The sequence below is a fragment of the Lycium barbarum genome, chromosome 11 (genome assembly GCF_019175385.1).
Source record: "Lycium barbarum isolate Lr01 chromosome 11, ASM1917538v2, whole genome shotgun sequence".
In the NCBI taxonomy this organism is placed as follows: Eukaryota; Viridiplantae; Streptophyta; class Magnoliopsida; order Solanales; family Solanaceae; genus Lycium; species Lycium barbarum.
Genome location: NC_083347.1, coordinates 70,961,264 through 71,033,352, shown reverse-complemented (window position 1 = coordinate 71,033,352; position 72,089 = coordinate 70,961,264). Strand labels below are relative to the sequence as shown.

Here is a 72,089-nt window from a genome sequence, read left to right as displayed (position 1 = left end):
GGTTTAAATACGTCCTAGGATTATTACTGGTGTCTGTGGAGCTATGTCTAGTGGGGGTTTCCTTGTGCAGCCTGATCACCTGCATGATTGAGAAACTCCCAGCACATTTATAGGTGTTTCCTGTTCTTCTTGATTCTAGATTTTGCTGTAGAGCTTAAAGTCCTTCTTAGGATCGTTCTAATTCGCTCGTAATTCGTGCCTTGCAGAAATGACTCTGACGCGATCCAAAAGTGGTAAACAAGGACGTCCCGCGAAAGTTAACCAAAATCTTGGGGGCGCGAATGCTGGTAATGAAAATGATGCTGGAAATCAAGCACCACCTCCAGCACCGCCTGCTCCTGCTGTCCCTGTTGCGGGTGTACTTGAGATTGGTACTATGCAAACGGCTATTCGAATGTTGACTGCTTTGGTTGCGGCTCAGCAGCAGCGTGGAGGTGTGGGACCTCATGGTGGAGGCAGATTTAAGCAGTTCCTAGACTTAAAGCCACCAGAGTTCTTTGGGTCACGAGAGGTGGACGACCCCCAACACTTCTTAGATGAGACCTTCAAGGCATTGAGGGCAATGGATGCCCAGGATTCAGAAGCTGTGAGGCTTGCTTCGTATAAGTTGAAGGATGTTGCTCACGTATGGTTTGAGATATGGGAATCTGAGAGAGGTGACGCTGCTTTAGCTCCGACGTGGGCTGAATTTGAGGAGGCGTTCATGGAAAGGTTCTTGTCTGATGAGGAAAGAATTGCTATGGCTACGAAATTTGAAAAGCTGGAGCAGGGTAACAAGTCAGTTCATGAGTATAGTTTGGAGTTCACTCGTCTGTCAAAGTATGCTTTATACATGATCCCTACTGAAAAGCATAAGTTGACTCGTTTTGTGAAAGGCTTGGTACCACGTATCAAGTCTCCATGTGCTGCTGTTGCTATGTCTCCTACTTGTACATTTTCATCTTTGGTTGGGTTCGCTGAGCAACAAGAGAATTGGAAGGGCGAAGAGATGCTTGAAAGGGAACAAAGTAAGAAGGCCCGATCTGCGGGTGGTTTCACTGGTTCGTATGATGGAGGGCAACAGAGAGGTAATACTGCACCTCAGCAGTCTGTTTCTCAATTTAATAGGGGTGTTCCATCTGGTGGACAAAGTCAGAGGAACGGTAATCAAAATGGATATTCACACGGTAGTAACCGACAAACATCTGGATGGAACGATCCTATTTGTCACCATTGTGGTATAAGGGGTCATATCAAGAAATATTGTGGGAAGTGGCTTCGTGAAATGGCTAACTCTTCTAGCCAACGGAATAATTCACATGATGGTAATGTCAACAACACTCCTAATGCTCATGGTAATGAGGCTAGTAAAGTGGTTGCTAACACCGCTAATAGGGGACAAGCTCGACTTTATAGTTTTACTCGTAGAGAGGCGGCTGAAGACCCTGATAACGTGGGCACATGTATTGTAACTATATGTTCTCTTAAAGCATTATATGAGTTTTGTTTGTGATATCTTACCACATAAAAAAAAAAAAAAAAAGCACTACTGAGAATTTTGAAAGTTGAGGTTTAGTTAAGAATCTTAAGCTATGACTTTCATTCGGGGACGAATGATCTTAAGAGGGGGATAATGTAACACCCCGTAAATTTGAACTAGGTGTGAATATGTAAAAATCTAGTGTTAAGATGATATTTTATCTATATGAAACCATTCTTGATGAATTCGGGTGGAGAATGGTCGTTTAGAAGTCAAACCAACAATCGAAGTTCTTAAGGGCTCTTAAATTCGCCTAAGTTTTGGTAGGTCTGTCTTCTGGGCGATTTTCGTGAAACTGTGTTGCGAATTTGGAAAAAACCCCTGAAATAAAAGTTGTAGAGCTTTGAAATAGCTTTCCAACGGTATATTATGAGGGTCAAACGGACATCTGTGCAAAGAGTTATGCCCATTTTACTGAAGCTTGTCCGCACTGGAAATTTGGTCTGCGTTACGGACCGTCCCTTGGGGCCGTAACACGAGTTACGGACCGTCCCTTGGGGCCGTAACGTCCCAAAAATTTCCAGAACCTCACTGGAAATTTGGTCAGTGTTACGCTCCAAGTTACGGGCCGTAACACGTGTTACGGACCGTCCCTTGGGGCGTAACACAGGTGAAAACAGTACGTTTTCAGGCGATCTGACTTTGGGAGGCCATAACCCCATTATTCTTTGGGAATTTGGAAAGACTTCCTGATGAAAGTTGTAGCCCTTTGAAATATCTTTCCAACCATAGGTCGTGGGCCCCCAGGTGACATCGGGATCAGGTGATATGGACGTTTTAAGATAGAAAGGTCAAGCTGTTGGCCCAACCCAATTCAAAACCGGGTCAGGCCCATTTCCCTTGGTATTTAAGGGAAATGTTCAGCCCTAGCAGCCACATTTCCCCTACCAAACATTCAGAATTTTATAGAGAGAGAGAGAGAGAGGAGATTTAGAGAGAGAAAGTGGAGAATCGATCAAGTTCAAGGCCCCGAATCCCGAGGCTCGTGAAGGATAAAGTGTAGAACAAGTTGTTGCCGTCGTTCTAAGCTAAAAATTGAACTTGGGGGAAGTTATTTTCGTGGTGGCTGCTCATATAAGGTATGTATAAGATTTTAATGATGTTTTTATCCTTATCATTGATAGATTTGACGAGTTAGAATAGAGAAAATGACATTGAAAGTTCGGTTATAATTTTTGGATACCAAATGACTTGGGGGCTGTTTTGGTATGATTAAATGGATAGGATTATTTGGATATTGATATAAAATAATTGTTGATGTTGTTGATAAGTTGTTGTTCTTGAAATTGAGAGAATAAAGTGTATGAAGATATTGTATACAAAGCGTATACCGGGCTGTTTTGTGACGATATATTTGGGGGCTGTTTAAGATGATTTCGTGGCTGTTTTGTGATAATATTTTGGGGCTGTTTTATATGATTTTCGTGACTGTTTTGTGACAATATTTTGTTGTTGTTATACTATGGATATACGGAAATAAAGAAGTGTATACAAGCATTGGCATCCGAAGGTATAGTGGGCTGTTTTGGAAGTAATTTAAGGATGGATTTAATTTCAAGATCCTTGAATGAATCAAATGAAAAGCAGTCTTTTCATGTTCCTTGAACTCTAATTCATGTTTTAAATGGTGGTTAATGTGTGTGAGGGGACAAACCCACATTAAACCTAGATTGTAATAAACTCTATTTATGTATAAGATATTATGAATGTTTTCCTCTATGAGAGATGCTTAGTAATGCTAGTTAAGAGTTGGTAATGACATTCCCATTGGTGAATTAGGACATGGAAATCTTTGTAAAGAAGTTGTATGTTTTCAAAACATTGATTGGAATGATTTATCTTTACGATATGGCATAACGAACCTTAATGGTAAATGGTGATGTGACTGCTTTAAGATGAATTGTAATTCGGCTTTTAAGCTATGAACTCTGTTGATGTGTTTATTCCTAGCCATTCGGGAGGATGAGTGGTCATCGGGAATTTCATATTCCGATGTGCTTACGCCTAGCCATTCGGGAGGATGAGTGGTCACCGAGGTTTATATTCCGGTGTGCTTACGCCTAGCCATTCGGGAGGATGAGTGGTCACCGGGGATTTCATATTCCGGTGTGTTTATGCCTAGCCATTCGGAAGGATGAGTGGTCACCGAGACTTTGTAATTCGGTGTGGTGCGTTGTGACAAGGGAACCCTACGGTCATCCCCTCGATGTGATTGATTCTTGGGCTTGTGTTGGTGTGTGTAATATTCGTAATCTCTCATAGAACTGTTGTTGACAATCATGATCAATTTTAAAGGCATAATTAAAAGTTGTAACTTAACAAAACACTTCATAATCGGTTTTGATAATTCTTATGGAGATACACATGTTGAATACTTGTTTCTATATTGATAAATGGCTTTGTAAACTGTTTAACAAATGATATTGAGAATCACAAAGTGGAATGACTGTTTTTATGCTATCTTTTCAGAACTGATTTCTTTATATATTATTGTATTTTATTTTCATAATACTTGTTGTCCCCGAGGCACTCACTGAGTACGAAAGTACTCAGGCATACCATTGTTGTTTTTTATGGTATGTTAGGTAACGAAGAAGAGCAGGTTCGTGATACTTTCGACGCTTAAGAGGACTTGCTACTGCTGTGGATTCGGTGAGCCCACATCCTTGTTCGTGGGACACTTCCTGTTTCATTTATTATTCTAGATTTCCGGGCTGCGTCCCGAAGTTTGACGATTGTTATGTCTCTTAGAAGCTCCATAGATAGTTGTCAGAATTGTGGGTAGATTGTCAAAAGTCTCGTACGACTTAATGGGTGTTTGCCACGTTGATAGCTATTACTTATAAAGACTTCCGCTGATTTAATTCATGTGTTCATGATGTGTTGCATTTAATTTATAAATTGTTGGACGCGAATGTTGAACCTGGCAGGTTCAAGTATCATTATTGTGTTGTTTAGGTTCTTCCGATGTTGTTCGTGACGTCGGATGCCGGTCACGTCTAGGGTGGGTTTTGGGGCGTGACAAGCTAGACTCATAGGAGCCAGTAGCTGATTTGAGAGCACTCCATTGTTCCGGAGGTGCCTTTGATTATTCTTTTGTGTATATACATATGTCTATTTTTGGGCACGACGGGGTCCTGTCCCGTCCGTATGTCTAGCACTCTAGTAGAGGCTCATAGATATGCAGTGTGGGTTATATGGTCTCACCGTATATATGTATATTATCATTTTGATAGCCTAAAGGCTTATGTATATAAAAGTATCTATGTTCTCAAATGAAAAGTGATTTTGTTTTGATTTGAGTATGATGAGTAGTAGAGTGAGTGGTGCTCGGTGGTTAGCCCCGGGTACCCGTCACGGCCCCTAGTCGGGTCGTGACAGCTACTTTGTATATGCATATGTTATTTTGATGGCCGAAAGGCTTATGTATATAAAAGTATTTACGTCCTCAAAATAAAAATGATATTCTTACGATTTTTAGTATGAATTTGATAGAAGCAGGCTTAATGAGTATGATGAATAGAAACGAGCGGTGCTCGGTGGTTAGCCCCGGGTACCCGTCACGGCCCATCGTCGGGTCGTGACAATATGAACTAGAATTGCCTTTTGAGTTAGAATTGGTACATCCAGTATTTCATGTATCAATGCTTCGTAAGTGTATCGGAGATCCTTTAAGAATTGTACCAGTGAATGATGTCCAGGTGACCGAGCAGTTATCGTACGAAGAGGTTCCGGTGGCTATATTGGACAGGCAGGTCCGTCGGTTGCGAACGAAAGATGTAGCCTCCGTTAAAGTCTCGTGGAAGAATAAGGATGTTGAAGAAGTGAGTTGGGAAGCGGAAAAAGCGATGAAGATTAAGTACCCCCATTTGTTCCCAGCAGTGTAGGAGGTGCAGTCGGAGACATCACTTTCCCCAGGTATTGTTTTCATTTCAGTTATCGTGATTTGGTCGTGTGAGGCTACGGTATTGTGTGTTGCATTTTGTGGCCCTGTGAGGCATTATTTTGGGTTGTTGTGTACAGGATGGATTGATATAAAGTACAGGGGAAACTCTGCCGAAATGTTTTAAAACCCAGGATTGTTCGAACATTCGAGGACGAATGTTCCTAAGGGGGGGAGAATGTTACACCCCTCGTTTTTGTAGTGGTAGAACTTATGATTTCCTAATTGGGTAGACCTTCTGAATTGAGACCCGAGCCCGAGTTTTGGAGATAGAAAGTGTCCTACCCCGTGTGCAATGGTACCACCAGGTATTCCTGGTGATTTAAAGGATTAGAAGTTGAACGAATTGAATCGACGCGATCTGAACTGAATTGGAAAAGTCTGCAGACACCAGTCACGATCGACGAGTCGTTGAACCTGTCGATTGGCCGTAGTTGTGAGGCATCGACAGGGTTCCGCAGGCCTGCTTTCTGCCGGCACAGGTCGACGAGCACATCGACAGACCGTCGACACATCGACGGGTCATCGACCCGCTCGTCGAACTAGACCGCTAAAGCAGTTAATTCTCCAAGTACAAATATGTGGGTCACGACTTCATTTCATATTTTCCTCCTTCCAAAAATTAGAAAAACCCTAATACATTCTCTCCCAATATTTTCCATCACATTAGTGAAGATTTGACAAGACTCGAACCCCGTAAACCCGAGATGGTGAAGAAGAAAGGTTGCTTCTAGGGTTTCTTCAAGTTGTGGAGCTTAGGGAATTAAAGTGAAGTGATTCTTGGGATTCTTGACCCCTCAAGGTATGTAAATTATTTCTACCTTTGTATTTAAGTTGAGTATCAAGAGTTTTAGTGATTCTAGGTCAAGAGGGGGTAGTTGTGAAAGTGGTAAGTGACGAAAGACAAAATAGTAACTTAGGGTTATTTTAAGAGATGATTGGGAATGGATTGGAATATATTTTGATATATAAGTGTTGTTATTGTTGTTATGGTTGGTATTAAAGTGAACGAGAACTTGAAGAGTTGTTAAGCGTATGAGAGAAATGTTGTTCATGATTCGTTAAGCTCTCTATGCATCTAAATGAGGTTTGCAAGTGAAGTACCTAGTCTAATGAAGGTCTATGTTGTCTTAATTGTAGATTTACAAGTCAAGAAGTAGGAGTTGGTCGATTTGATACGTCAAGGTATGTTAAGGCTATCCTTACCTTCTTTTGGCATGATCCTATGATGTGATCCAACAAGCGAGTAAGCGAGATTTCATATTACTCTACTCTTAGAAGTATAGGAGTATTTTAGTCCTTGATGTTCATGTACCCCATTTATGATTATTCCTTCTATTCATGGGTCCAGTTTTATGTATACAGTTGTTCATGCATTACATTCATTTATATATATATGTATGTTGACCCGTGACCAGAAGGCATTATATACACAAGTATTATATGTATATGGGGTATGGAGAGGAGCAGGCGTTATATACGCAAGTATTATATGTATATGGGGTATGAAAAGGAGCAGACGTTATATATGCATTATCACCTGATCAGCTGGTGCCCTATTATGATGATATGAGAATCAGGCTGCAAGTATCACATCAATGTACATGATGATGGTCGCAGAGAGGCCGATATGATATGAGAAAAGAGACAGGCGTTATATACGCGCATATATCAGGCGTTATATACGCACCTATATGATTATCACACCGTACCTATATAGTCGGGCAACTTATACATATATGCATACATGCGGGGCTGAGTGGCGCCTGAAGTAGACACTCCCCCTCTACCTCTACCTCGACATGCTGGAATCTGGGGAGTCTGCCCTACCGGGCGCATTGAAGAGGAACCAGCTGCTGATCCTGTGGGCTGGACCCCAACTCTACCACTCATCGACGGGCAATCTCGCATCATATGCCCTTCCTGGCCACAGGCATAGGAAGCATCTGAACCTTGGCGACACTGTCCGGAATGTAGTCTACCGCACTGGCTGCATCGCGATATTGGGGGTCTCCTCTGGCTATAATCTCCCCCAAACTAAGGATCTGAGGCCCTCGAACTCTGGCCTTGTCCTGAACGAAAGGAGCGATCAAATCTTTTGCCTGCAAATCGTGGAGGCGCACTAGTTGCCGACTGGACTGAGTGCCTAGAATATGCCTGCCTTGATCCCCCTCTATAATCACTTCTTGCCCCCATAAATCTGGCCCTCTTGATTTTCCTTCTATCAGTATCACGATCACTCCTTTGCGGATGTTGTTGTCCTTCTAAATTCTGGGCATGGGCTTGAATGCGGGAAATATCCATCCCATCTTGCAATGAAGCCGTCAAGCAGTCCTTGAACAAATATGGCCCTAAGCCACTCACAAACCTGTGTACCCTATCTCCCATGTCGGCCATTGTCACGACCTGACTAGGGCCGCGACGAGCACCCGGCGCTACCCCCCCGGGCACCCCTTTAGCATACTTTCACATAACGTCTAGGTGAGCCATAAATCAAATCATGCATTCTAGCCATCAATCATACTAGTCCCAATTGGACAACATTTCTTATATCATCACAGGCATCTGTGCCACATCAATGTACATGGGCCGACAAGGCCAACAAAATGACATACAAAAATATAGGCCGACAAGGCCAAACACATCTAACCACATACACATGTCTACGAGCCCCTAAGAAGGTTATAACATATCACATGAGCGGGACAGGACCCCGCTATGCCCATAAATATGTACACAAACGAATCTATACCAAAAGCTATAGCTCCGAATGAAATGGAGCTCCGCTATGTAGTCCCTGAAAGTATAGCTATGGATCAAGCCTGTCTCCCTGTGCACCTGCGGGCATGACGCAGCATCCACAAACAAAAGGACGTCAGTACGAAGAATGTACTGAGTATGTAAAGCATGATCAATATCAATATGAAAGCTTAAGAGTCAACATATGAGATAGCATAACATGGGAGATAATAATATCGTCGTCATAGCACTTACTCGCTTTCCACAAGGACATTCCATTTATATAGCGTATCCGTGTACATACATCCACATCCATATTTATTTACCTTCACATTCATTTCTATAACATATTCGTACTCATATTGATGTCATATACACACACACACATATATATATATATATACTTATAGCCTTTATATAGCTTTTGTATAGCGTACCCGACCATAAAGGATCGGTGTTTCATACATACTTGGCCAACCAAGGCTCAAGGTCATACATACCTGGCCTTACCAAGGCTTCAAGGTTATCCGTACCTTCTGCAGAAGTGCGCGCGCGTTACGTAGTCATATACATACTCTATACATATTCATATACATACATTCTACCCGGCATCATAAGCTCGGGGTCTTATCATAGCCTTTCATAGGCACACATACATACAATAGCCCATAGGCATCTTAATCATCACATTATTCTCATCATTATTACTATCATTATCACTATCTTCGTTGTTATCATTACATCTATCTTATAGGCCTACTCGTCATACGAGGAACTTAGTACTATCGTAGCACATCAAGCATCGTGAGCTTATTAGCTCAGAAGGTCAATCATTTGAAGAAATCATAGACTCATGAAGATTTAGACGTTAGGCCAAAGAACCATGCCTTATGAAAGAAGGGTTAGCCTTACATACCTTTTCGTTCGACTATACAGCACTTGCACGTTCTCTTTCAATACTTGCGTTTATACCTTCATTAAGGTCATATCATCGTTAGAATTGACAACTAGCATAAATGGCTAAAGCTAGAGAAAATCGGACAGCATCTGTCATACCCCATTTTAATCGGGTTGAAGCGGAGTATAACATATTGGAGATTCCTAAATTTCTTTATTTTAAGGAGTCGCCACCTAATTGATTTTAAGGTGAATTAGGGCACCTAATTATTAACTAAGGTAAAGCTAACTAAACCTCCATTGATAGTCTGCTTAATCAGTGTGATTCTAGGTAAGGGTTCTATATTATTCTAAAGGGAAGGGATTAGGCATCCTTTAGAATCCGTTAACTACGGTTATCCGGCCAAACTTAGGTTAATGAATTAATGCTAAATAAGGTGCTTTAAATATTAAGAAAAGGGTTAGGAAATGTTGCTAAGGTTTTTAAGGAAAATATAAAAATGTTGCTTAAAATAAGACTTAATAAATATGCTGAAGCTTTAAATGAAATTCTATTTAAAACAAGACTTGTAGGATAATTTGCACAAAAAGAGACCTCAAATGCTATTTAAAATAAACTATAAATGTTGCTAAGATTTCAACTAAGAAATGCTATTTTAAAATGAAGCTTCAGGAAATACGATATTTTGCATGTAAGTGATAACTTTTAAGAAAGGACTTAGCACATTTAAACTATGAATAAAATCATGTGATATGAATATGGCAATGTAAAAATCTAGACTTATTTTTTATAAATAGGATGCAAAGGGAGTGAATTTTCTTTCTCTTTTTATTGACTCTTATTAACTTAGCTAAAATACATGTGATTGATTCAAAACTTGGAGAGTGATTTATAAAACATACTGGAATTTATATTTGCATATTAGTGATGTTTTGAAATTAAGATAATAAGAATGAAATATGATTCTTTTAACTCAAAAATATGAATTTATGCTATCAATTATTCTAGAAGTAAATATTATAGATACCATAAATAACTTTAATATAAAAAAGAAGAAAATGAAACTTATGGGATTAATTGTTAGTATTCCTTAAACTAACTACCCATTACTAAAACTAAAACCTACTAATCTTGCTAAGGTTCATTTTATCTAAGGAAACAAACAAACAAAATAAAGTATTAATTGTGCAATACAAAATTAAGGCATAAAAATAAAATAGAGGAGCAAATGATGTTAAATGGGCTCAGCCCATTTTGGGAAGGCTGTGATTTTGCTGCTGTTGGGCCTCGACCCAGTAAAAATTTTATACACTGCTGTGGATGGGCTGGATACGGAGAAGAGTTTGTTGGGCTTTTAGCCCAACGCCGAATGCGGAAGAAGACGAGTCCCTCGGACTCGTATGCAATGGTCATGCATAAAATGAGAGGAAAAAGATTAGTATATAATCAATGAATAAGGTTAAACATATAAACTATGAACTCAAAACTGTTTTTTTTTTTTTTTTTTTTTTTTTTTTGCCACAAAGAATGCAAGAAGGCAATTGAAATGGGGATGAGACTTGACTGAAGCAAAATTTTGAGAAAACAGGAAACGATCTTACAGCAAACCTTTTGCTCGAACTAAACAATGACAATTCCCTATCTTGAGACAAATTAGAATCTAATACGTGAGTTAGAGTCAATGGCTAAGAGAAAAAGAAAAGAAGTTCCAAAGGCCATGTACATTTTGTCTTGGGAGTGTATATGAGTGTAGGTTGAGATGAAATCAATTATTTAAAAGAAAGAGCTGCTTAACCAATATATAAACTATCCTGAACCTAACTTTCAGAAAAATGCATTGGAACTTAAGAAATAACAATGAGAGTAAAAAGGTAGTGATTTTAAAACAAACTATTCCTACTTAAGGTTCAAGGTAAACAAGTCATTTGATAACTACAGAAAAGGCCTCTTAGAATCAACATTATCTTATTTGAGCAAAACAGAAGCCACATTACCCCTGGTAAACATATACTCATATCATCCCAATGTTCGAGACATTTTGATTTTTTTTTTCATTACTAGTCAAACAGTGAAGGAACCAAACTTAACCAACATCCCCATATATTCGTTAGTGATATAATAACCAACACACACATAGAGAACTCGTAGAAAAAGAACGTAAACGAAGGTGAACAAATTACACAATCAGCCAAACATTATTGTTCTAAGGAAAAGCAATAGATTAATTAGTTCCTACTTTACTTTAACGCAAGTATAGAAAACAACAAAGAGAAGCTAAAAAACATGAGCGACATTCTTTTCTTTAAAACGGAAAGGAAGTGAGTGCATAAAAGGGGTCAACATGGGAAAAGGAATGCTGAAAATACATACTTGGCACGCACAGAACTAAAAGAGAAATTACACATCAGACCATCTCGGGTGGAAGTTGCAGGAAAATCAGTTAAAGTAGAGGAGATTCAACACTAAGTCATATCTTCTTACGAGCTAATCTAAACCAAACAGGGAAAGAATGCTAAGGAAGTAAAGGTTCAATATTAATCTTTAGAGAATAAAAACAAACTCATGCTTCCCTATAAGGAATTAAAGAAAACAAACAACAGAAGTGAACACTAAATACTAATACTATAAAAAATCTGAATCAAAAAAAATAAAAGAAAGAAAGAGCAGCATTCAAATAGGAAAAGAGGATTACGCATTTTCCAGACTTTCAATGTATTTCTCCTCTTTTCAAACAAAACAGCGAACTAAACCTCCTTTTAATCTACTATTATCCAAATAACTTCATTATCATTTCAAACTAATCACTTATGGTACAGTTAACTAGACTCGGGATAAGAACATATTCATCTCTCTACTTAACCCATTTGAAAATAGTCAACAAAATTGAAAGGAAATTAGAGGGAGGGATAATTTCCATGCTTTAAACTTATGCCACAACCAATCTGAAACCATAGCTAAAAAAAAAACGAAATTAATTCACGCACCAGCAGATCACTGAACTAGGGGAACATCAAGTCAAAAGAACAGAACTGAAGTAGGAGGAGAATTATGGACCCACGGTCAATAATCTAAAAAAAAGACTAAGCCAATCATAGTGAACTCTTAACAGATCCAAGCAAATCCCGAAACAATGAAAGGAACCAATAGTTATGTAAATGAATAGGATTCAAAATTCTCTATTTATGACTGAGCCTAGATATGTACATACAACCAATAGGTCAATTTTGGCAAAGAGAATGTAATTTTATGCAACAAAGCAGGGAGAGGATGATCTTCTATGTTAAGCAAGAAAATAACACATTCTGGTTCAAAGTACTACATGATAGACAACCCATAATCTTTGGAATAAGTTTGTCCGCTTAAACTAAACTCATTTTGAACTTATATGGAGTATTAAGAAAATCCATAAACTATTCGTGCTTCGCAGGAAAAGGCCAAGATTCAGCTAGAACCACTATGGAACAAGATTAATTCATGCTGAAACTAAACGAATAAACCATAACTAAAAATGCTGGAACTAAAACAGGAAACTGAACTGCACAGAACATGGCTTAAACTGTATAAAATAAATTAACCATACACAGAAGCAGATCTAACTAAACATGGCTCGAACTTAGCCTATAAACACACGACCACGCATTAAACCGTTAAAACTGAAATCCACTAAAGGAAGAGTAGCTCACATACTTAAGCAAACCAAACTATATTATCATACTTAAACATGCTTAATTGCACAAACAAACCAGCCCAGGCTTATCTATCAAACTAAAATAGCTTAACTAACATGCTTGAATCACGGAACAATAACTAAATAACACAGAGCAACAGAAAATGCAGCAGAAATAAAAAAGGGGAATGGAGAATTACCTTCTTCGGGTGCAGCGAAGTGGGGCAGGGCTTCGATATCTACCTCGAAGGCTACCAAATCCGAGCTTGCGATGCTCGGATTTACAGCAACAACAAGGCAAACGAATACGAATTGGAGCTAGTATTTCTTGACTCGAAATTAAAATAGGATTACGACTGCTAAAGAAACTGATTTTTAAGGAATTCTATGCGGCTAAAAGGACTTGCATTTTAGAGATTTTTCGGGATTTCAAAGGAAACAAAAGAAAACTTGTTTCAGAACTTAATTTTCAGGGCGATCTCGCGATTCAAGCTCTGGTTTTTGTTGTAAGGGATTTTTTCGATTTTCAGGGGGGTTTTTCTTTTCTCTCCCAAAAAAAAAAAACCTTTTCTTTTTCTCTCCCAAAAACCAAAAGAACCTTCTCTTTATTTTCAGATCATTCAAACCGTTACCCTTTATAGGGTTTTCTTGGTGTTATGTCGAAATATACGCGTGGGGAACAGGGGGGATGGGGATGGCAGTGAGCGTAGGAGACAAGGAGAGGTGGAGAAGACAGAGGGGACAAGGGAAGATGGGGCGAGTGAGGGAGACGGAGGAGAGAAGAGAGAGAGAGAGAGAACAAGGGAGGGGGCGGCGGCGTTGTAGGAGAAAAAATGAACAAGGAACTTAAAGATGGGGCGGGTCGAAATTGGACCGGGTATGGGCTGGTTTGGACTGGTCCGAAAATTGGATTTGATAAATCAAAATATGGGCTGGTCCAAAAAATGTTTATGAGTTGATTGGGCTTTGATTTGGGTCAGGTAAATCAAAAATACGGACTGAGTGCAAGAAATAGTTTGGCTTCTAAACTTAAATAAAAGGCCTATTTTAATTAACCATATACTGAGTGTGACAAAATATTACCTAATACAAAATATGTAATTATTAGGGCTCAGGTAATAAAATTATATAATGTTGTAATAGCCGTGCAATTAATATTTTAACAATAAATAAACGCTATCATTTAATTGTGCGGAATAAAATGCGATGCGTATGCAGAAGGTGATAAAAATGTTGAAACGCAAATTATAAGAATACTAGTAATAAATAATAGTAACGAATAGTGGTAATAATAATGATAATAATAATAATAATAATAATGATAATAATAATAATAATAATAATAATAATAATAATAATAATAATAATAATAATAATAATAATAATAATAATAATAATGGCTAGTAATTGTAATAGAAGATAATAACAGTAGTGACTACAACAGGATAATGAAATGCCGGTATTAATAAAAGCTAATAATTACAGTAAAGAAAAAATGCAAATAATTTTTTTTTTTAAAAGTTGCCAAAATATTAGGAGCGTGAAATAGTTATTTCGGAGGAAAGGTGGGACAAAATTGGGTGTCAACAACATCTCCTTTATTTATACAACATTCCTCCACATCGTAATTCAACTCCCAAACGTCAATAATACATTTACAATATCATAACAATAGCCTTTAGTCATCTACATTATCTATATTCTCAATTCACTTCCAATTTTCCATATTCAAGACCATAACACACGATTTCGTCCATTCACATACAATGCCTATTTCATGATCTTAACGTCATTTATAACCCATTCATGTCACAACATAACAACAATCATGATTTAATTCAAACTATTTCTTAAAACGTCACTATTCATCATTCATGACCCATTTTGCTATACTCTTCTAAAATCCAAGCATTTCAACTTCCAAATACCTTAAACAACATATAAATACCATGAATCTTACATTAGATGTTGTAGGAACAAGTCTTAGTCGAAATACTCCACTTGAGCAAAAACCCTAGTTTTTCTTCATTTGGATTTCTTGACTTGAATGATCTTTAATGGGTTTGCTTACACTTGATTCACTTGTTTTGTGTTGTTGATCACTAAAAAATCTTGAAAACTTGTGGAATATATGTAGAGAGATGTTTTAGAGAGAAGGTGTGTCAAGGGAAATAAAATGAAATAACCTTGGTCCCTTACATTTATTGAGCCAAAATCTGTCCCGACCAAATATACGGACTAACATACGGTCCGTATAAATTGTACGGGCCGTATGTTTGGTCGTACAATTGGTCCAGAAAGTTTGGCCAATCTGGGTTGATTATACGGTCCCAAACATACGGACCGTATAAATTATACGACCAGTATGTTTGGCCGTATAATCCCCAGTGATCCCGAAGTTCGTTTCGTCGTCTCGTTTGATCTCCAATCCTTATGGAACCTTCTTAACACTTTTTCAACACTTCAATACCAATCCAAGGGATGTTATCACTCTTCTCCAAGACATCATTATGCCCTTACTAACTCGTTACTCGTATTTCCTTTCCGTTACTTATCAAATACTTTGCCTTCTCTTGGCAATCCTCTTCCCCCATCTCTAACATCTTTGAACCCTCATCTAGAATCATCGAATGTCATCGCTCGCCCATGAAAACATCGTATACTCATACTCCTCACTAGTTCATTCACTTGCGTACCAACGAAAGATTTTCCGAGGTGTAACAGCCACCATAGCCGGGGCATATCTAGCCAACGAATTAAACTGAAGGCTATATTCCCGGGCACTCATATTTCCTTGTTTCAAATTTAAGAACCTATCCGCTCTAGATCGGTGGACCTCGGGTGGCAAATAGTGGCGGATAAAGGCGTCTATAAATTCTTGCCAAATGGGAGGAGGCGCATTCTCCTTTCTTGATGATAGCCAAATATTGTACCACAAAATCGCCATATCTCGGAGTCTATAGGATGCCAATTTCACAGATTCAGTTTCGGAGGCATGACTAATCTTCAATGTTCTCAGCATCTCATTAATAAAACCTTACGGGTCTTCATCCGGCTTGGACTCAAAAAACTCCGGAGGATTCAAACTCATGAAATCACGGGCTCTGGTACTAGCTGCTCTATCACTTGGACCCGCATTCTGCCGTTGTGCCTGGGCGGCAACTAACTGCATCAATAGATGAATAGCCTCGGTCATTTGTTGACCCGAAGTAGCCGGTGGAGGAACTTGAGTCATAGGAGCTGGAACTGATGCCCCTTCCTATTCTTCTATAATAGGCGAAGTGGGAGAAGTATTAGATGGGGCCTCATTATGTGATTCGCCCTCTTCTACATTCATTGGCTGCTCTCTTTCTACCCGCCTTTTCATTGTAGTCTCGCCCTTCTGGGCGGCTGTAGCTTTTCCCTTTGGCGGCATTTATGAAATCATAGCGCACTATTAAGGAGGAGAAAATCTTATAACACAGCTCTATTGCACGATCTCTTAAGATGAAAGATGGTCATTTTTCGTAAATGCCCCGTAGCCTCCTGTTTCTTAGTGTGGCGCGCAACACACCATAAACAAGACTCTACTAGACACGGATCGTAGGCACTTCCTAGGACTGAACTGCTCTGATACAACTTTTGTCACGACCCGACTAGGGGCCATCACGGGTACCTGGGGCTAACCACCGAGGACCACTCATTCTATTACTCATCATACTCATTAAGCGTACATTCATTAATTTTATACTCAAATCATAGGAACACCATTTTTCATTTGGAAACATAATTGCTTTTATACACATAAGCCCTTCGGCTATCAAAATAATATATATACAATAAGGACATCGTGAGACCATACTACCCACACATGCGTATCTACGAGCCTATACTAGAGTACTAGACATATGGACGGGACAGGACCCCGTCGTGCCCAAAATACGTATATATACACAAAAGAATAAACCAAGTAGCACCTCCGGAATAATGGAGTGCTCCTGTAGATCTGCTGATAACTTCTACGAGTCTGGATCACCTCCCTGTCTACCTGTGGGCATGAACACAGCGTCCAAAGAAAACAGACGTCAGTACGAACATTGTACTGAGTATGTAAGGCATCAACAATAACAACACATCAATGGAATAAGGAAGCATCAAATAAGAAGCAACTTGTCACTGACTATCAATTATAAAAGAAATAATGCTTGCTGGCTTACTCCATAATCATCATCATATCATGTATGCATATATGTATAAGCTGCCCGACCATATAGGTACGGTGTGATAATCATTAGCCCGCGTCCAAGCCTCCCGCGTCCGGGTTACCATCTCATGCTGCCCACTAGTGGTGTCTGCCCATGCCATCTAGACATGGTGTATACGCTGCCCGCTTTAGCGGTGTCTGCCCGGCCATATAGGCACGGTGTGATATCATCGTATAAATCTCATAGACTTATCATAATTTTATCATACTATTATCATAATGCATGCATGGGAACTCAAGACAACTATACTTTTTTTCGGGGTGACATAAGGTCGTGAACCCCCGATTCCGTTATGGAGCATTCATAAGCATTCTGCCTCACCTTGAAGGAATTAGCATGTAAGGTGAGTGTATACAATGAACAACATCAATGGATTGTAGTTAACATCATTAGCTTTGTAGAAACATCATATCCGTGAACTCTAGAATCATTGGACTTAAGCTCATCATCATTATGTTCATAATATCTCTTATTTTTAATTCATATGGCTATTCATGAACATAGACTCTTAGTTTCTCGGAATGTAGCAAATTCATGGAGAAGGAGGAAAGATCATGTCATAAGATGCATGCCTTAGAAAGAAGGGACTAGCCTCACCTACCTTTTCGTTTAGCTACTCTATCGCTTGGACGTTCCTCTCCAATATTCACGTTTCTACCTTCAAGAGAGTTCATACTCATATTAGATAACTAAAGCTAGAGAAAATTGAGCAACATCTCCTTTGTTTCTACTACTTTCTCCATATCATATATCAACTCCCAAGCGTCAATAATAACATTCTTAGTATCATCATCAATAACTTTTATCAAATTCATCATTATCCAATCCCCAATATTTCCTCTCAAGGTCATCCATAATCATGATCATAATACAACACTACCTTCATTCTCATCTAATGTTTCTATCATGCTCTTATCATCATTTATAACGTAATTACATTCACAACATATCAATATTCATGATTCACTCCAAACTATTACTCAAGAATGACACTATTCTTACATTCATAACCCATTTTCTATCTCCTTCTACAATCCAAGTGTTTCAACTTTTCAATACCTTAAGCAACATGGAAATACCATGAAACTTACCTTAGATGGTGTAGGAATAAGCCTTGAGTGGAAATACTTCACTTGAGCAAAACCCTAGTTCCACTTCCCATGAAATTTCTTGACTTGGATGAACTTTAATGTGTTTCTTACACTCAATTTTGTTGGTTTGATGAAATTGATCATCAATTTCTCTTGGGCTCTTGTATATGAGGAGTATGGAATGGATTCTAGAGTGTTCTTGAAGTGTGGAGAAGAAATGAGAAGTTGTGAAATGAAAATAATGAACTTGGGGTCCTTTATTTAAAACATAAAAATCTGTCCCAACATAATTATACGGACACTTATACGGTCTGTATAAATTTTTACGGTCCGTATAAGTAACCGTAAAATCACCCCAATCAACAACTCATTCTGTGACCATTATACGGTGCATTATACAGTCCGTATAATTTTATACGGTCCGTATAAGTGACCATATAATCCCATTAGTGAGGGACCTTCACTGTGACGATTCTGCGGACCATTATACGGACCGTATAATTGGTCGTATAATCTGTCTCTTCTCCGATTTTGTTCTCTTCACTTCGTTTGATATCCAATCCTTATGGAACCTTCTTGATATTTATTTAACACTTCGTTAACCATCTAAGGGACATTATAACTCTTCTCTAAAACATCATTAAGCTATCATTAATTCGATACTCATAAATCTTATCCGACACACAATATATACCTTGTTTTCCTTAACAACTTTGGTCTCCTACCTCCCATGTCTTTGAAATCTCATTTAGAATCATCAAATGTTATTTCTTACTCATTAAAACATCGTATACGTCGTGCCCTTCGTTAGTCTATTCACCGTACGTTAACGGAAAATTTCCGGGGTGTAACAGCTGCGTTCATGTCCGCAGATACAGGGAGACAGACAGGTAGTCCAGCTCAGTAGGACCTCTAGATTTAGCAGTGGTCAGTACGCTCCATTCTATCCGGAGCTACAGTCAGTTTTGGTATGCCCCTTTTGAGATGTGTATGCATATGGGTATGATAGGGCCCTGTCCCGTCCCTTCTACAGCTTTTATTCCAGTAGAGGTCTGTAGACAGTTGTATGTATTAGCCAGATGATGTAGCCTTGTCGGCTTCTATTCTTTTGTGTACAGTATATGTAGTAGCCTAGCTGGCTTGCACTGTTCTTCCGCATGATTGTATATATATATATATATATATGTATGCAGATTGTACAGAGTTCTGATGTTTCCTTTTTATGAGATTAGTTGTGCCATTCATGGGCCTTTGATGTTCAGTATATTTCAGATACGAGTATAGGGGTGTTTGGTCGCTAGAGGTCAGACTCCCGTCACGACTCATAGGTTGGGTGGTGACATATATTTCGCATCTAGATGCTCTTGTATGGATTAACCAGACCCTGAGTGTATTTTCTTATTTCCGCACTTTCTTCTATATTATTATCGTAAGACTTACATGATTTATTCTCTTCCGCTTAATTGATTTATTTACTTCTACCTTTATTATCGTTGGATTGAGGGTTCGCTTACCGAGGTGAAAAAGGTAAGTGCTTGCACGGCTTAACTAAATTAGATCGTGACAAGTTGGTATCAGAGTCCTAGGTTTCCCTATCTATAATACAAGAGTGTGTCTAGTAGAGTCTCGTGGATCGGTACAATGAGTTTCGTACTTATCTACGAGAGGCTACAGCACATTTAGGAAATCTCATTTTCTTTTATTCTTTCGTGCTACTTTATTCGAATTGGTATATGGAACAATCAAATTGGTATCTGACTCTTATCTCTTCTATCACAGATGGTGAGGATTCGGGCTACTATAGCCCGAGGTCAGGTGCTAGAATCCGCAGTTGCTACTGGCACCAGAAGGCAAGCGACAACCCGAGGACGCAGCAGAGTTAGAGGCCGCGGAGCTACCCTAGCTAGGGGCAGGGCTCCTGCAGTAGGACAGCGGCTCGAGAGATCTCTGTCTCCAAAGCCTGAGGATTAGCAGGATCGAGACCAGGTCGCAAAGGATGGTGTGGCCCCAGTACAGACACATCCTGAGATTACTTCTAACCATATTATGCAGGATTCTATGGCCAGGGTCTTACTTAATCTAGATGCCCAGCAAGCTTCCGCTGGTGTTACTATTCCTAGCGGAGGTTCACAGACTAGAGTTGGGGCGCAGACCCCTGAGCAGAGACCTACTCGGGTAGCACACCCCGCTGCAACTATGGGTCCCAGTAGTGATGCAGTGCCAGCCCCTGGTGATGATCTTAGGCCCATGGAGGGTGCTGTTATGACCGTGTCTGACCAGGATCTTGTTGGGAGATTTGAGAAGTTGTAGCCGCCGAGGTTTTCGGGTACTTCTTCTGAGGATTCTTATGAGTTTATCTTGGATATGTATGAGTTTCTACATAGGATGGGGAACATAGAGGCCCAAGGAGTTGACTATGTGTCCTACCAATTTTGTAGCGATGAGAACACGTAGTGGAGGTATTTTGTGGCTTGCAGACCTGAGGGCTCTCCTCTCCTGACTTGGACTCAGTTCTACCGGGCCTTCCTTGTGAAGTATGTTTCTCGATCTTTGAGAGAGCCGGGTAGGGATGAGTTTCTAAATCTACAGCAGAGGGGTATGACTGTGGAGGCCTATGTGACCCGTTATCCGTATCTATCCCGTTATTCCATACCCTTGATTTCTACTGAGCTTGACAGGATTAGGCTTTTTGTTAGTGGGTTAGTCGGTCCTCTTCAGATTCCTTTCCTTTAGATGGAGGGCATGGGGGCTTCCTTCCAGTCCATCGCCGAGCATGCTTCTTTGGTTGAGGCCGCTAAGGTCCAAGCATTTGGAAGTAGTGGTGATAAGAGACAACGTCAGACTGGGAGTTATGGTGGTTCTAGTTTGAGGGGTGCCGATCAGTCTTCTAGGCCGTATCTGCAATATTTAGGTTGCCCTGTGCACTCAGCTTTGCCGGCTTCCTCTAGTGAGCCACCTAGATAGAGAGCTCGTGAGAGTTCATTTTCTCGATCAGTAGAGAGGGTTGTTTCATCCGGGTCCTCAGCTTCAGTTTATCAGCCTTCGTCCCCTCTGATCTGTTTTTGATGTGAAGAGGTTGGACATATTACTAGGAAATATTCCTGACCCAGACGGGATTATCAGCCCAGACGACTCTGACATCGTCTGGCGGTCGAGGTGGTGTTTCTCAGAGGGGCGGTGCTCAGTCAGGCCGTGGTGGTTCTCAGGGTTCTAAAGGTGGGTCCTAGAGTGTAAGAGGGAGATCTCAGACTGCACGTGGTGGGGCCCATTTTACTTATTTTCGGGTAGGCCCGAGTCAGAGGCCTCAGATACTGTTATTTCAGGTACTATTTCTGTCCGTCATAGAATAACATTTGTGTTGTTTGATCCTGGATCCACTTATTCGTATGTGTCTACATATCATGCTGTTGGTTGGGATTCGCCTTGTGATAGCATAGATATACCTGTTCATATGTCTACTCCGGTTGGAAATTATATGGCTGTTGATCAAGTTTACCAGTCCTATTTGGTTACTTTTATGGGGTATGACACTTGAGTAGATCTGATGATTCTTGATATGGTGGACTTTGATATTATCTTGGGTATGACCTGGCTTTCTCCTTATCACGCGATATTGGACTGTCACACCAAGATAGTTGCTTTAGCCATGCATGGCATTCCTAGACTCGGGTGGAGGTGTTATATCCCGTATTTTATACGTTCGGATATTTCAAGGTAGTCGTGGCAAAGCTAAGAGAATGATCATCTCCCAAAAAAATTTTACTGTACAAGTTGGTTATGAATATTAGTAGTATGGAAATGTCGGAAAAGGTTAAGGGTAAAAAGAGGAATTCGTAAAATGGTTCATGGAAATAATGCGGAAGGCCAGGGGCAAAATGGGAATTTCACACAAGGATCAGGGATAAAGATTATATTATCTTAGTATGAGAATATATATATATATATATGGCATTTGGAGAGCGTAGGAAGTAAATCTATTAACGTGATCACTCGAGGATAGCCCTCGTAACTATAAGCCAAGGTGGGGCCCACCCATCGAGATTTTATTAAAGACACATAAAGAGATATATGGGTAGCACATGTGAAGTTGAGCAAGTCCTAAGAAGGACCCATAAGCCAAAACTGAGTGTAAGCCCTCCAAAAGGACGATTTAAGAAAACGTTTCCGGGATGACCTGACTTGGAGGGGCAAAAACGGCATTCTACATTTGGAATTTGGGAAAAACCCCAGACATAAAAGTTGTAGATAATTGAATTAGCTTTCCAATCATAGGTCGTGGGTCCACAGGTGACCTCGGAATAGGGAGATACGGACGTTTTAAGGCAGAAAGGTCAGTGGGCTAGGCCCAAACCGGGCCCAACCGGGTTAGGCCCATGACCCATGCCTATTTAAGTTAAATTCAGCCCCTTTCTCCTCATTTTTCAGACCAAAAAAAACCAGAAACTTCTGGAAAGAGAGAGAGAAGAGACTTGGAGAGAAGAAAACCCTATTTTGATCAAAATCTGAGTCCCGAATCCCGAAGCCCATGAAGAGAAAAGTGTTGTACGCTGCGTTGTCTTCAATTTGAGCTAAAAATCAACCAAGGAGGGGAGTGATAACATGGTGGCTGCATGAATAAGGTATGAATAAGGTTCCTTTTCATTGTTAACGAGTTTATTTAGAGTTTTAATGGATTAGAACGGAGAGAATAGCCTGATAAATTCGTTTGTTGGTGTTGTGAATTATGGAATGAGAAGTGAAGGGAATATTGGATGAAAATAAATGTATTTAACTTGTAAAAAAAGTGGATAGTGTTGTTATTGATGTTGTTCATAAGAATTCCGACTCCTTTACGAAAATAATTTTGTTTTAAATAAGTATAACGCAAATTTGGTGGGTTGAGAAATCTAGAAAACACTGTGCGGGCAATTTTATGGCATACGTTGTTGTTGGAAAATGGTATTAATACTATTGGTATTGTTGTTGATGTTGTTAGCGATTGAGTTGAATATAAATGAAATACCGTTGAATTGTGTGACGAAGGTTGTTAATATTAGAACATGTTTTCGATTGATTGTTGAAGTTGATAGCATGATGGTTGATATTGTTGAGTTGTGTTAATAGTTTGGCCGGGTTTGGATTCCCGGGTTGTTGTTGATTGAAATTGGCCAAGTTGAACTTGGTGGGATGGAGTATTTATAGGGGAAGTGCTGCCGAAATTTCGGTAGCCAAATGTTTCCTTAAGAATTCAACTCTAAGTATCTTAATAAGAGTTTTGGTAAACATGACCAATTTGCAGATTTTGACGAGATTGCAACGTGAATTCGGAATAGCAAAAGAAGCGGAAAGAGGTATGTAAGGTTTCACCCTTCTTTCTATGGCATGTCTTAGACGTAATAAGTTGGGTACGCGCCTCGGGGACAACTCTCTTCCCCGGAATCCGCATCCAAAGTTTTCCACTTTTTGTTCAATAGAATTGAACTAGAAAGTGTGCAAATGATGGAAAGACCTCTTAAACCCCTAGAACTTGCATAAGTGGGACCCGATTACCCTAGGACCCTCACAAGTAATGACATGACACGTAATATATGTAAATCATATGCGTCACCCCATCCGGCCCGAGGTGGGCCCGCTACTCTCGGATTTTTCCTTACAGTCTTGCTTGACTTATTAGAAGTGAATCCAAAGGGAACCTTTGATCCCGAGTTCGTTACCAAATGATAAGTACTATGACTCCTCCAACGAGGACCCTTCCATGACGAGAATGATAACAATGACATTACATAAGAGGATATGCCTATGATACGCACTACCGGAACGACTCTATGACCAAGATAACTAAGCTAAGTATCTTATGTAAATATGAAAATGATAAATTAATTTTTGAATCTTATTTATATTCCCTAGCTATGACTTTATTTTCTAAAGATTTCAAAGTCTATGAACTGTCATCTATGATGCCCACAATTTCATTCTACGTTTACTTTAATACTATTCTCCGTTGACCATCTCACCTTAAAATATTCGTCCCTTCGAGGTGAGACAAGAGCGATCACGAGTATTCCATAATGTAATCGGAGGTCACCGGCCTTACGCCGTTCCGATGGCTATATGATTTTTCCTTGGGCTCCCTTGTGTGCTTATATGATATATACATATATAAAACCTGTCTATGTATATAAGATATGTATATATATATATAAAACATGTATATGTCTATAAGATATGTATAAGTATATAAAAGATGTATATATATAAGATAAGTAAATGTATATAAGACATGTATATGTATACAAGCTATGTATATGAATACAAAAATATGTGTACGTATATAAGATGTGTATATGCATACGAAGTACATATATGCAAGCTATGTATATGAACCTGGGTTGGGGGAAAGGATACATGGGGGAATGGGAAGGGAAATATGTTTCACTGCCACCTGATCAGCTGGGTTATCATCCTGGACGCGGGGTGCCCGGACACGGGATATATGGGTGAGCCGGTGTATATCGGCGCTATGTGGGTGAGCCGGCATTGTTCGGCGCTATGATATGACCTACCATGTCATGACCAGACATGCTATGATAAGATATGCTATGGTAAGCTATACTATGACATGATATGCTATGATCTGCTACGACAGGACATGATATGACAAGCTATGCTATGCTATGATACGCTATGATATGCTATGCTATGGTAAGACATGCTATGACACGCTATGCGATGACACGACAAGCTATAACATGCCATGCTACGATATGAGGTACTATGTTATGATATACTATAGCCTGACACCCTATGACACGATATACTATGACGTGATATACTATGACAAGACAAGATAAGATATAATACGATATGATACGAGATGATAATATATGACATGAGATACGTTCTATCCTCTATATTCTATGACTCCATGACATTATTAATTATACATTGTGTTACTGCTAGTGTTATCTTTCATGCCTTACATACTCGGTACACTATTCGTACTGACGTCCCTTCTTGTGGATGCTGCGTCTCATGCCGCGCAGGTCAGCAGACAGGTGGACTTGATCCTTAGGAGTTCTACCAACGATACTCTACAGCGCTCCAGTTGTTCCGGAGCCTCACTCCAGTGGTACTATTTTGTGTATGTATTCTCGGGCACGACAGTACTCAGCCCTTCCTATGTATAAATGTACTATGTCTAGAGGCTCGTAGATAGATATGCACAGTCAGTTATGTACAGTTAGATATGTGGTAATTTGGCATCTTAATGCTACTATATGAAGTAATAGCGAAGCTTACTAGTCTATGTTCATAATGACGCTGCTAATGTTAATATTCAGTTCAAAAAAAATATATATATGGTACTATTCATACGGCTTGCTAACAGGTACAGGTAAGATGATAAGTAAGGGGTGCTCGGTACAAGTATCGGGTACTCGTCACGGCCCCTAAGTCGGGTCGTGACAGGAGGGGTACTCCTTGTCTCACTCCGAAGGAGATTATTTCCTTCCTTCAGGCGAAAAAGTTAGTCAACAAGGGGTGTTTAGCATATCTGGCTCATGTGCGTGACGCGATGGTTACATCTCCACCCCTTGAGTCCATTCCTATTGTGAATGAGTTCGCGGAGGTATTCCCGTATGATCTGCCAGGTATGCCACCCGATCACGACAATGACTTCTGTATTGATTTGAATCCGAGCACTCTCCTTATTTCTATTCCGCCATATCGGATGTCACTTGTGGAGTTGAAAGATCTTAAGAAGTAGTTGCAGGATTTGTTTAGCAAGGGGTTCATTAGACCGAGTGTCTTCCCTTAGGTTATCTTGTGTTATTTGTGAAGAGGAAAGATGGGCCAATGAGGATATGCATTGATTATCACCAGCTGAACATGGTTACTATTCGGAACAAGTGTCTTATGTCTCGTATTGATGATCTGTTTGACCAGCTTCAGGGTTCTTCATTATTTTTGAAGATTGACTTGCGTTCAAGCTACCACCAGTTGAGGATCAGATGGAGGATATTCCGAAGATAGCCATTTGGACGAGATATGGACACTATGAGTTTCTGGTGATATCTTCTAGGCTTACCAATGCCCCGACTGCATTTATGACATTGATGAATGGCATATTTAGGCCATTCCTTGACTCCTTCATGATTATGTTTATTGATGATATCTTGGTGTATTCCAAGAGTAGAGAAGAGCATGAGAGTCATCTTCATATTGTTCTTGGGTTATTGAAGAAGCATAGCTTGTTTGCTAAGTTTTCGAAGTGTGAGTTTTTGTTAGAGTATGTGGCATTGTTGGGCCATGTTTTGTCTAAGGATGGGATTATAGTTAACCCACAGAAGATTAAGGCTGTGAGGGGTTGGGCGAGGCCCACTACTATTATTGAGGTTTGTAGTTTCGTGGGTTTGGCCAGCTACTACCGTCGGTTTGTGAAGGGTTTTGCTGCTATTGCTTCATCTTTTACTAGATTGACTCAGAAGGATATTCCCTTTCAATGGTCAGATGATTATGAGGAGAGCTTTCAAAAGCGCAGGCTTCTTTTTTACTTCAGCCCCGATCTTAGCATTACCGGTGGAGGGTAAGGATTTCGCAGTCTATTGTGATACCTCTCGTATGGGTTTGGGTACTCTGTTGATGCAGGAGGGTAGAGTGATAGCTTATTTTTCATGTCAGTTGAAGATCCATAATAAGAATTACACCACCCATGACTTAGAGTTGTTGGCCGTGATCTTTGCTTTGAAGATTTGGAGGTTTTATTTTTACGATGTCCATTGTGAGGTTTTCACCGATCACCGTAGCCTTCAGCTTGTGTTTACCCAGAGAGATCTTAGTTATAAGCAGCGCCGATAGAGGGAGCTCCTGATGGACTATGACATCTCTATCCTTTATCATCCCGGAAAGTCCAATGTGGTGGCGGATACCTTGAGTCGCAAGGCTGTGAGTATGGGGAGTTTATATCGTTTGATTGTTGTCGAGCGTCACTTGGCCATGGAGGTTCAAACTCTGGCCAACAGTTTCGTTCGCCTTGATATTTCAGCCCAAGAGGGATCTTGGCTTGTGTAGATGCGAGGTCATCTTTATTGGATCCGATCAGGACTCATCAGTTTGAGGATGCTCAGTTGAGCAAGATTCGAGATGGGATTTTGAGGGGTGAGGTCAAGGAGGCCGTGATTGACCTTGAGGGAACTTTGAGGATTAATAGACGTGTATGCATTCCTCATGTTGGTGATTTGATTCAGTTGATCTTGTCTGAGGCTCATAGCTCTCTCTATTCCATTCATCTGGGGGCGACTAAGATGTACTGTGACTTGAGACAACACTATTAGTGGCGTCAGATTCAGAGAGACATATTGGATTTCGTGGCTAAGTATGGGAATTGTCAGCAGGTAAAGTATGAGCACTAACGATCCGGCAGTGTACTTCAGAGGATGCCTGTTCCCAAGGGGAAGTGGGAAAGGATTGCCATGGATTTTGTTGTGGGTCTTCAGAAGACCCCAGGTAAGTTTGACTCTATTTGGGTGATAGTTGATCGGTTGACTAAGTCCGCTCGCTTTGTTTCGGTTTAGGTTTCTTATACCGCAGAGAAATTAGCCAAATTATACATTCGGGACATTATGAGGTCGCATGGGGTTCCAATTTCTATTGTATTTGATCAGGGTACTATCTTCACTTCCTAATTTTGGAGGGCCTTTCATGAGGAGTTAGGTACCTGATTAGATCTCAGTACAACTTTTCACCCCCAGGCCGATGGCCAGTCCAAGCGGACTATTCAGGTGCTCGAGGACATGTTGAGAGCTTGTGTTATTAATTTTAGCGACCATTGGGATTAGCACTTACCATTGGCTGAGTTTGCGTACAATAACAACTATCATTTGAGTATTGACATGGCGCCTTTTGAGGCTTTATATGGTAGGAGGTGTAGATCTCGGGTTGGCTGGTTTGATGGGCTCGAGGTTCGACCTTAGGGTATGGATCTATTGAGATATTCCCTTGATAGATTGAGAATTATTTAGGCCAAGCTTTTGGTAGCTCAGAGTCGGCCGAAAATGTATGCGGATCGTAAGGTCCGTGATTTAGATTTTACTATTAGTGACCAGGTTCTATTAAAGATTTCACCCATGAAGGGTGTTATGAGGTTTGGGAAGAGGGGAAAGTTGAGCCCCAGGTATATTGGCCCATTTGAGATTGTTGACTGTATGGGTTATGTAGCTTATGAGTTGGCCTTGCTGCCAGGCTTGGCGGGAGTTCATCCAGTTTTTCATGTTTCCATGCTGAAGAAGTACAATGCCGATGGTACTTACATTGTTTGTTGGGATTCGATATTACTTGATGAGAATTTGACCTATGAGGAGGAGCCTATTGCGATCTTGGATAGGCAGGTTCAAAAGTTGAGGTCAAAGGAGATTGCTTCAGTGAAGGTGCAATGGAGGCACCGTCCTGTTGATGATGCTACTTGGGCGACTGAGTCCGACATGCGCAGCCGATATCCCCAGTTGTTCACTGATTCAGGTACTTCCCCGCTATTTTCCCTTTTTCGGTCGAGGACGAGCGATAGTTTAATTGGTATCTGATGTAACTACCTGTTTGGTCGTTATAGTCTTTCCGACACTTCTGCCCCTCTCCGAGCTTGGTTAGCTCACTTTTGACCCGAGGGAACCGTTGACATGTTTCCCGAGGTGTCCAGATATGATTTTGGTAGTTTTTTGTGAAATTTAGGCTTAAAGCGAAAAAGAGTTGACTTTTGGGTAAACAGACCTTTTTTGGAAATTCATTGATTCCGAGAGGTCCAGATGGTAGTTAAGAACTTATGTGTATATCTAGTTCGGTTCCCAATGCACTCGGATGCATTTTGGGACTTGAGTTGAGAAGTTGGAATTGAGGTATCGGGGTTGACTTGATCAATGAAACCTCCGTTGAGAATTTCGAGGCCATAAATGCATTTGTAGCGTGTTTTTATGTGGGGCTGTGTACGTGGTTTGTGAGCAGATCGCCTCAGGAGTTGTTCGGGATTTCGGTTGAGACTTGAAAAATATTTGGGAATTCTGGTACATGGTGTTTGCTAGGGCGGCACCAGTGCCATCCCAGCGGCACCGCCGTAGCGGTTGGATGGCCGCTGGGGTGGCCAAGCTTATTTTGTCTTGACCGTCCCGACTGTTTGAGTGGACGTCTGGGTGGTGGTGGCGTGGCGGTCCTGATGCCTCCGTAACGGTATCCAGCCTGTTATTTTCATTAAGTGTGTATTAAAAGCCCTTATTCTATCATTTATTACCATTACAAAAATTGAGCTCTTGGGAACTGTTCTAGAGGATTCTTGGAGAAAATTCTTGGTGGTAAGTCCTTCTAATCCCCTTGCTAAATTCCTTATTCCTAATCATCTTAGAATCCCTTTTTCCTTGTTAGTTCATTTGTAATGGATGATTGAAAGTGGGTTTAATGGATATTTTACCTAGGATTTTAAATGATGAAATTGATTGGGTTTATGCTAGATTATGATGTATCTAAGGTTGTTAATCATATGTCTTCCATTATTAGTGTTGAATCCTTGAATCTAAGAATTATGATTAATACCCAAAATTGGGGTTTTGCTTGGATTTTGAATTTGGATGAAACCTTGAGTTAATTTGGAAATTGGTTGATGGGTTTTGATCACCTAATATTTAATTGGATATTTTACCCCTGAATTTCCCTTTTTGATCCTGTGGGCCCCGTTTCCCTAAATTCTAGGGTTTGTTTTTGACCTAATTTGAATAATAGCAATATAGGTATCGATCTTCATGATTTCTAATCTAGATTTCGAATATGCCTAGACTTTCTTGATCTTGAGGCTCAGCGGAAAGGAAAGGCTAAGGAGTGATTGTCGGTGTATTGCTATTCGGCCATCCAGGTAAGTTATGGCTTACCCTTGGTGATACTTCGTGAACCGAAGCATATATTTAGATGATATTTTCGAAGACAGCATGTAAACCTTTGAGTATGAAGTTGGGTGGGATATTGTCTTAGGTTGGTCCCTGTTGTGTGATTGGAACTAGCCACCCCGTTATGTGGTGACTTGATTGTCCTATTGTTGGTGGCTTGATGCCGAGTGGTGATAGTAGACCTATTGATATATCTTGATCATGATATTGTAGTACCTTACTTGTTGATGTTTTACACGAGGATAGTGTTCTATATGGCTTGTGCAGTCTTCCATGATATTGTTGGCGTGCCCGTGTTTGGTACTTGTGATATTGATTTGATTATTGATGTTGACACATACATTGCATGCATTCTCATTCTTCATGATATACTATTGATACATTGTTGATACTTGATGAAACACTGTGATGAGCTGGGCTCGTTTTTGATGAGAGTGACGTGAGAGTTCAATATCCGATGTTTGTCCCGGAATCATAGATTAAGTGAGTGCATGGACTCCGTAGGTCCCCTAGGTGGTGCTGATGCAAATCCTCCGTGGGAAAAGATCTGGAGTCTCGTCTGTCTGTTGGGCGAAGATCCGGGATGAGTAGCACTTAGACTTCACGAGTCACCTTAGGTTGTGCTGCGGAGACGTGGAGGTTTTCGTCCGGAGTACATATGTACACAACATTTCATAGCATTGCATTTGTATTCATACATTATTGCATTACATTGTATTATGGCTATTTTGTGATTATCTGGTGATTTACTTGTGTTAATTGGATTCGGATTGGATATATTATGACTTGGCACACTTGGGTTTAGATGCTACAATCTTGGTGGTGATGTGTATTGTTTCTGACTTATACTTGATGATTTATCTGCTTATCTTACTTTATTGTTTGAACTATGTCAGCTATACTTAGTTAGCCTATGATACGTACCAGTACTATGGTTTTGTACTGACCTGCACTTTCTGCATTCTTTTATGAGTGCAGAGTTCCAGGTTGGATCTTCTTCTGTCTCCCGTGGCTGATAGTCGCTATCAAGACTGCTTTGAGTTTATAGGGTGACCACGAGATGTCCACTGCCTTGAAGACTCTTCTTATTTTTGTCTTACTTTTTCATTCTGAGACATATACAGATTAATGTATTATTATATTTCTAGACTTATATATTTCAAATCTAGATGCTCTTGTATGGATTAGACCAGACCCTGGGTGTATTTTCTTATTTCCGCACTTACTTCTATATTATTATCGTAAGACTTATGTGATTTATTCTCTTCTGCTTAACTGATTTATTTACTTCTGCCTTTATTATCGTTGGGTTGAGGGTTCGGTTACCGAGACGGGAAAGGTAAGTGCCCGCACAGCTTAGCCAAATTAGGTCGTGACAAGTTTACCATTATAATTGTCGTTGATATAATTAGTACTAGCAAAAAATATGGATGCTAAAAGTGTAAACTTAGCTATTTTGGGAACATGTCTAGCGGCCATTATAATTGTCGCTATACAATAGCTGATAAAGAAGGTAACTTTTAGCGGCAACAACTATAGACGTTAAAAGTGTTGTTTCAGCCATTGACGAAAGAATTTAGTGGCCATTATAATTGTCGGTACACAATAGTCATTAAAACATGTCCTTTTTTGCGGCATTTTAATTGGATTTAGCGGCAATTTAATTGGACACTAAAAGGTGGACTAGTTCATTTTGGGAATGGATGTAGCGGCCTTTATAATTGCCACTAAACAATTGTCGTTAAAGCATGTGACTTTAAGCGGCAATAACAACTACATTTCCCAGCATTTGTCTGAATAGCTGCTAAAGACTTTAGCAACCCCAGCATCACAGGCCAAAGATCAATTGCCGGTAAAGGATATAGCGGCGATTGTTACTGAGTTTTACTATCTCATTTTGTTTTATTAACTATTGCCCTTTAGACACTCACTGAGTACCCAGTACTCAGGCATACTATTGTTGTTTTTGATGGTGTGTCAGGTAACGTTGAGGTGCACGTTCGTGATATGCGTGTGGACTAGGAGAGCTTGCTACTTTCAGACTTTTTGGTGAGCCCACACCCTTGTTCGTGGGACACCCCTATCTTAGTTATTGCTTTAGTTTTCAGGCTGCGTCTTGAAGTTCGACTATTCGTTATTTATCATCTTAGAAGCTCCATAGATAGACATTGTGGGTAGTTGTTGAAGTCGTCATTTGACTCATTGGGTATTGTTATGTTCTTATGACGCTATATTTATATTAGACTTCTGTTGTTTTATTTCATAATTGTGATCATGCTCAATTGACTATTGATAATTGTTGGAATAAATAATGAGAGAGAAAAAAAAAGAACTTGATGTTTATTGATTCGTAAGGTGCTTCCGATGTTGTTTATAGTATCGGGTGCCTGTTACGTCCAGGGTCGGGTTTGGGGCGTGACACTTGTTGTCACCTAATTTTCACCTCATAAGCTGTGAATTATGAGTTTCAAATTTCCCGAGTCAAAGACGGAGTAAAGATATTTCTTTCAATTATAGAATTTCAAAATATCCGAGAAACTTGAAAAATTGACATTTTATTATTATTTCGCAAAAATTGACAATTATAAAAAATTACGAGCTATTTATTCTCACAAATTTGATTTGAAAAGAGGATGTGTATCCCGCTCCATCTAATTTGGGAAAATTGTTAGTTAAAACGATGTATGAATTACGACTCATTTTTTACCGCACGTTTTCACATTTTTAAATATTCTCCGAAACTATATCAATATTAGGCTTGTTTTAAAGCTAATAATTTAAATTTGCGATTTTTAAATTTTAATAAGCCTAAATAATTATTTTTATTTAGTAATATATGTATTTAGTCATTTAAATCGAGGGGGCGGGGGGTAATTTAAACATTTTTAAAACTTAAAAGGGGGAGGGGGTTTAAAAAAGGAGGGAATGAAAGTTTATTAGTTTATTAAAATAAACCTCCACCCCCCCCCCCCCTTCCCCCTCCATTTTCATTTGGCTTCACCTGTCACTCTCCTCTCCTCTCAAGCGATATAGGCGACCTAGTTAGGGTTTGCTCGCACTCTTCGATTCTTGGCTATTTTGGGCTTATTTTCATTAATTATTCGAGGGTTTTTGACCTCAACCATGTCCTTTCATGGTTTCTAGGTTCAGTTCCCTTTGAATTTTCGTTTTTGCTATCTAAATTAGTCCCTAAATCTAGGATGTTACTCGGGTTGGGCTAAGGTTGCCATGGGCGGGGTCACGAACCCTTGGTCATCTTGTGTTCCTTAGCACTATAGAATCAAACCTAGGGGAAATTTCCTAGCAAATTCCTATGTGAAGGTACACAAATTGGGGATTTTATCCCATTGTACCAATTAGTACAACTATACCGTTAATATAGGTTGTTTGTACTATTTTTGATTTTTTTAAAGATTTTGTTTGATTATTTGGATATATTTTAGGGTACAAACGAGTTATATTTTGTTGTCCTATATGGAAAATTTCGAATTATCTGTTAGGAGGGTGCAATTTAAAGATTTTTGGGAGGAAAACTTAGGATGAGGTGTCCATTTTATGCTAGGATTCCCTAATTCAAAAAATCTATATATTGCAAGTTGAGGAATTGGGAAGAGGATCTTCTTTTTTCGAAATTTAAAGAGCATAGGCTACAATATATATATATATATATATATATATATATATATATATATATATATATATAACAGTTTTCAACTCATCTAGATATACAAGAGGGAAAAGATTAAAATAAAGAGGATTTTGAGGATAAAAAAGGTTTAGTGATTTGAAGTTTGAAGTCTCAATCCTATTTTGGTCTTTAGGTTGCCTTAATAAAAGGTAAATCCTGTCACACCCCTTTTTTGCAGCCCCCGCGCTATAAATGCGCAAGTTTTTATTATTAAAGGGTTTTTCCATTTGAAGTGACGGTTTTGAAAAAGGATTATTTATTTACTCAGAGTCGCCACTTGGAATTGAGTTTTGGTGTTCCAAGTCACCTAATGAATCCCTAATCAAAAGGAAATGACTCTTTTATTATGGTCCGCGAAAACAGAAGGCCGGGTAAGGAATTCTGTTGACCGGGGAGAAGGTGTTAGGCATTCCCCGAGTCCCGTGGTTCTAGCACGGTCGCTTTATCGGCTTATACTTAGCTTAAATTAATCTTTGAATATATTATGTATCTGAGCCTTGATTTGCTCGTACTTTTATTGTTGAACATTTTTATTGGTTTTAACTCGGATGCGTAACCGCATTCCGAATCTTTTAAGCATCTCAAAGTAAGATGCATAACTGCATTCTTATTCGAAACAATATTAATTATTAAAACGAGTTCGACTAAGGTACGTAACCGCATCCTTGAGTTATTAAAAGAATGTCTCGAAATAAGATGCGTAACCGCATTCTTAATCGAAACAAATGTCTTGAAATGTGCCTAAAGCTCATCTAGCGTTAAATGCAATTATTTGTCTTTGAAATTCGAGACTTATTATTTGGTTATTATTAATTCATTTTTAGTCATTTTTCACTCTTCGACAACGGATTTTGAATAAATTCGCAATCCATCTCGCTCCCTTACAATTAATTAATTACAACTAATTAATTATTTGAGACTTAAACTTTGTCTCTGCCCCAAAACAAACTTTTAATTTTTTAACCCGAAATAGGCAGCCCATTATCGCAACAACCATAATTCTTACATTTGATTCAATGAGATTTTTAAACAAAATAACACACAATTAAATAATGAGTGTTCATATCAATGTAGTCTAATAATAAATAAAATGGACTCATCTAAATACATGAACACCCAAAATAACCAAAACAGATTCGTTTAGGATGGGTCTTGTATAACAAAAGTATCTCCCAGATTCGTTTTATCTTTAAACAAAGAAACTACGATAACAAAATATACAGCAAAAACAGGAAAAGCCAACTACAAATATCATTATTAAAAGGAACGGAATTAGAATATGGAGTAGGACCTCAAATTTTGGACCCATTTAACAGTTAAGAAATAAACTAACATTTTATTCTTTTGTATCATTATGTTGAATTCATAAGGCAAAAATTTAAACATGCACAGAGATAACCCGTTCAACATTCGACATTATGCAATAGATTTGGAACAGGAAATTCATCTTCTCAAGGAAACAAAGGAGAATTTAATGAAGTAGGTTCATTCAAATAACTTATAAAATAGAAAAATCAAAGTAGAGAATGGACCTTTAAAAACTGAAAAGTTCCTTCAATACATAAGGACCAAAGATACTCCAAGCTCGCGTACAAAATCGACTGCAGGTAACGCCGACGGGACCAAACCTCAACTCCGACCAAATATGGAACGTTTAATAGAGGTGCTTTAATGGTGTTTTGGAGGATAAAGCTCTAAGGTTCAAACATGGCTTTTCGTGGTGGTGATCAAAGGTGGTTTTTTTTTTGTTTTGTGTTTTTGTGTGAACTTTCTCTGAAAAATGTGAAGGGTCCAACAACTTTTGAGAGAGCCTTTTCTTGAACGCAATTGCTGCTCTCTATTGTGGGGTCTTTTTTTTTAGGGTCTTTTTTCTCCTCTCCCCCCTTTCTCTGTGCCTTCCCCTATAAAATAATAAATTCCTCACAGTTTTATTGTGGGGTCCCTCTATTTTTCTTATTGAAAAGTTGACCCTCCTTCTTATCTATCCGTGTGATTGTGTATATATTCCAAAAAATGGAAAATAAAACAAAACAAAAATAAAAACGTGGGCCCTCCTACTCCTTCTATTTTTTGTGTGCTATCTAACAAAAAAGATGCTCCCTATCCATCATGTATTGTGTGTGCTGTGTGCATTTTCCTTTAGTCACGTGTCCACCCTTTTTTTCATTTTTTTTTTCATTGTGTGGGCTTCATCCCTAACAATAATGTTTCCCTAAAAAAACGTGAACCCTTCACCTTTTGTGATAAAGTTTGTTATCAAATTTTGTCATTTTATGGTGAGGTGGTATAATCATATTTGCTCTTTTTTTATTTTTTTATAAAACACAAAAATGTTTAATAACTATTTCTAGATAACTAAAAAAAAATAAGCTTAAAATAAATGACTGGCTAAGCAAAATTAAAACCTATAACGCATATTTTTGTAATTTTTCTTTCTTTAAAACACAAAACTTATACTCTAAAATAGTAAATATTTTTGTTCTTTTTGATTTTCGCAAATAAGCCTACTAAATAAAAATAGAATAAAGTTGACACGTCAAGAATTAAAATTAAAAGAAATATTTGAAACTATAAGGTGAAACCATGGGGTGGGTCAAAATTACGTGTCTACAGCCTGTCCCTCTTTGGTTGGGGACGCGATGCGTTCTCAGAAAAAGACGTAGACAACGAGACCAATTTGGACCCGACCTTTATTTGAGGGAAGAGAAAGGAATGGAACAAAATGTGGTCGAGCCCTGGTCTTGGGCATCCTACATATCCCGGGTTATAAGGGAATCAGGTCTCGTGTAGTTCAAGAGGTAAGATGGGTGATGAAACATACTTAGTTGGGGGAGTCGATTGAGGTCCTGTCGAGGTTCCGGTCCGCGGCTCCTGTTATTACATCAAAAATGAAAAAAATAAAAGCTAAAAAGAAAATATAAGTACAAGACTCTCTCTATGCAGCTTCTCTTGAATCTTGACTTGGATCTTCATGCTTGTTTCTGAACTTAAAATTTAAAGTCATCCCTATTCTCCAGGCAGGGCTTCTGTTACTTCTGACTGAACTTGAAACCAACTGAAAGTACACCCTATTTTTCAAGCGGGTTCCTGATGTCTAGGCAGATCCTGCAACTTTCTCCCATTCTTCAGGTGGGTCCTGCAAATTACCAAAAACAACGAACACGAACAAAAAATTTTTGTCCCAGTTTCCACCAGGAAATTTTTGTTAGTGTTATCAAAATAATAAACTATAAAATAATTCAATTATGAGAGTAAAATCAAACGGTCCAATTAGGAAGTACCTCTCCTGATTAAACTAAATTCCACTATCCAGTAGGGTCCTGATAACTAAATCCCATTATCCAGGAGGGTCCTGATAAACTAAATCCCATTTTCCAGGAGGGTCCTGATAACTAGATCACATTTTTCAGGATGGTCCTGATAAACTAGATCCCATTCTCCATGAGGGTCCTGATAAACTAGATCCATTTTCCAGGAGGGTCCTGATAACTAAATCTCATTTTTCAGAAGGGTTCTGATAACTAAATCCCATTTTCCAGGAGGGTCCTGATGACTAAATCCCATTATCCAGGAGAAACCTGATAAACTAAATCCCATTTTCCAGGAGGGTCTTGATTTGCTCCCATTCTTCAGGCGGGTCCTGACTTGCTTCCCGTTCTTCAGGTGGGTCCTGTAAATTATCAAAACAAATAACACAAACAAAAAAATTCTGTCCCAGTTTGCACCAGGAAAATTTTTGGTGAGTGTTAGCAAAATTGTAAAATAATTCAATTGTGAAAGTAAAATTAAATGTACTAACTAGGAAGTGTGTTTCCCAGGGGTGACTCTAAAAATTCAAACTAAGAAGTGTGTCTCCTAGAGTAATGAATCAAATTAGGAAGTGTGTCTCCTAAATGTAAAAACAAAAATACCCTGACTAAGAAGTGCATCTCTTAGGGATTAAACTGAAAGACTCGACTAGGAAGTGCATCTCCTAGGAGTAGAAGTTTGCATTAGGAAGTGCGTCTTCTAAAGTCAAAAACCAGGAAGACCCAGACTAAGAAGTGTGTCTCTTAGGGGTTAGACAGAAAGACTCGACTAGGAAGTGCGTCTCCTAGGAGTAAAGGTTTGCATTAGGAAGTGCGTCTCCTAAACGCAAAAACCAGGAAGACCCAGACTAAGAAGTGCGTCTCTTAGGGGTTAAACTGAAAGACTCGACTAGGAAGTGTGTCTCCTAGGAGTAAAGGTTTGCATTAGGAAGTGCGTCTCCTAAACGTCAAAAACCAGGAAGACCCGGACTAAGAAGTGCGTCTCTTAGGGGTTAAACTGAAAGACTCGACTAGGAAGTGCGTCTCCTAGGAGTAAAGGTTCATAATAGGAAATGCGTCTCCTAAAAGCAAAACCTGAAAGACCCTGACTAAGAAGTGTGTCTCTTAGGGGTTAAACAGAAAGACTCGACTAGGAAGTGCGTTTCCTAGGAGTAGAGCTTTGGGTTAGGAAGTGCGTCTCCTAAACGTCAAAAACCAGGAAGACCCGGACTAAGAAGTGCGTCTCTTAGGGGTTAAACTGAAAGACTCGACTAGGAAGTGCGTCTCCTAGGAGTAAAGGTTCATATTAGGAAATGCGTCTCCTAAAAGAAAAACCTGAAAGACCCTGACTAAGAAATGTGTCTCTTAGGGGTTAAACAGAAAGACTCGACTAGGAAGTGCGTTTCCTAGGAGTAGAGCTTTGGGTTAGAAAGTGCGTCTCCTACAACCCGAACTAGGAAGTGCATCTCCTAGGGGTGACAGTATTCATAATTGAAAAGTCGATCAATTTTTGTTGCTTGCAAACATATGTTGTGACATTGCCTTTTGCATCGACAAAAATAAGACATTGTACCTTTTGAAGCTTTGACCCTTTGATTTGAGGATAATATCCATTCCTGTTTTAAACAAAGAAAAATTGTGAGTTTTAAGATGTGGTGGTTGGTTTGTGGCCTTGGTTCTGAAGGTGTTTGCTCATGCACTTGTTCTACTTACCTGTGATTTCAAATAGTCTGTGCTCGCTGTCGGCTCGTTGGACCACTGACCCAAATTCTGGCTATCGGAGTGACTTTCAGTGACTTTAAATCAAAACCAATACCAATACCTCTGTTTCATGGTGCCTATTAATTCAAACTCTACTGATCCCATATATTTTCATGAATCCATAATCTATCAATGAATGATAACTCATTGGGTACTCTACCCACTTTGAATCATGCTACCTTCATGTGTTAGCCAGATGTTTTGCTTCGCAATTGGAAAAGCTGGTAGCAAGTTTTGAAATCCTTTCTCTACCCGTTCTACATGGACGACTCAACGAAACAAAACAAAAGAAGTAAAAAAATGTAGAAGTGGAAATGTCCCTTATTAGGAGAAAAGGAAAGAAGACACTTATCTGAATGTGGTCGCTGGCTCCAATGGTCATGACATGCATTTTGGATTGAGCGGCCTAATCTGTTCAACCAATCTATTCTTTAACTCCTATTGTGCTCTCATAACTTGTTTTGAAATCAAGGCTTCATATCTCAACCTATTCAACAGGCTCAAGACTCTCATTCGGCTAGTGGCGCTTCGAAGAGTTTTCATCACTAAACCTCTCTCTTTTATTTGTCTCTCATCTTACCATCGCCTTACGGTGCCCATGAGGGTTTTCACCAATAAGTCTCTCTCATTTTCATTCCCTCAACTCACCGTCGCCTTATGGTGCCTGTGAAGGTTTTCACCGGTAAGACTCTCTCATTTTCATTCTCTCAACTCACCGTCGACTTATGGTGCCTGTGAAGGTTTTCACCAGTGAGAGACTCTCATTTTCATTTCTCTCAAATCTTCATTGCCTTATGGTGCCTGTGAAGGTTTTCACCGGTAAGACTCTCTCATTTTCATTCTCTCAACTCACCGTCGACTTATGGTGCCTGTGAAGGTTTTTACCAGTGAGAGACTCTCATTTTCATTTCTCTCAGATCTTCATTGCCTTATGGTGCTTGTGAAGGCTTTCACCAGTAGACTCTCTCATTTTCATTCTCTTCTTCCACTTCCCTTATGCTTACGCAGACAAGTGATGCACGTTAGCAAATATTTTGTACTCATAGCGTGCTCAACCTTGAACATTAACAATGATTGATTTGAAGGCCTTTTCTTTGGTTGTAACGTGGCTTTGGATAGGGTTGAAAAGAAATGATGGCGTGGAGGCTCGAAGACAACACAAAAATAATAGGGGGTGAGACTTACAACTTTTAGAATCGACTCAAAAGGAAAAATAACTTCTGTCCCAGTTTCTTTGAAACGGAAAATTTAGAATCTTATTTGGGTTGGACCGAACCCCAAAATAGGATTGCCTACGTATCCTGTCGAGACAAGAATCAGGTCAGACGTAGTTCCGACAGCTCATTTCTTGTGTTTTTTTTTTTTTTTTTTTTGTGTGATTTTGTTTCCTTCTTCCTTTTCTTTTCGTTGTCCTTTTGTTTTTCTTTTCTTATTCTATTTTGATTCCGAAAGAGGGGTATAAAAGAAAATAAAACTAAGGTTCAACAGGGGTAGCAAATGGTGACACAATATTTAGATAGCAGAATGAAATGCCTTCGTCATACCAATCTTTAAAAATGTCAAGTACAAAACATGCGATTTGAGAATGAGAAATGAAAATCACATGGTATCTCTTCACAACAAATGCATTGTTGGATATTGTCTCTCACTTTTCCTTCATACTTGTCTCTGCTTGTTTCCTCAAATGTTCTTTTTCACAATTTTCGAGTTTTGGTGCATTTGTCCCCTGGCTATATCAGGTTTTAAGATTTGACCAAAAAAATCCGCATGCATGTCATGTTACTAGAACCAGCCTAAACAAACTGTACAAAAGAAAACGAAACAAAATGAATTAAAAATTAAAAAAAAACAAAAACTCTTTTTTTTTTCATTAGACAAAAAGGATAGAAGGGTTCGAACATCAAAACAAGCAAGGTAAAAATCCAGATTACAACCCTGAATAATCCGAATAACAGAAAGAGCGTCAAAACAAACTACCAATACTCCTTCCAAGTGGAAAACGGAGTGACTTCCCCAATTGTTGAGCTTGACACCTTAGCCACTAAGTTGCATATCAGCACTACTAGAACCTTCACCAATGTCAAATACATTATCCTCAACAAATAGGTTCTGGGTCCCTTTGGCCAACGCGCTCATTGCTACGAAGCGTGCATCATCCCATGCCATTAAAGAATTCTCTGCGACGCTTGGAGTGTCGCTGTCCTGTAGCACAATCAGTTTTTCTTGAATCATTCTTTCTATTTCTCTTTTTAAAGTGCGACAGTCTTCAGTACTGTGTCCCTGAATATCAGAATGATAAGCACATCGTACGGTGGGATCAAAACTTTTTGAATGCGGGTCAGGAGTATACCCGAGTAGAGGAGTGATCAGGCCCAAATGTCTCAATTTCTGGAACAAGCTCGTATAAGATTCTCCAATGGGTGTGAAATTATCCCTTGGCCTTTGTCTCTTGCCGTACTCCTGCCTCGAATGGGGATTATATGATGCTTGAAAATTTTGTGGAGACGGATGAGGGTTTTGTGGTGTTGCTGCTCGCCATTGTGTGTAATTTGGTGATCGACGTTGATGCTGAGTATATTGACGATGGCGGCCCCTCGGAGCTTGACCTTGTCCAGATCTAATCATTGCAACATCAGAATTTCCATCCCTCTCTATCCCAAGATTTTTTGACTGACTTTCACTTGCATGTGTGGTGGATTTAAAGGTAGAAAAACTCACAATACGTCCTGTTCTAATCCCATCTTCTATCATCTCCCCCATTTTGATGGCTTCAACAAATGATTTTCCTAAGGCAGGGAGCATGTGCTGATAATATTCTTCATCTTGTGTTTGGATAAAAGTCTCCACAACCTCGCTTTCTTTTAGCGGTGGTCTCACCCTTGCAGCCTGCTCCCGCCACCTGATGGCAAATTCCCTGAAATTTTCTGTAGTTTTCTTCTTCAAATTGATCAGAGACTTCTTGTCAAGAACTAAGTCTATATTGTATTGGAATTGCTGCACAAAATCTTGAGCCATGTCGTCCCAAATACGCCACTTAGTGAAGTCTTGATCAATGAACCATTCTGAGGCTAAACCCGTCAAACTCTCACCGAAGTAGACCATAAGCAACTCTTGCTTACCCCCAGCTCCTCTCAATTGATTACAATACCTCTTCAAGTGGGCCATGGGATCACCTTGTCCATCGTATTTGTCAAACTTTGGGACCTTGAATCCGAGGGGTAGATGAACATCGGGAAACATGCACAAATCTCTAAACGAGACACTTTTATAACCTCCCAATCCTTGTAAGTTCTTCATAGCTTGTTCCAGGCTTTTCAATTTTCCAGCCATGTCCTCATGTTCAGCATTTTTCGCCGGTCTCTCAATGTCAATAAGAGAATTAAACTGTGAAATAGAGTGATGAGGATCTGGGCCCATGAATGTGAAATCCGAAGGGTAGTACTGATCTTGACGGGTAACAAATTGTGACCCATGATTTTGTCTTTGCACCATAGTGGGTTGGGGAATCATGTCGACTGGCACAGTAGTTGTCACAACCATAGGATTAGGCTGCGAGAACGTATAAACGGGCGGCGCTGTTGCGATACCCTGAATATCAGTCCTGATTTGCACCCTTGGAAAACGACTTGTGGAGGTTTCAGTAATGTTAGGCAAATTGGTATAGTCACCCAGACCATGAGCAAACCCAGAAAGGTACACACGATCTTCTGACATGGAGAGTGAGGCCTGAGTATTTGCATGTTCAATAGGCGTGATGTCAGAAAAACTAGGGATTGCCTGGGGCGGTTGCCTACCATTCGACCATTCTTGTAACATCCCCACCATACGTTGCCTCAACAACCTATTTTCCTCAACAACGGTTGATTCATGTTGACCATGTCCTTGTCTTTCCTCAGTATTGACTATTGGGAGTTCATTTTCGCTCGACATTGGCACACTTCCTTTTGATCTAATGAAGTGGATGTGTGTTGCCAGTGTACCACAAACCAACCACTTTCTAAAATCGAACATCATAAAAAAAATATGGGTTAGGGAATTGCTTGCAATGCGCATATTCACAATTATCAGTTCTAGAATGACTCTAAGGGTAATAATGTCATTTTTGCATCATCCCAGTTCCCGCTCGATTTGGCCATCCTCTCTTTTTCATTTTTCATTTCCACGCCTCTCGATTCACTCGCTCTCTTTCCTTTCTTTTCTTTTTTACGATTATCTCTCTTTTTCTTTCCACTCTTTTTCCTTTTTTCTCCGCTCTTTCACTACTCATTTTGATTTTTGAAAATAATTCGATCGAACCCAACTTGGGTTGCCTACGTTGGGACATGAATCAGATCTTTGCGTAGTTCGGGAAATTTCGGTATAAAGTAATCAATAAAATTATTTCGAATTTTCTCTTCTCTTGTTTTTTTTTTTTTTGAAATTTAGGAAGAGAAAAAAAACTACAAAAACTTGAAAACAAAATCTTTTTGGATTTTGATTGTAAAATTTCCTCCAAAGAAACCCCGCTAAAAATACTACTCGAAGTAAAATCTTTTTGCGTTTTCCTTTTCCTTTTGGATAGGGCATTAAAAGGAATCTCCCCCCTTTTATTATTATTATCTTTTTTTTATATATAAAATTATCTCCTTTGTTTTTTGGATTTTCTAATAAAAAATAAAAACACTTTTTTTTTAATTTTTTGAATAAGGATCACCGAACCCGATATGGGCTGCCTACGTATCGTCGCCCCGAGGGACGGGAATCAGGTGTGCGTAGTTCGTCCAGATTGGACTGCTAAGTTGTTTTAAAAAAAAAAAAATTAATTAATAAACTCGTCTCGAATTGAACTCTTCTTTTCTTATTTTTAGCAAGAGCGAGACAAATTAGAGGTTTAAGGAAAATGGGTGCGTAAAAAGTCAGATGAATGCTCCTCTCTCTTTTATTTCACTAGTTAGCCTAAAGCCGATCATCAATCAAGCAAGCCTTAAAAATAATATTGCAAATAGCACATGAGATGCACAGGTCGGTCAGAAAAAGGGATACCTGTCCTAGACGGACCCGACCCCTGTGCCGAGTCCCACTAAGTCAAATGCAAGTGATGCATATAAGCGGATCCTACTAGGGATAATCATGTCTGCGTTTCAGTTCTGCTAGGTTTAAAACCTAATGAAAAACGGTGTCTAGACTGGCTAACCCGAGTGGACAACTCGAGCCGGGGAGGGGCAATACTGTCGGTAGCAGTGCTATTCCGACTTCATTGCTTATCCTGTCCCGCCTAACATGTGTGACTAAAATCCTTCACCGGGCGCCAAGACGCTCCGGCTTTATCTTGACAGAAAGTTAGGATGCATAACTGCATTCCTGTGACTGTGTGTGAAGTGTTTCAGAGACTCAGAGGGGTGCGCGAGAGAAAACAGTTTGTAATACAGTTCAACAATATCAAAGCGGTAAATGAGCGGCAGTTAGCACATTAGGCTCAACAAAGCACACAATAAACCCAAATAATGATAATAAAAGCCAAGTATAAGGCAATATCACAAAGCTCGAAATCTGGTAGTTCCCGAGCAGAGTCGCCAGAGCTGTCACCCCCCTTTTTTGCAGCCCCCGCGCTATAAATGCGCAAGTTTTTATTATTAAAGGGTTTTTCCATTTGAAGTGACGGTTTTGAAAAGGGATTATTTATTTACTCAGATTCGCCACTTGGAATTGAGTTTTGGTGTTCCAAGTCACCTAATGAATCCCTAATCAAAAGGAAATGACTCTTTTATTATGGTCCGCGAAAACAGAAGGCCGGGTAAGGAATTCTGTTGACCGGGGAGAAGGTGTTAGGCATTCCTCGAGTCCCGTGGTTCTAGCACGGTCGCTTTATCGACTTATACTTAGCTTAAATTAATCTTTGAATATATTATGTATCTGAGCCTTGATTTGCTCGTACTTTTATTGTTGAACATTTTTATTGGTTTTAACTCGGATGCGTAACCGCATTCCGAATCTTTTAAGCATCTCAAATTAAGATGCATAACTGCATTCTTATTCGAAACGATATTAATTATTAAAACGAGTTCCACTAAGGTACGTAACCGCATCCTTGAGTTATTAAAAGAACGTCTCGAAATAAGATGCGTAACCGCATTCTTAATCGAAACAAATGTCTTGAAATGTGCCTAAAGCTCATCTAGCGTTAAATGCAATTATTTGTCTCTGAAATTCGAGACTTATTATTTGGTTATTATTAATTCATTTTTAGTCATTTTTCACTCTTCGACAACGGATTTTGAATAAATTCGCAATCCATCTCGCTCCCTTACAATTAATTAATTACAACTAATTAATTATTTGAGACTTAAACTTTGTCTCTGCCCCAAAACAAACTTTTAATTTTTTAACCCGAAATAGGCAGCCCATTATCGCAACAACCATAATTCTTACATTTGATTCAATGAGATTTTTAAACAAAATAACACAGAATTAAATAATGAGTGTTCATATAAATGTAGTCTAATAATAAATAAAATGGACTCATCTAAATACATGAACACCCAAAATAACCAAAACAGATTCGTTTAGGATGGGTCTTGTATAACAAAAGTATCTCCCAGATTCGTTTTATCTTTAAACAAAGAAACTACGATAACAAAATATACAGCAAAAATAGGAAAAGCCAACTACAAATATCATTATTAAAAGGAACGGAATTAGAATATGGAGTAGGACCTCAAATTTTGGACCCATTTAACAGTTAAGAAATAAACTAACATTTTATTCTTTTGTATCATTATGTTGAATTCATAAGGCAAAAATTTAAACATGCACAGAGATAACCCTTTCAACATTCGACATTATGCAATAGATTTGGAACAGGAAATTCATCTTCTCAAGGAAACAAAGGAGAATTTAATGAAGTAGGTTCATTCAAATAACTTATAAAATAGAAAAATCAAAGTAGAGAATGGACCTTTAAAAACTGAAAGTTCCTTCAATACATAAGGACCAAAGATACTCCAAGCTCGCGTACAAAATCGACTGCACGTAACGCCGACGGGACCAAACCTCAACTCCGACCAAATATGGAACGTTTAATAGAGGTGCTTTAATGGTGTTTTGGAGGATAAAGCTCTAAGGTTCAAACATGGCTTTTCGTGGTGGTGATCAAAGGTGGTTTTTTTTGTTTTTTGTTTTGTGTTTTTGTGTGAACTTTCTGCGAAAAACGTGAAGGGTCCAACAACTTTTGAGAGAGCCTTTTCTTGAACGCAATTGCTGCTCTCTATTGTGGGGTGTTTTTTTTTAGGGTCTTTTTTCTCCTCTCCCCCCTTTCTCTGTGCCTTCCTCTATAAAATAATAAATTCCCCACAGTTTTATTGTGGGGTCCCTCTATTTTTCTTATTGAAAAGTTGACCCTCCTTCTTATCTATCCGTGTGATTGTGTATATATTCAAAAAAATGAAAAATAAAACAAAACAAAAATAAAAAGGTGGGCCCTCCTGCTCCTTCTATCTTTTGTGTGCTATCTAACAGAAAAGATGTTCCCTATCCATCATGTATTGTGTGTGCTGTGTGCATTTTCCTTTAGTCACGTGTCCACCCTTTTTTTCATTCTTTTTTTTTTTCATTGTGTGGGCTCCACCCCTAACAATAATGTTTCCCTAAAAAAAAAACGTGAACCCCTCACTTTTTGTGATAAGGTTTGTTATCAAATTTTGTCATTTTGTGGTGAGGTGGTATAATCCTATTTGCTCTTTTTTTTTTTTTTATAAAACACAAAAATATTTAATAACTATTTCTAGATAACTAAAAAAAATAAGCTTAAAATAAATGACTGGCTAAGCAAAATTAAAACCTATAAAGCATATTTTTGTAATTTTTCTTTCTTTAAAACACAAAACTTATACTCTAAAATAGTAAATATTTTTGTTCTTTTTGATTTTCGCAAATAAGCCTACTAAATAAAAATAGAATAAAGTTGACACGTCAAGAATTAAAATTAAAAGAAATATTTAAAACTATAAGGTGAAACCATGGGGTGGGTCAAAATTACGTGTCTACAAATCCTATTCTAATCATTTTATATTTCCAGTTTTTATACCGCTTTGCTTAAACTTGTTTGTTAGTTGAAATGCTATGAATGTTTAGTCTAGTGTCTAATGTTGATTATGTGTTTGTTGTTTGTTATTCAAAGTCTTAAAATGAGCTATGTGTTGGATAATATCATGCTAAATAGGTATTATAACATGCTAATTTGAAGAATAGAAAGAAAAATGATTGAATATTGGGGTTAAGTTAAATTTTAAGGGGTAGCTTGTTAGATGTCTATGATAAGAAGTTTAGTTGGTTATAAGTTCTACTGGAAACTGTAAGATCATGTTGTCTTATATTGGTTTTGTGTGTTGAAACTATGGTGATTTTTAGAGATTGTTTTGATAAGGATAGGGGCATTTAGCTTGATTTTTGATTAAGACATCTTTATTCTGAAATCTGGGAATCACTCCTATTTTTATTTCAGTTCCTAGACTCTATTTTTGCCCATGTTTAGTTGGATATGATCCTCAGTTAGCTGCTTAAGAGGGTACATTTGTTTGATATACTGAAAACTGTTTTCTTTCCTTCAAAAATAAGTCATGAAGCTTTTTTGTTTTAAAAACTTGAATAAAGTATCGCTTAGAAAATCAACATCTTGAAATTACTTCTTTTTTGTTTGAGTTTGTGGTCTGTTATCTCTTCTGTTGTCAAACTAAGAAATGGAACATCTTAGTGTCTAGTGCTTGATAGTTTGATTTGGACTGACATACTCATAGTTATTTTTTTGTGGAAATGACCTTAAGTCATCACTATAATCTAGCTTTGGTTGATTTGAAGTCTTGAAAGACTGCTTAAGTGTTTATATTATCCTAAATGAAAAATGATTAGCTTTGACTAGATTTGCCATCTTGTTTGAGCAGTTTAATAGGAATAAAAATGGAACTTGGTGTCTGTTTCATAAAGATCTTGAAACCTATGAGTTGTTATGAGTAGTTGACTAAAGATTGAGGTCTGTATTTGCTAAAAAATGAGTTTTATTAGCCTATGGGGATTTATGTTTTGCCTCATCTGAGATTTGCATAAGTTAGAATTTGAAAATGGCTTTAAAAGTGCAGAGTTTTCTTTGAAATGCAACTCTGTCCCTCTTTTATTCAAAATAGGCTAAAATATAAACTTGTTTAAACTTCCTGCACAATCTGCTATGTGTTTTGGCCTCTAGTGCATATTCATGGTCTAGGATAGAGGTCATACACCATCTAAGTTCCTTGCCTTAAACTTTCTACAGTTTAGTATGATGTCTGTGGAAAGTTTCCTAACCATATGATTAAAAAATGGAAACTTGCTTTGAAATCAACTATCTAGACCAAACTGTGTTCACCTAGGTGTTGTTTGAGGACTATTGTGATCCATTTTAGATGAAAATTTCCTCTGAATAGTATTATTTGCTCAATTTATAACTTGACACTCCATAGAACTTGTTTTGTGGAGATTGAGACTGTAACTAGCCAATGCATGGCCTTGAGGATTCAAAGTTGAAAAATGAACCTGTTTTGGACCCTAGGATACTGAACTGTGGCAATGAGACACTTTGGAACATGTAGCTCCGATTGATTCATCCTAAGTCTGAAAATTAGAGACCAAATGGAGCCTACTGAGGCTAAGAACTTCTAAAATGTGCTTTAAATCTCACCTTTGTCATTTGATTTCAAGGCTGTAGGGGAAGGGCTTATGTTCTTGACTAAAAATAGACTAATGAATCTAGAGAAAGGATAAGTATTGTTGGTGATTTTATCCTATTCCTACCCTGTGTTCTGTTTGCAACTTGATTATAGTGTCCATATTAGGTGTCATTTGTGTCTTACACTGATATTGCTTATAGTTTATTCAGTTCCTTTGCTTGACATGACTACTAGGTAGATTAAAATGAATCTTAAAACTAGAACCATGCTTAGGTGATCCTATTTGTACTTGATTTACTGATAATGTTTAGTTACCTAGCCTTGTCTGTTTGTTTTAATCAAGTCTGGCTCACTGAACCATTTCCTGCACCTAGTGTGGTGCCATGAGCCATTTTGTCTCAGTTTTTTCTTTTGGAATTGATGAAACCTGTCATGCTTCCTACTTGAAGTTCCTTTTCACCTCTGATTTGCTTGTGACTTGCAGACCATCTGGCCTGTCTCTTGTTTGTTATTTATCTGCAATGTTCATGTTGTTGGGTCACCTGTGACCTGTATTTTGCACTTATATTGTTTAAGGACTACTTGGTTCTCTTTACCTGATATAATCACCTAATAAACTAGGTGTAGGGAACCTAAATTAGGACTAAGGCTATTTAAAATATTGAGAGTGATATTTGCTTTTTGTGATGCACCCCTCTTCTTGTCATTTACTTGTGCAATCTGAATTGTCTCACATGTATTTTTCCTCCTTGCCAACTGTTAGACCATGTTACACTTGGCATTTCATTCCTAGCTTAGGCTAGTATTCATGCACCCATAATTATCTCCATAGGTTCCTACTTGTATATGTGTTTCTTTGGTGCAAGTTCTGGAAATAGAACAAGTTTACGATGTCCTGGAAACTCTATTGTGGGTCTGTTGAACTTGCTTTATGCTGAGGTGATTTTGTGGACTAGAAATTGTTAAAATTGATTACAGCAAACCTTGATTGAAACCTGAAATGCTTGTTAAACTTACTGACCTGTTTATCTAGTATTTGGAACTGTTTTAAGTTTGGAACTAGTTTAAAATGGCTTAAAACTCTGTTGCTAAGTCCATCTTAAGAACCATGTTTGATCCCACATCTGTGTTTGGGCTTATTTGCTTAAATTATAAGAATGAAAACAAGCTAATTATCATTTTTTAACCATACACTTAGATAGAATTCTCTCATAATATTGACAGTTGGCTTAAAAAACTTTTATGGGGATCAAAGATGGCATTTCACATAATGATTTTTGGGAACCTTTTTACATAGAGATATATGCATTTTTGTTGTTTCAAAGGGTGCACTACATTTTGTATTTTTTAGAAACTTCAAGTTCATCTGAGACCAAGTGGAGACTGTGCCTGACCTGGGATATTTGTGAAAATGTTTCCTTTACTTTTCTTGGACTGTTTTGCCACATTTAAAACTGAAACCTGTTTTAAAGGCTGAAAGACTAAAAATAGTGAATGTGAAGACTGAAAATCTTTTACTTGTGCTTGAAAGGAACTTGAGAAGGAAGCTATAAGTTTGAAAATATAAAGATCCTTTTTTTTTTGTTGACTAGCTTGGTTGTTCCTTGGCCTTTACTTAGTGTCCTACCTTGTATTGATTCTCAGTGATACTGCATTTCCTGGGTCCTATTTGGAATTAGCCTCTTTGTTTGATTAGGAAAACTATGAGAATAGTGCAATCCTGTTCTTTTCATCTGTTGTTACTTGTTGTGCTTGTTTGAGTTGCTAGCTTAGAATCCATAACTTTAAGTTGCCTATATACTTGATTACTTGACAAAATTTGAATGCTTTGAACCCTGGAATATCTGGGTAATTTCTGGGAATTTTTTAGTCTCTTTGGGTATTTAAAAGAGGTATATGTAAAGTGAAAATTAAAGGTTATATGGTGTATGTTGGGTGTATATGGAGGGTAAGCCCTTTAAAGGGTTTTGCTCTCCATATGAGGGTATATCATCTAGTATACCATGTATATCACGTTTTGACACTTAGAAAATTTTATGCCTATTCCAATAGTTGGGCCTTTTTGGTGCTCCAGCCGATTTGTATTTTTGAAAAAATGTCCCTCTTGCACAATTGTCCCTTTCCCCATTAGTTTAATAATTATGGGCCCAACCCAATTCTGTTGTAATTTAATTTTTCGCATTGTAATTTAATTCGTGTCTTTAAGTTAAGTACTAATACATTGTATGCCCATTTTTATTTGTAAACACCCTATTCGTTGGTGGGTCCAACGAGGACCACCAACTTACTTAGATCAAGTCAACCTCATTATGGACAAGCTAAGCATTTTGAGCGGATTTAGAGAGGACACAATTTTTTGCATTTTTATATTTGTTGGGCTTGGTAGGCCCAACTCCCTCACTTTATATTATTTATTTGATGAAATATGTTTATTGGAACCCGTTAAAAATTTTCATGAATTTAGAGGTGCCAAAACTATTTTTAAAGTTATAAAAGCTGATTTTTGATGAATGATAACGTACGAAAAATTGATTTTAGACCAAAACTACCGTACGGATAAAAATGGACATTTTCTGATGCAAATGACGATTCTTGAAAAAATAACTTGACAAATTTATGGACATTGGGACAAATTGGGACCGTACCTATGGACAATTTGAACTTAGAATATGTTTTGGACTAAATTGGACTAAAGACTTAAAAAATAATGAAATGTGGTTAAAGTATGGATGATAATAGTATGCCAAAAACGATTTTATAAAAACTAAAACCTTTTTTTCCTAAAAAACTCGGATGGGCTTACGTAGTGTTCTACTTAGGTTAACGACTTCGGGTTTTAACCTAGGTGCTCTAGTCTGAAACCCAAAATGCCCAATTTTGGGAAAAACTTTACCACTTTCGTTTCTTGGAATGTAACGTATTTTATATGAATGACTAAACTCTTTTGTTGCAGAAATATAAGCTAAAACAATTTTTTCACTATAAACAATTCATATCTACAAAGGCATACTATTAGAACCCGTAGGTTAACCATATTTTATGGATCTTTAATACCGGAGTGGCTAAAACCTTCCCCGGGGGATTAGCATAACCCTTACCCATACTTTGGTTAGATTAGGTTTCTTTTTAAATATAGCCGTTTTAAATGAACCCTTTTCGAATTAGTTTTTCCTAATTTCCTAAAAATTAGGTGGTGACTCTAAAAAATAAAGTCCAATTAGAGCACCATCACGTAGAGGTATATTTTTCCTTTTTCCCGATACGATTAACGACCGTACTTCCCCGGGACACTTTCCTTTTAAATGAGGCAAGTGCAAATACGAATCGGAAAAAATATCGAACCGCTACAGATGGTGACTCTGCTGGGGATAATTTTAGGTTCTAACCATAAGGGTTCCAATAATTTGTGTGTTTGTATGATACAAATTATTTAAGTGATATAAATTTTTTATGTGTTTAAATTTTCGCAAAATATAACAGTCATTCATGCATGCATACTCCGCCACTCCTGCATTAATTTTATTTTTCCAAGGGTGATGATGCGGGATGAGCTGTGGTCATACCTTCACTAAAAAACCTTTTTGCTATATTTTTTGGAGGTCTCTAAGGACGAGTGGGCATGCGGTTATCCCACAGCCTTAGAGAGCCCACCCCCAGCTTGTCCGCTTGGGTAACCTGTGTCTTTCGCTTGAAAAATCACTCTAGAATAATTAGCGTAGAACGAAGCCAAATCCTTACTGATATAGTGCATGCTGACCATAGACTGGTTTGGGTATCTCAGACCTACCTGAATCAGACAGGAAAGACACCTTACTGTGTTCAGATGGTGTAAAAACCTGAAGACACTGCATCCCACTATTTGCTATTTGGATGCATTATGTGCCTTGTGTGAAATAAATTACAGTTCCTGGGGTCGGGGGACTAATAGTATTTTGTCTTGCAGATGTCTCCTGATGTGTAGTTTGATATGATTGTGGGTCCACCACCAGGTTTAGTGATGTGGTGGGAAATTTTGACTATTATGATCAGAAGAAAGAGATAAAGGGTTGCATAGGGCATCTACCCTCATTGATGAATATGACTGGGGATCCGGGTCTCCTAGAGATTATTACTGGTTGTTGGGACAACGACATAATGGTGTTTAGATTTGGAGAAATAGAGATGACTCCCACTTTAGAAGAGATAAGAGATGTCTTGGAAAGCGTAGGAAGCGCTAATAGGTCCAAAAATAAGTTAGCTCAAAATATCCTTATCCCTCACAAATCTACCCCCAAAAAAATCAAAGACATGTTTGCTGTCTAAAAAGCTAATTGGGAACAGGGACCCACTATAGCCTTTAGAGAGTTATATGAGAGTTATTCATCCAAACATGGGTACGAAAACCACATCCTTAAGTTTTCTTCACTCTAGTCTTGGGAAGCTAACCAAACACTAGCCTTTATCACCTGCCTATTGGGAACCATCGTATTTCCACTAAATGCCTCCCTAGCTTTTGACACCCGAGTTGTCTTTGTTGCCCATGCTGTCCTTAGGGGGGCTACAACGAATGGGCTTACCGAAAATATTTTGACATCATCCCTGTTACCCTATCAGATATATACCGGGCTCTGAGAAAATGCTGCAACCATTATTACTACTTCCAGGGTTGCAACCTCTTAGTCTAATGGTGGATACTTAAGCATTTAGATAGGAGCGGTTTATCTACCCGCCGAGATCCGACCTTGAGAGAGGATTATTTAGGAGTCGCCGCTATGCCTTGTGGGGTTCAAGATAAAAGAGGATGGGCTCACATCTTTTCCAGACTGAGAGGAGAACATATCAGGTGGGGAGTACCTGATTTTCATTCCAAGAATGTTTGTGTTAAGAACCGTGGGCGTCCATATTTACCGCTTGTAGGCATTAGGGAATCAGACCCTACGTACCATTGAGAGTGCTTAGACAGTTCAGTATGAGACAGGTTATTCCAAATGTAGGAAATATGGAAGAGTTTGTACGAGATTATGAAGAAGGTCATATCGAAGGTATAAAAGATGCCCAGAAAGACTCGAAGAATGTGATAAGAGAAGATAAGTTGGATGAGGATCCAAACAATCCAAGTCATGATGAAGATTACTATGAGTGGCTTAGGGCCGAGCTAGCTGGTACTGCTACTCCAGGACTGTATCTGTATAAATTTCTAGGGGATAGGGAAGCCGTAAATGCAATTCAGGTTAGACGAATGAAACGACGGATGGAAGGAAGAGAAATGGATCATCAAGCAAAAAAAGAATATGTCTAAGAGATAATTAAGAGTTTGACAGCCGAGGCAGATGCCTCATTAAAGAGCTTGGAAGGGCTCGACAATTTTGTTAAGGAAGCCATAGATACGGGGACGTCATTGACTAACGATCAGAGGGGTCAATGGGTTGGGATAGCATTGATGCCAGCCCATGTTGTCATTTAGACCTCCCTTCGAAGGGACAAGAAGGCGCGAGATGATAGAGAGCAGATTTCTGTCCGTGGAGGGGACTTTTTCTGATTATTGCATTTACTTTAAAAGCCTTGTAATCCCACTTGGGAAGATACCATTAATGAAAAGCACTGGATTTTTAATTTGGTAACAATTTTTTTTTTTTTTACATATGGCACAATTCTGCTTCATACGCTAGTAGCCTCAGAGCAACGAGGTATAGAAAAAATGAATTATGTATTGTCTAAATGCTTATTTGATGTAACTGCTTTGTGTGAAAGTCATATATATTGTTGAAACTCTTGATTGGTCCATATTCCGGTCACTACCCAAAAGAAAAACAAAGGAAATAACTCCTAAAACAAATTTCGCTCCACTTTTGAAAGGTTAATTTTCTAATAGGAAATGGAGATTCCAGACAGCATGAGTACAACTTCACCTTACATTAACCTAGTCAGTGACGACGAGAACATGGAAGCGACAAGTGAGAAAAACCAACAATGGGACGATAGAATGTCCCTGGCCACTGCTAGAATGAAAGAAGTTGTCCAAACCACTAAGGCGGCCAATGAGAAAATGAAAGAAGCATAAACTCTCCTGGCTTATGTTGAGGAACTAACTAAGCAACACCCTGCCAATCAGGTAAAACGGGGAAAGGCACTTGAAGCACCACTTGGGAGTTATGTCCCGCTCGGTCAACAAGAAGGGCTTGATTCCATACCGTAGGGAAATGATGGACTACTTATCCCCAATCTGAAAGTCTATGGAGACCTACGCGAATCTTAGGTCGAGGAACCTCCAGTTTCGTGCCCAATTGTTGTTAAGGGCACAAGATCACACGATTGAGGTACACTGGTAGAAATGTCCAAACAAGAACTCTTAGAGACTTTGGGAAGTTTTAGAGTGTACATGCAAAGCCCAAATCTATTGCCACTATGTGCTCCTTCTATGATTTTACAGAAAATGCCTCTACCACCAAACTCAGTCAGGCCATACAGCCAATGAATGTGGAGCATTGGAAAGGAAGCTTATCCCATGGATTGACCGAGGGAGGATTATCCAACTGTGGGGGGCCTGACTCTTTCCTAACCCATGTCCAAGGAAGAAATTATCCAGAAAATATATCAAAGGTTAAGTTTTGGAGGAGCCACTTCTCTAAATTCGAGGAGTCATATGCCAGGATTCACTCCCTACTGTGTAGCGTGAATAATAAAAGAGCAGTTCCATAAACCTATCAGGGTCGCCCAGGATCTCCAAGATATAGGGTTTGCGTGTATCACCATGGCCGCCCTGGCCACGACATTGAGAAATGCATGGATTTCAAGCTTGAATTGGAACGCCTCGTGAATGAAGGCTATGTTTGGATTGTCGCATGAAGACAAGGATAGAAGACAAAGATGAAGAAGACAGTGAAGACCGGCTTAGTATAGTTGGGTAGAAGAACATAAGTATCCTTTTACTATTTTCAATAAGATAGAATATCCCTTTCCCTTTTTATGTAAACGGAACCGCGCTGACCTGATTTCCCGTTGAGGATCCGTGGGAAGCCTACATAAGGCCTGGTCAGGGTAGAAAACTAAGTTTCTGGTAGCATAGGAAAAAACTTTTTCTGTGTATGCCTGAACTATGGATGGACCTGATTTTCCTTTGGTGGGATACGTAGGCAGTCTATTCAAGACTCGGTCCTTTTATAATAAAAATTTAAATCCCCCTTAGTATAGGATGGGTAGAAGCGAATCAACCATGAAGACCACTTACAAAAAATCAATATTCCCAAAAACACAAAAAGGCCAAAATACCCTTGGAATGTGAATCAGTCAAGAGTTGAAATAAAGTATATGAATCTATGTGCTATAAACTGCAAACAACGTGATATTTTGTGTTTCGTGCTTAAATCTAACGCTAACTTGGAGGCTTTTGAGTTGTTTTCTCTTATAGACAGGGGTCGATTCGCTGGCACTGGTTACCCGATCAAAAGCTGCACAGCGTCCTTAAACGCTCAAGAAAAACAAATGCTTGAAACTCTGCAACCGAGTAGAACTGATTTAGTTAAGGGTGCCCCAACAGCTGACATAGATGGAATGCCTTTGGAGGAGGTTGTTAAACTGCTAATGAGGCAATTGGCTGAAGCTAGAGAAGAAGTAGCCTACCTGAGGGCCGAAAAGGAAAATGTTACTAATGCTGAGGCTAGAAGACCTCGACCTATTTTCCCAAATCTGGACTTACCAATTCCTGACCATTTCTCATAAACCCAAATTGAGACTACTTGTCAAACTCCACTGCGTCGAAATACCACCCATGTGGGGAATTCCTCCTACCAAAAACCAGCTTTTCAAACACCCACTCATCCAGCCCCTCGGGCAACAGGAGTTCCTATGATCCACCCCGTACAACCAGATGTCACTTTTTAAGACCATGTCACCCATATTGACTCTTCGCCAGAATTGGAGAGCATGGAAATGTTCTTTAAAGCAAGAATAGATACGATTGAGAGGGAGATAGGGAAAAAAATTGCTGAACTAGAACATGGCTCTAAAAAGAAAGAGGGATTAAGATACTCTGATATGTGCATACATCCAAACCTGGGTCTACCAGAAGGCTTCAAAATTCTCAAATTTGATCACTTTAATGGGTCGGGAAATCCCAGAGCCCACTTGAGGGCTTATTGTGATCAATTGGTTGGAAATGGCGGGTACGAAGCTTTGCTCATGCGGTTGTTCAGTCGAAGTCTGTTAGTAACAGTCATGGAATGGTTTATCTCACAAGACATTAGTCGATGGAAGACATGGGAAGAAATGGCAAGTTCATTCATGCAAAGATTCCGCTTTAATGTGGAAAATGTGCCTGATCGCTTCTCATTGGAGAAAATTCATCAGAAATCGACCGAAACCTACAGAGAATATGCCAATCATTGGAGAGACGAGGCGGCACATGTGTGACCACCCATGATTGAAGCTGAGCTAGTAGCTGCATTTATACGGTACCAAGAAGCTTATTGTTTTGATAAAATGATAACAATGAAAGGGAGTTCCTTTGCAGATTTAGTCGTCGTTGGTGAAGATATCGAAGATGGCCTCAAGATAGGCAGGATTGTTAGTGTACTAAACAGATCAGGTGCGTCTAGCGCCGTAAGTGGCAAAAAGAAGAGAGAAGATGTAGCCTATCTTTCTAGAGCTACTAGCCCAAAAAGGCGAGGAAAGGAGATTACCCACAAAAATCAAGATAACTACCAATCATCTCCACCAAGCAACTATATAACCACTTCACCCTAGTATAGCCCAATGACTGTGTACTACGTACAGCCTGGCTACCAAGCTCCACATCCAAATTATCAAATGCCAGCACTTAATAACCAAGCTCTACGACCAAATTACCGAATGTTAGCACCCAATAACCAAGCTCCACAAAATCAGACTTTCTAAAACCAGCCTCCATCAACAAACTATAAGGCACCCCAAAATAATCCTATGAGAGCATTCACTCCTTTACCAGAATCAAGGGCTAGTTTGTTTGTCAAACTAAGAGACGTCGGTCGAATGAATGTTGTGCCACCAAAACCTGCTAACCCCAAGGATCGATGGTATAGTCCAGACTTCACTTGGGCCTATCATTCTAACCAAGTTGGCTATACCACTTAATATTGCATAAGCTTAATGCATAACTACAAGATATGATTGACAATCACAAACTTGTCTTGGAACTAACACCTCCAAATGTGGGCACAAACCTTCTCCCGAAGCATGGAGGGAATCAAATCCACATGATAGAAAAAAGGTGATAAATGGGAAGAGAGCCCTACAATTATTCTCCCAGATATTGAAGGGTTGGAAAGCATCGTCGCCTCTTTATCCTTACAAGAGCGAAAGGAAGTGTTAGGCCCTTTGACAAGGAAATCTGAGATGTCCCAGTTGTCTGTTGTAGCCAAGAAAGAGCCCTTCGTGCTAAAATATCCCTCAACAGTTGTTCAAATTCAACGAGCCGTTCATACTCAAAACATCAGTGCCAATTGAGAACACACCCTTTGTGATCAAACCACCGCAATTGACGATGGTCAATAAAGAAAAAGAGATAGCTGGTGTGGTTCAGGGTAGGACCAGGTCTGGAAGGTGTTATGCTCCAGAAGAGCCTGTGCTCGAAGCGCCACATTGTGAAAACCCTCAGAAAAGACCAATCATTGAAGGCGAAGCCGAAAACTTTGGAGGCAAATGTCGGTCAAGGATTATTCGATTGTTGAGCACCTGCATAAGATTACTGCCAAGATATCAATAATTTCATTATTACTCAGTTCATCTCAACATCGCTTAGCCTTAATGAAAGCTCTGGATGAAGTCCAAGTACCTGCCGGTACTACAAGTGAAACATTGGCCGAGATTTTGGGGTATGTTGTACAAACGCATAGGCTATTGTTTTCTGACGACGAATTGCCAAGAGAGGGTGAGTCCCAAAATAAGGCCTTGCATATAACAGTCAAATGCCGTGACAAGATTATCCCTCAAGTGCTAATTGATTGAGGGGCTGGGTTGAATGTATGCCCTGTGATGACTTTGAAACAACTTGGGTATGACGTTGGCAAAATCCGCCAGAGTCGAATAAATGTAAAAGCTTATGATGGCGCAACCAGCGACCCAGTTAGAGAAACAGATCTACATATACAAATAGGTCCCGCAGAGTTCGTAGTGGATTCGTCATCATGGATATCAAAACAAGCTACAACTTGTTATTGGGACGACCCTGGTTGCACGCCGCTGGAGTCATAAAATCTTCATTGCACCAGCCTCTCAAATTTATATGGGATAATGAAGAAGTCGTGATTCACGATAAAGGAAGTATCCACAACGTTCCGGACAACTCTGTACCAGTTATAGAGAAGTCACCAGTTGGTGCTGATTTTCACACTGTTGAATTAGCCATGATAGATCATAGAGGAGATGATGAAGATATCCCTGTTACACCTCAGAAAATTTTTCGTTCATGCACAGTGAATACACTAACAAAGGGCACGACGTATGCGATGTTTCAATAATTAAGAAATAACATTTGATGAACCTAATTGAGATTTCAAAGACATTCGAGGTAAGAGAAGGAAGTTTCCTAAGAAAGGCAAGGTATATGCTATGTATCGGAAAAGATTTACGAGTAATAAATTAGCGATGACTTAATGACGTCATGGAGAAGAGTTATAGTGTCCCTTAGATTGTTAATGAGGTGTTAAACAAGTGTTAAGAAGGTTCCATAAAGATTGGAGATCAAACGAGTCGACGAGAACGAATTCTGGATAGTTGGGCAACATACGGTCCAACATACTGGCCGTATAAAAGATACTGGCTGTATGTTAGGCCGTAAGTTCTGCCCAAAGTGGGTCTTTCACTGGACCAAATCTACGGCCATACATACGGCCAGTATAAAAGATACGAACCGTATGTTGGTCCATAGAATGGTGTCGGGACAGATTTTAAAAGTTGATATAAGGACCCAATCTCATTTAATTCATTTCATTCTTTCTCTTCACACTTCAAGAATTCTCTAGAAACCTCTCCACTCTTCATCCATAAGAACTCAAAAGAAATTTATGACCAACTTCATCAAACCAAGAAAACCAAGTGTAAGAAACTAATTGAAGTTCATCCAAGTCAAGGAATTCCATTGGAAGTGAACTAGGGTTTTGGCTCAAGTGAAGCATTTCCACTCAAAGCTCATTCCTACACTATCTAAGGTAGGTTTTATGATCATTCCATGTTATTTAAGGTATTGAGAGGTTGAAAGACTTAGATTATGAAAGTAGATAGAAAATGGGTTACAAAGATGAGAATAATGAGATTTTGAGTAGTAGCTTGGAATGAGTCATGATTCTTGATATATTGTGATTATGATTATGTTATAAATGACATTAAGGACATGGGATAAGCACTATATGTGAGTAAATGTAATAGTGAACTACGACCATGATTATGGAGGAATTGAAGTGAGATTGTGAAATGTGGGTAATGTAGATGAATGAAGATTGTTGGTTCTAATGTTGTGAATGTTATTATAGATGGTTGGGAGTTGATATATGATATGAGTAAAGTAGTATAAACAAAGGAAATGCTGTCCAATTTTCTCTAGCTTTAATTGAGCATGTTCATGTAATTAATTAGCTAACGATAATACGAACTCTCTTGAAGGCAGAGACGTGAGCGTTGAAGGAGAACGATCAAGCGATACAATAGATAAACGAAAAGGTATGTAAGGCTAGTCCTTTCCTTCTAAGGCATGACTCCAATGGCATGAATTCTCCTATTTTCCCATAACTTTCTTACGTCTTGTAAATTATGAGTCTATGATTATAAAGAGCTTCACATGATATAGAGAAATGAGATATGTCATGAGCATGATAGTGATGATGACGAGTTAAGTCTAAAGATCCTAAAGCTAATGATCCATTGATGTTGTTTATTGTGTACACTCACCTTATATGCTAATTCCTTCAATGTGAGGCAGAATGCTTATGAATGCTCCATAATGGAATCGGAGGTTCACGACCTTATGTCACCCCGATAAAGTATAGTTGTCTTTGAGTTCCTATGCATGCATTATGATAAAATTATGATAAGCCTATGAGATGTACACGATGATGATATTACACCGTGCCTATATGGCCGGACAGACACCGCTAAGGCGGGAAGCGTATACACTATGTCTAGATGGCATGGGCAGACACCACTAGTGGGCGGCATGAGATGGTTACCCCGGACGCGGGAGACCTGGACGCGGGCTAATAATGATCACACCGTACCTATATGGTCGGGAAACTTATACATAGATATGCATACATGATATGATGATGTTTATGAAGTAAGTCAGTATGCATTATTTCCATCAAGATTGACAGTCAGTTACAGGTTGTTCTTCATTTGAAATCCCTATATTTCATTGATGCAGCGTTATTGTTTATGCCTTACATATTCAGTACAATGTTCGTACTGACGTCCTTTTCTTTGGATGATGTGTTCATGGCCACAGGTAGACAGGGAGGTGATCCAGATTCATAGAAGCTATCAGCAGACTTGAGAGCACTCCATTGTTCCGGAGGTGCCATTTCTTATGATTTTGTGTGTGTGTGTGTGTGTGTCTATATATATATATATATATATTTTGGGCACGACATGGCCCTGTCCCGTCCATATGTCTAGTACTCCAGTAGAGGCTCATAGATACGTATGTGTGGGTAGTATGATCTCACGATTTCCTCATTGTATATATATATATATATATATATATATATATATATTATTTTGATAGCCGAAGGGCATATGTATATAAAGGTAATTATGTTTCCAAATGAAAATGGTTTTCCTAGGATTATGAGCATAAGAATAATGAAGAAACGTAGAATGAGTATGACGAGTAATAAAATGAATGGTGCTCGGTGGCCCCTAGTCCGGTCGTGACAAAAGTGGTATCAGAGCGTTTCAGTCCTAGGAAGTGTCTACAAGCCGTGTCTAGTAGAGTCTTGTTTATGGTGTGTTGCGCGCCACACTAATAAAAGGAGGCTATAGGGCATTTAGGAAAAATGACCATTCTTCTTCTTATGAGATCGTACGATAGAGCCGTGTTATAAGATTTTCTCCTCTCTAATAGTATGTTATTGTTTTAGAGATGCCGCCAAAGAGAAAAGCTACAGCCGCACAGAAGGGCAAGACTACGGTAGAAATGCGGGTAGAAAGGGAGACGCCAATGAATGTAGAAAAGGGTGAATCACATAATGAGGCTCCATCTAATACTTTTCCTACTCCGCCTATTATAGAAGAATAAGAAGGGGCTTCAGTTCCAGCTCCTATGCCTCCGTTCCTCCCCCGGCTACTTCGGGTCAACAAATGACCGAGGCTATTCATCTATTGACGCAGTTAGTTGCCGCCCAGGCACAGCGGCAGAGTTCTGGTCCAAGTGACAGGGCAGTTAGTACTAGAGCCTGTGATTTCATGAGTTTGAATCCTCCGGAGTTTTGCGGGTCAAAGTCGGATTAAGACCCGCAAGGTTTTATTGATGAAATGTTAAGAACATTGAAGATTATTCATGCCTCCAAAACTGAATCTGTGGAGTTGGCATCTCATAGAGTCCGAGATGTGGCGGTCTTATGGTATAATAATTGGATATCATCAAGAAAAAAGAATTCACCTCCTCCCGCTTGGCAAGAATTTGTAGATGCCTTCATCCGCCACTATTTGCCACCTGAGATCTGTCGAGCTAGAGCGGATAGATTCTTAAATTTGAAACAAGAAAATATGAGTGCCCGGGAGTATAGCCTTCAGTTTAATTCACTGGCTAGATATGCTCCGACTATGATGTCCGACATGGGGGATAGAGTGCACAGATTTGTGAGTGGCCTAGGGCCACATCTATTTAAAGATTGCTTGACGGCTTCATTGCAAGATGGGATGGATATTTCTCGCATTCAGGCCCATGCCCAGAACTTAGAAGGGAAACAACATCCACAAAGGGGTGAGCGTGATATTGATAGAGGGAAAAGCAAAAGGACCAGATCTATGGGTGCAGGTAGCGACTTTAGAGGGGTATCGAGGCAGGCATATCCTAGACACTCAGGCCAGTCGGCGACTAGTGCACCTCCGCGGTTTACAGACAGGAGATTTGACCGCTCCATTCCTTCAGGACAGGGTCAGATTTCGAGAGCTTCAGGTCTCCAGTTTCGGGGTGATTATAGCCAGAGGAGACCACCAGACCCACGATATAGTCAGTGCGGTAGGTTACATTTTGGTCAGTGTCGCCTAGGTTCAGATGCTTGCTATGCCTATGGCCAGGTTGGGCACATGATGCGAGATTGCCCATTGATGAGTGGTAGAGTTGGGGTTTAGCCCACAGGATCAGCGGCTGGTTCTTCTTCTGCGAGCCCGACAGGGCAGACTCCCCAGATTCCAGCAGGTCAAGCTAGAGGCAGAGGGGTAGCATCTACTTCAGGTGCCACTCAGCCCCGTATCTATGCTTTAGCTGGACGACAAGATCTTGAGTCCTCCCCGGATGTGGTTACAGGTATATTATCCGTATATTCCCATGACATATATGCATTGATAGATCCGGGTTCTATACTATTTTATATTACTCCGTATATTGCTGATCGTATTGGGGTGAAACCCGAGCCAATTAAACCTTTCAAGGTATCTACTCCGGTTGGTGATCCCGTGATAGTTAGACAAGTGTACAAAAATTGTGTAATTGTGATATGTGACCGCCAGACTAAAGTTGATTTAGTTGAGCTGGAAATGCTAGATTTCGATGTAATTATGGGCATGGATTGGTTGACCTCATGTTATGCTGATGTTGATTGTCGCATGAAAGTAGTTCGGTTTCGATTTCCGTGAGAGTCCGTGCTTGAATGGAAAGGTAATACAGCATCCCCAAGAGGTAGGTTTATTTCCTACCTTAAGGCAAGAAAGATGATAGCAAAAGGCTATATTTATCACTTAGTTCGAGTTCATGACACCGAAGCAAAGCCAGCAACCTTCCAATCCGTTCCGATAGTAAATGAATTTTCGGATGTATTTCCAGATGAACTTCCAGGTCTTCCATCGGAAAGAGAGATTGACTTCGCTATTGATGTGTTGCCGGATACTAAGCCTATTTTTATTCCTCCTTACCGAATGACTCCTGCAAAATTGAAAGAGCTAAAGGCACAGTTGAAGGATTTGCTTGAAAGGGGTTCATTAGACCTAGTTCATCACCGTGGGGAGCACCAGTCCTATTTGTGAGGAAGAAAGATGGTTCTTTACGGATGTGTATCGATTATAGGTAGTTGAATAAGGTGACGATAAAGAATAAATATCCTCTTCCGAGAATTGATGATTTGTTTGATCAATTACAAGGTGCCAAGTGGTTTTCCAAAATAGACCTAAGGTCAGGTTATCATCAAGTAAGAGTTAAGGAAGAAGATATACCCAAAACAGCTTTCAGAACGAGATATGGCCATTATGAATTCCGGGTGATGTCATTTGGGTTACCTAATGCCCCGGCAGTGTTCATGAATCTGATGAATAATGTATTCAAGCCTCTCTTAGATCTGTTCGTGATCGTATTCATTGATGATATTTTGGTATATTCTCGGACATAATCAAAACATGCAGACCATTTACGTATTATTCTTGAAATTCTTCGAACTCGAGAATTGTATGCAAAATTTTCAAAGTGCGAGTTTTGGTTGAATTCCGTGACATTTTTGGGTCATGTTATTTTAGATGATGGCATTCGAGTTGATACTCAGAAAATGTTGTGAAGACTTGGCCAAGGCCAACAACGCCTACCGAAGTCCGTAGTTTTCTGGGGTTAGCAGGCTATTATAGGAGATTTGTGGAAGGGTTTTCATCTATTTCAGCCCCATTGACGAAGCTAACCCAGAAGTCAGCTAAATTTCAGTGGAATGATGCTTGTGAACGTAATTTTCAAGAATTAAAAGATAAGTTAACTTCAGCCCCAGTCTTGACACTCCCTGAAGGGCCAAATGGTTACGTTGCATATTGTGATGCTTCGGGCGTTGGGTTAGGATGTGTATTGATGTAGCACAGTAAAGTCATTGCTTATGCCTCGAGACAGCTGCAGAAACATGAAGAGAACTACCCAACTGATCTCAAATTGGCTGCAGTTATTCATGCATTAAATGTCACGACCCAACCCCGTGGGCCATGACTAGTGCCCGAGCTGGACACTCGTATACATACCTGCTAGATATAGTCAAACTGAATCTAAGAATAATATGGAAACTTGCAAAAGAACTCCAAAGGTTCATAACGTCATCATATATATGTATCCCGATAACATGTCTCCCGAGGAGTCACAGCTAATCAAAACATAATAGGATACGCAAGCCGGTAAGGCTGCCACTACATGTAATATCATACACAAGCCGACAAGGCTGCCATAACATACCAATACCATACGCAAGCCGACGAGGCTGCCATTACAAGCGGGAATAACCATAGCAAACCATATAGACACAGCTGAGTAAAACTTATACACAACCCACACATATGTCTATAGACCTCTAAGAGTATCGATAGTGAAATATGACGGGACAGGGCCCCGCCGTACCCCTGGATAAGTATATATATATATATATACATCAGAAGATCTGTACCAAAAGTCTAGGCTCCGGGATAATGGAGCTCTCCAAGACAGCTGAGTGGAAATCCTAGGCTGGAGGATCGCCAAATCGAGTATCTGTACCTGCGGGCATGAAACGCAGCCCCCCCCCCCCCCCCCCCCCCCGGAGAAAGGGGGTCAGTACGAGATATGTACTGAGTATATAAAGCATGAGATACAATAAAGAGGATCATGACTGAAATAGAGATCACAGGAGACAAGTATGACATTCAAAATACCAATACACTTGCCTTATGAAATGTAAATCATGCATATCCATATCATATATCATACCCGGCCCATTATGGGATTCGGTGAATACAGTCATCCTTGGCGCCATAATCACATCATCAAATCAGCATATCATCATATATATATATATATATATATATATATGTACCATACCCGGCCCTCTAGTGAGGGACTCGGTGAACAATGCAGTGAAACTGAGCACGAAAACATACCCGACCCGGGACTCGGTGAAAGATATATTGAGGCATGCACGAGCAGAGTAGTGAGCAACAATAAGCAAACTAAATCATATCTGAGACTCAATAGAATAATAAAAATGAACTATCATTTGAAAATCAAGACAATAGTCATATCAAGTACCCTTCGAATGTCACTATGGATTATATCAAAATAGGACGCCTGAAATCATAGACACGTATCAAGACATAATAAAATAAGTCCTGGGAATTAAGAACATTAGCCATCCTAGTGTCTCTAAGAATAAGAGCTTCTTTGGAGTCATATACACGTCGTCTGTTTGTTTCATAAAGATCATGCCAAAAAGAAGGAAAGGTTAGCTTTACATACCTCGTCGCTTACTCACTCATCCTATGTCTCATTTCTTGAACCTGCAAGTCTATATCCCAAAGCTATATGCTCAACTCAGTCCGTAGGAATTAGCTTTAAACTCATATTAACTTAACAAAATGATTTAATAAATCCCCTGTATCATTCGTTCTAACCAAACTTCATATCATTTCCAAATCACAAAGAAAGACTTCAACAACGTCATCACATAAGTTTCGTGGAAACGAAACAATAACTCACTTCATAACTCCATAGAGTTCGGCCCACATCTCACTAATCTCATACAATCTACAAATAATTCCAAATATGCCAATAATTAAATTAGGACACTCTTTCAAACCAATCCTTAATGACTTAGAAATCTAACGATATTCAGGCAGCATCTCCCCTAAAAACATAATAATAATCCTCGTGATTCCAACTTGGCCAAAATATAAATCATTATACCAACAACAATAATACCAATAATTTCAAACCAAACTAAAAGTAAATCCATTCTTAAATTACTTCCAAAACAGCCCAATATACATTCCTATACCGATACTTGTATACACTTCCTTATTTTCGTATATACATAGTATAACAACAAACACAACAATCATAACCACAGCCAATCCCACGATATTCCAGCCCACAAAACAATTCATTACATCCACCAAACAGCCCATATGATAAAAATAACAATTTATTCGATTTCCGATATAACTTTCATATTTCTTTCATCTAGCAGCGTAGATTCTACTCGGATAACTCCAATACATTTAGGAGAGGATATTTCTTACCTTATATGCCAAGAAGTACTCTTCTTCCACCTTACTTCATTTCGATGAAATCTTCAATTTGCCAGCACTGGAGGAAATTGATATTAGAATCATCACGTCAATGGAATTGAACTTGACTTGATATTTATTAGGACAAAGTAGCTTCTATGTTGCTCAACGAAAGGTTGTTACTGTGTACTTAAGAAGAACGTTGCTGGTTTGATTTGGAAGTTCATGTCGCTGCCCATTTTTTTGTGTAAGAAATTGTTGGCTTAACCTTGAAAGGTTGCTTCCAAGAAAGAACAATCCACGTTGTGTTCCTTTTTAATTATATGCAGTACTTAGTTCCATAAATAAATTCTCCAAAGTGGGATAAGAAGGGTACACATGCATTCTATTCCTTTGACACATGGGGCTTTTAGGACCCTTACACCTCAATAGCCACCATCATCCCATCTCTTCCATATGTATATTTAAAACCCCAGCTACCCAATTAACAAGCTTCCACGTGGATTATGTCCATAAATTATTTGTCCCATAATCCGAATTAATTCCTTTTCTTCTACTACAATTCTCCACTTAATCAATTACACACATGATTAATTTCTTGATCCCAATTCACTTAAATAAAAATCATTTCTCCTTTTTAATACACCTCATATACTCATAAACATAATCATGTGATATAGCATTACTTCCATAACCTCCATTGGCACACATAAAATATTATTTTCAATCATCGTCGTCACACTTTTTCGTCTTAAATAATTTTGGGACTTCATTTCTCGTATACACCGAGCTCTTGATTTTCATCCTTGGATACGATCGAATTCTCCGGGCTCGGGTAAATTTGCTCATGTTGGACAATTAAATTTTCTAGTCCAAAAATACGGGATATTATAGCTTGGATCGTATTCCGTTCAAGTAAATTTTGAACCTCGACGAAACTTATTTTCTTCAATTGGTTTAACTTTAAATCCTTACGATACATGCGTACCATCACTTTAACCACCTATAAGCTTCGGGGATAACCTCGTGTCCATTTTTAATATCATTTAACTCGCACACTTTCCAACGTATGAAAATACGGGATGTAACATCCTTCCCCCCTTTAGAACATTCGTCCTCGAATGTTAGACCAATCATGTACTCCCAATACTTCCTCAAGTGTCCTTTTATTGAATGATGCCCTTCACATGCCCTTTTCGTTAGTCGATTCCCTTCAATTTATTATGACGCATTCCAGATCTCTAAGTAACCATTCCCGTAATATTTCCTTTTGCCCTTGCCTCTCGAGGTAGTAATTCCGCGTCGTTGTCTTTACTCTCCTCTTTATTTCGTAGTTGATTGACAGTTGTATTGCGAGCTCTTCTGCCGAAATCTTATTCTCTTTCTGGTGCACTTAGTCATAGCTCGACTCCTTCTTCCTCTATAAGTTACTCCCTTAAGCTGTATCGTTCACTTCACCTTACCGCTTAATCTTTAAATAAGATTTTATAATGCGCAGACGTCCCTCATCGATTTATTAGACTTTACAATCTTTGGAGTATTTCATGCCTCTGGTAACTTGTAGACCCTTTGCAGACTCTACGAATAAAATGAAATTTCCCAAGGTGTAACATTATTTTTATTTCAATAACCTTACATTGCCCTACTATTACAGTTCATATTCTGGAATTTTCAGCATCACGTATCACTTCTCGATTTCTTTAAAAGACTTTGACCGTCATTTTACCTTTTAACTCTTAATCTTGATCTTTAGAGTTGGCTATCAAGTAGCATTGGAGTTCCCTCATATAGTAACTTTACAAAGCTGCTTTGTAATCTGACTATCATCAACTGGTAAAATTCTGAAAGAATTTTTGATTTGACATATAAATTCATTGTCATCCAGTAACCAGCTTGTTCTGATCGTCTCGCTTAAACCATTTCACAATTTTCCTTAATCCAACTTGTAACACTTTAGGCATATTATCTCGTATCGTTTCTTTATTTTTAATTCAAACTCTTCTATTGCCTCTTTACTCAGATTTTGCTCTTAGTTTTTCTGTCACACCTTATGTTGCAATCTTTACAAGAATATGCGAAGGTGCTCAAATTAGCCCAAGAAATACCTTGCATCATTTCACTAGTCTTCATGCTTTACCTTGCATTCTCCTCTCGTATATTACAATTGGTATCGAGATAAATCTCCAGCTCAACTATGGCCATGTCCTATTTGCCCTCAGTATTAATTCTATCTCGATAATTTGGCTCAAACCATCTTACACCTTTCCTTAATGCAACCAAAATATCACAACCGCATTGTTATTACTGAACCCTTACTCTTCTTATCAAGTACTTACTTGGTCTCATTCTTAGCATACAAATGTTCGTAGGTCACATAACTATTCTTGAGCAACTTATATAAAACATATCCAACCTTAATCACAGCCTTTCCTTCTCCTGGTTCATTATGCTTTACATAATTCATCCGTACTAGAACACGCTCGTAGTCTATCTTGTCATACTTCTTTCCATTCTTTTATTCACCCCTTTGATCTTCTCATATCCTACTATAGGAGATTTTCTATCCCTTCCCTTTGCTACTTATAAGTCGCAATATCATTAGCGCACAACTCTATTGCCAAATCTTATCCCCTAATCTAGTATAGCATTGCTATCCTTTATAATATCTCTTAAGTTACTTTTTTACCATTCTCTTATCGTACTCTTTCTTTTCATAAGCACCTACCCTTTTTAATGTCATATCATTCAGGATTTTTACAAATAATCCTCAACACTGTCTCAAATACCGTCCTGACTTCTATCTGTTTATTGCTGGCTTTCAGATCTTCCTAACTTGTTTCAGCAAGGGTTCTCACTTGAAGCTTAAGCATCCATAGCAAATATATTGCGGTGTCAATTATTTCCGTCTTACACTTGCATTTCTCTCACTCGCTTCCCCCCTTAAGGGTGTACTTATACCATTATCTGTTTATATTTTGCTCTATGTCCCCATTACCAATCTCATATCCATCTGCTCCATGTCTTTTCTTTATAATTTATAACCTTTATTATCCATGTACGATACCTTAACAAAATCATGAAGCGACGAGAACCTTTCTATATATAGCACAAAATATCATCTGATACTCGGTACTTGAGTAATGCAACTAATGTAACAACTCATCCAAGGCCACATTCCACTTACTCTAGTCAATAATTAATTAGTACTTGTAGTCGTTCCAAATTCTCCATTAGGTAGCACTTATATTCCGATGATAAGCGTCCAAAATTCTCTTGCAACTTTATCTTTATCCCGACCTATATCATCCGTTTCCTTTAATAATTCGCAATACATTATTTGTTCCTCAAGCCTACAGTCCTTGTCCTTTAAGGATTTCACTATTTCCGAGGTGAAGTCATATACACGCAGTACTCCTTTGTGCCTTATGCTCTTTCACCCTTGTTGTATACCCAACACTGACTTCTAACTTACTCAAAATCATATCAAGTTCATCTTAATAATGGTCTTATCTTATCACCTTGTCGTCGTACTACACCTTTAAGTTCGTAACTATATATTTCCCTTTTATTTTACACTCGTACTCAATTAATTACGTCTATCTTGGGTGCTTCCTTTAGTATTTCGTTACCATTCCTCCAGTCTATGTCCATCTTTTATTCTGTGCACGAGGAATCTCATGCTACCTCTGTATCCTCCGGAGAACACTACTTCTGCATAATACCTTTCTCATTTTCATAACGTATCCCGTTCCTCCCTATTTGTTCTTATCATCCTAGTCATTTTCTAGCACTCATTCTGCTTCGTTGCTCATCTTTTGTAGTTTGGTCGTTCACAGCTCTGTCACTTATATTACTCGTGTTCTCGGCTATACATGTCGTAACCTATTACTGCACTGTTTTCTTGCTCGCTTTCTTCTTATTTCCTTCTTTCAATTAACTCCTTCTTTTCTTGTGCTCGCTATCATTTCCGTTATCACATAATTGTATTCTGAACTTTCCCTATAGAAGAACTTTATAAGTCTTTCTTATTCGTTCTATACCTCGCCTTTATACTTTAATCACATAGATCACGTCATACCTTTTAGTTACTTCCTCGCTAGGCTTTACTCATTTTCATAACAATCCTTATAATATTCACATTATACCCTGTTTGCAATAAGTCTTATAGTGTAGCACTTCTTAACCTTATTCACGATACTTACCATGGTTCAACTACACTCTGTGGAATAGGTGTATTTAACCCTTTTACCCTTTTGGGTCAATCTTATCCTTAATACACAAGATGCTATGTCAATACATTCATATTCATCACAATTCTTCCTCTTCCGTACTCTTATCTCAATCATACTATTACTCCTTCTAACTACAAACTCGTCGTAATTTATCCCTGCTTATCAATTCAGTCGATATCTCAATATAACGCTCTGTTAAGATTTGCCAGCCTTTTCTAAATCATCCCTTAGTATCACAAGCCCTTCCAAATTGTCCTAGCATTTCCTTTTTACCATATTGATATCGACCTCATAATCACTATTACTATCAGTTCAACAGTTAACTTATTTCTCGAAGTCAGCTGTACTCACCACTTAGTCAGATCTTATTACTACTATTGACACGACCTTTCAAGAATATTACGAACTTATATCTCACTCTCTTTTTGTTTCAAGGAAACTTTTTGGCAGAGTTTCCTCTGTATTTCTCACTATCCCAGAACCTGCACGCAGGAAATACCAACAATGCCTCACAGGGCCAACATATATATGTATATATTATATCGTATCATAGCCGCCCAGGGCTCTCCATATCAATAACAGTATGAAAATGATGAACTTACCTCGTATGTCCAACTCAAACTGTACCTGTTACACTTTCCTTTTTATTTTCCCTTTCAATCTTTAACTGCAGGTTTCAATCATACCTGCAACATTCACACTATATCTGACATATTTTCTGCTTACCATTACTGATTCCTTCAGTTTCTTCTATGCGCACCTTATAACTGAACTTATCAACAATATATATACATTCAATCCATTTTCTTACTATACTTACAATAACTTACCTTGATGATGGCCAGTTTGCCACTCTGTATATACAATTTCTGATAGCGTAACCTCGATGAAATATCTTACCTCTGTAACCTCCAGTAGCATTATTTACTTTCTCTTGTTGACACCACTCTCCTGCTGAAATCAAGGTTAGTATATAAAGGATATCATTTCCTATCTCTTGGCTCTATCGCACGATCCAGAATAAAAAGGAAAGATAACATCCTAAATGTCCTGTAGCTTCCTGTTTATAGATGTGGTGCACAACACACCGATAAACAAGACTCTACTAGACACGGTCTATAGACACTCCGAGGATGAACTGCTCTGATACCACTTTTGTCACGACCCAACCCCGTGGGCCATGACTAGTGCCAGAGCTGGACACTCGCATACATACCTGCTAGATAGAGTCAAACTGAATCTAAGAATAATATGAAAACTTGCAAAAGAACTCCAAAGGTT

General features: G+C 39.0%; 1 protein-coding gene across 5 annotated transcripts; it reads right to left on the bottom strand.

Annotated features, from left to right (window-relative positions):
* Positions 1–16,509: 16,509 nt before the first annotated feature.
* Positions 16,510–46,211, bottom strand: LOC132616669 (uncharacterized). Of its 5 annotated transcripts, none has more exons than XR_009573325.1 (3): positions 45,672–46,211; positions 35,222–38,592; positions 16,510–16,793 (listed from the first exon to the last, which is right to left on the bottom strand). XR_009573325.1 is itself a non-coding variant. In XM_060331239.1 (2 exons), exon 2 carries the CDS (start codon positions 42,665–42,667, stop codon positions 40,772–40,774), a length of 1,896 nt encoding a protein of 631 aa, XP_060187222.1. In that variant the 5' UTR covers positions 42,668–42,734; positions 45,672–46,204; the 3' UTR covers positions 36,157–40,771. The 5 variants fall into 5 exon arrangements, 2 of the variants coding, with proteins under 2 accessions (XP_060187222.1, XP_060187221.1); XR_009573324.1 differs by having other exon boundaries at positions 35,222–40,539; positions 45,672–46,210; XR_009573323.1 differs by lacking the exon at positions 16,510–16,793 and having other exon boundaries at positions 36,157–36,825; positions 36,971–46,204.
* Positions 46,212–72,089: the final 25,878 nt, after the last annotated feature.

Bases quoted from the DNA above. Each gene is read 5' to 3' on its own strand.
- LOC132616669 (XM_060331238.1), bottom strand. From the start codon at position 42,790: ATGCGCATTGCAAGCAATTCCCTAACCCATATTTTTTTTATGATGTTC.